Source organism: Sebastes umbrosus, chromosome 1 (genome assembly GCF_015220745.1).
Source record: "Sebastes umbrosus isolate fSebUmb1 chromosome 1, fSebUmb1.pri, whole genome shotgun sequence".
Lineage (NCBI taxonomy): Eukaryota > Metazoa > Chordata > Actinopteri > Perciformes > Sebastidae > Sebastes > Sebastes umbrosus.
Genome location: NC_051269.1, coordinates 33,408,068 through 33,480,156, shown reverse-complemented (window position 1 = coordinate 33,480,156; position 72,089 = coordinate 33,408,068). Strand labels below are relative to the sequence as shown.

The window sequence follows — 72,089 nt, the reverse complement described above, 5'->3', positions numbered from 1 at the left end:
CCCATTGTTTGCAGACACAATGCCAACATTTTTTTCTGGGGACTGGATTGACACACCCATCACGGTAAGCCTTACAAATTGTACAACCGTAATGTATGGATTGTAATACATAGGCTAAGGCATACAAAACAGTCATATGCTCCTTTTGTATGACTTCCATACAAGCAGAGTGACAGTCTCAGGAATGAACTTTGTTTACGTGCTTGGTCAGGCTGATGGTTCATAGTAAGATACAAACATAATGAAAATGGCAAACCTGGGAAAGTAACAGACAGTAGGTGCCAAAAGTTATACTTTTTCTGTCTTGCCTTTATCTAATTCATTTACTGCAGAGTCTGGTTTTCTGGCAGGGTGGTCTGAGATAATGTTAATCTTGGTCAGCAGCGGAGGGAAACCATGCAGTTCCACACAACACAACAGATTGGAGTGATAACACAAATGTAGTCAGAGGCAGACACGGGGGACTTATCTCCACGCTGAAAAGTTTGCAAGTGGCCATGTGTGACAGCACAATTCTTGAGCTACCCCGTTATGTTGATTTTATTGCGTGTTATAATCAAATGCTAAATAGATCAAACCTGGCAACACAAACGGTTACGAGACAAACCCTATACCCCCGTTTTTTTCGTCATTGCATGTAATTAAAATGACTTCATAGCGTGAATGAAGGACAAACACAGGTAAGAATGAGTGAGAGCTCGTAGCCGATGCCTACCACTGAGTTAACCTTCTCTCTGGGTCTTTTTTTATTTCAGGACAGGGATCATTCAAGTTTCTAATTGACAACTCATCAGACTCCCCGCTATTATGACTTCATTATATCTGCAGAGATAAAAATTAATGAGAAGCAGAGGCACTGGATGGATATGCCAAACTTAGCATTCATTTACATTAAAGAGGGAAACTCTCACTTGGCCGGAAGCATATCTGTAATGACTTTAATCTACGAGAACTTCTAATTTAATACCAGAGTTCATTCATTGTTATTATTCTTTATGACCTTGTATATTTATTACTTTAAGCTCCCATCTTCCAATTCTGGTTGATGATCTCTCATTACACGCATTTATTCTTAATGTTTACTTTTTCTAAACCTATTCTTCTATCATTTCTGGACCCCCCTCTCGGTGCTACATTCCCACCTCCTCTCTCTCTCCTTCATCCTTAGACAGGGATAGGTTTCATTACTGTAGTCAATCTGGGCCCAGTGGACAGCTCCTCTGCAGCACTGTGCACCTCAATATAATCCTTTTAATTAAAGGTCTGCCCCCCCCACCACCGCTGCCCTGCTCCCGCCTCTGCCCTTTTCTCACATGGCGCCAGCCTTTTGTTCACCCAGGCACTCACCCACTCGCTTCATGTCAAGCCACGCTCTTGCCATTTGAAAAGGGGAGACGTCACCTTTGTCTCTACCCCTTTTCATGTGGCTTTAATCTCTGCCGCAATATTGCAGACAGTGTTTTGTGTGTGTGTGTGTGTGTGTGTGTGTGTGTGTGTGTGGGCAAGAGTGACTGTGTGGTGCTGTCTGTGTGTGAGGTTCATCCAGCTTAGGGCTCATCAGGGTTAAATCAGCCCTTAAAAGAGCTTGATTGCCTGTGATTGGGTGCTGATAAGAGGCCAAAGGGCGGGGTGGCATTTAGGCTGAACTGTGCTGTAGATTCTCTATATTGATTTACCATTATGAAAGCCCTTCCCACCTGTTATTCTTCTCCGCGGTCCTTTGAATAGAAGGCATCATTTTCAATCAAGTTGATGAAAGTCGGTGGCTCAGGGGTTTGTTCTTTTTACTTTGGCTCATCGGAGCAAATGTTAGAAGGGAATTCAAGAACATAAAAATATTAAGGGTGGGGGGAAAAAAATAGATTCACCGAAGTATTGCGATTTTTTCAAAATAAGGTGTACAACAAAGGGAACTGTATATACAACATACAGTTATGGAAATAAGATTGATTGGATAATATTCACCGGAAGTATAAAACATTACATGTCCCTTATAAATTGAAAACAAAATATTAAAAATGTAATAAATAATGCCTGACAATGACTGATATATTTGACTTCAGGATATCTCTGACCACATACAGGCTGAAAATCAAACATTTTTACTGTATCAATTTAGATATTTTCCGAAGTAAAAATCCCTAGAAGCGTATGATTCAACTTTTTCCCTTTGATCTAGTGTTAAAAAAAGTTAACAAAAATCGCAATAAATCATAATATTGAATCGCGATACATATCGAATCGGCACCCAAGTATTGTGATAGTATCAAAACGGGAGATGGGTGAATCGTCCCAGCCCTAAAAAATATGTGGTAATACATCATATGTGGTAAATAACAATAGTTTTTTATGTCCAAGTCAAGCAAAGACTTACTGTAGGTTACTGACCACAGATGGTAACAACAAGCTACAGGCATTAGTCAAAATTTTGATAAATGGCAGCAGATGTGATGCTTTTCTGTTCAGATCGTTCTGCTTTTTCCTCACCTCTGGAAACTCCCAGATTAACTTCAGTCAGGCTAGCTCAACATGACACCAGTGACATAAACCTAAAAGGCTCAATACCCTGGAGTATTTACTATCACCAGCCATAATGCTCTTTCCACCTCTCTGCATCTGTTTCTCCATTTCACAGCTATCAAAGGAGCTTTATCCTGCCGCCACCACCCCAACCCTCCCCCGCTCACCCCCAACAAGCCCAGCTTGGCGCTTGTCTTCTCACATTCCCCCCATGACTCCCTGATTGATAAGAAAAACTCCTTAGCCCTCCCTCCACCCGTCTTGCCCTTGACCCGTCTCCATGCACTATTCATTGGGGTTTTTAAAAGTCACATTGGGCTTGCTTGGATTGTCCACCGTTTGAAGCGGGGGGCGTTATCAATCTCTCTGCAGAGAATCTCTCCACTCCCCGGCCCCCGACCCCTAGGGTTTTATGCATGCGTGCCGGGTTGCGAGAGTGAGTGCACCCTGTCCCAAGTAGACAGGGCATTTATTCACTCAACTCTCAAAGTCTGTCGGTGGTTGGCGGCCATAGCTATAACGGTCTCGGCCTCGGTCTGTCTCCCTCCCTCTCTCTCTCTCTCTCTCTCTCTCTTTCTCTAGCTCTCTGTGCCATCTCTCAGCCGGGGATGTTAGCATGCGCAACAAGCAGCCAAGGCTTTGGCCCTTTGACATGCAGACTGTGGGGAATAAGACGAGCGAGAACAGAAGAAGACGAAGGAGAAAGGAGGAACAAGTCAGAGCGGTGCCCTCGAAGGGTCAACTCGGTTGCCGGCGCTGCCTCATTGAGAATCACGCAGCGTTGAGCTTAATGACCATGCATGGATGAACGGCGGAGGCCAGAGCGGGTGCCGCAGAGAGGACACTGTCACGGAGGAGAAAACCGGAGAGTCAAGTGCTTGTGTGTGGGATCAAAGACAAAATTGCAGAGATACTGTTTGGAAAAGGAGCAATCGCCACATTGAACATGTGTTTTGACCTTCTGTGTCATTCACAAATCATGCCACCCATTCCTTCCACGTTGTCTCTCATTGTGTTGTGATCGATTGAGGGAGACAACTGGTTATTCACGAGCGCCACCGCGGGTCAATACGGTTCTCCCTATCTGCCTTCAATGGGAGACTGTTTTATTCTCTCATTAAATGGGATTCGACACTGCCACCCCGCTCGCATTTAGCCGTATCTCTCCATGACAACCAATTAATGCATGTTCAGACACCTTCAGGAAATGCTCCCTACAATAACCCACACAAAGGATACGGACGCATTCAGCTTAACTCCGGATTGCAGTATAGTGTGTCTCCCCCTCCACCGCCACCCCTCTGAACCGTAAAGGGTTAACTTCCTGTGGCCACATTTTCATTTCCTGTAGTGGGCTGTTCATATTGGTTGGAGGTGTTTATGTGGAACTCTCTTTCTCTGTTTATTACACTGCCAATGACAGATCAGGCTCTCTGACCCCGCTGGCTAGCTTTAAATAAAAGGAGTTTATTCCGAGGCAGCTGCCCCACTGTAGACCGTTGACATGAAAGCGCCTGAAGACTGCCAGGAAAGCGAAAGGCCAGTTAAAGGGAAATTATATTCCTAAACAAGGTTTGACAATAAACGCATGAGTGGGACAGATAAACAAAAGGTACTGTACCTCCTCTTATTGCTTTTCAACAGAGTGTATGAAAAGGCACAGGGGATTCGGTGTGCTTACTGGGCTTTGTTTACTGGTTCCACTGAATATTTTCGCTCACCTTTGGCTTTCCTCTGCTACATCTGACTCAACCATATGTTGTTTAAAGGCTGGCTTGTCATGGATCTGTAATTCAAAGTCACATTATCCTCACTGGCTCATAGAAGCTTATTAAATTTAGATATACGACAGGCAGACCGCCCTTTTTTTAAGGACATAATTCATCAGTAAAATGAGCAGAATCCTTTTTTCCAACCCATTCTCACTCCCAGCTCGTCAAGTACCATCGCTTGGTGAGTCCCCCTCGGCATTGGATACCAACGCACGGAGGCACCCTTTAACAACTGTATGCGACGCACCGGGCTCAGTCAGACGTAGTATTAATAGCGTGAGGGTCCGGTAGGGAGCAGGAGGGGTGGTGGATGGGTCAAACAAACACAGGACTTTCAACTAGGAGACCGGTGTTCGTGGCCCGTGTGAAATTAACTGGCTTAACTTATTTTGTCACATCAGTTGTTAGTCACAGGACTCTTTAGTATCGTCAGTCTCGCGAGTCGTTAGTCAGTGAAGTTAACGCCAACCACAACCATTTTCTAAACCTAACTTCCTGTGAATAACAGAAAATTTATTTTGAAACAGGGTCCGAAATGAACACCCCCCAAGCGCCAAATGCATGTCGATTTTTTTCCGTTTGGCGAGTAAATCTCAGAAGGCTATCTGCCACACTGGTGAGTAAACGTTTGTACCAAAATAGTCATGTAATAAAAAAACTATGCTCAGTTACACGTTTACTGCATTTTGCTTTCATTTCTGGGCACGCTCCACTGCTCTCACACACACTAGCGATGGTATGAGAACTGATAATGTTACTTCGTTACCAAGTCAATGCCAAAATTCTGAAAACGTGATGGTATTGTTTTTTCTACAGTCAGGACTCGAGACTAACAGCGTCCTGTCATCCTGGGGACGATAGAAAATGTGTCTGGGATGCTGTAAACACACTTTCAACACGAAAGGTGCCATTGATTAGATTACATTATGGTGTGTTCAAGTAGTTCAGTAAAAATAAGTATTGGGCCAAGGTAAATTCCAATGTTATCATGATGTGTTCAAATGTAAACTTGTAAAATGTAGCTTTTGGTGAGAAACTTGAATAACAACAGTTGTTTGAAGGAGATGTTTCCACAGCAATATAAGAGGGAATTATGACCCGTTTAACTTCCTAACACAAACCAGTATGCAAACTGTAATAAAGGATGTTGAAGTAGATGGGATTTATTGTTTTAGTAGCCTATACCTGTCAGGAAGGTATGAAAATATAGATACCGTCCAAACCTAGTATTCAGGCCTAAATTGATTAACCATCAATATATTTAAATTATTTTGCTTCAAACTTTGCTCTTGCCTCTTCACTAAGTATAAACTATATTACGCTATCTCAATGAAATGTACTGAAACAAATGTATATGTGATACAAAAAGGCAATTTATTGTTTTTACTGGTAAAAAATATGCATGGCCATCTACCAGTCCCCTTTGCCGGTTAGTCAAATAGTTAATTTCGGACATTGTTTTGAAAGAACACTATGCATGTAACTAGTGTATATTGACAAGCTTCCCTGACACGTCCAAAAGTAACTTAAGAGCGGTACCCCGTGCGTCAGTCTCTGATGCCGAGGGGCACTTACCAAGCGGCGATACTTGACGAGTTGGGAGTGAGAATGTGTTTCAGAAACAGCTTCTCTGGACTTCAAAAGCAGTAACCAGAGTTTCTTAAAACAAAAAAGTGGAACAAGTCCATTTACCAACAACATTATTATTCACATTGATGTAATCTTAGAATATTCTACCCATGTGTATCGATTGAAAACTTTTAAATTAGCCATCATTTTGCAGGAATTCATGAGTGGCTGTGGCCATGGATCATATGTCCTTAACAACGTCAATTTAATGGATCTGATTCAAATTGCTGTAACAGAGCAGCAAATTGCCCAAGGATAATGCAAGAAGGGAAAAAAATGATGCAATTAATGACCCAAGAAGTATAAACACGGCATTCTCTGTTTAATAAAATCTGTAAGATTTATTTGATTTTGAATAAGATTAACCCCAAAAATGCTCAGTAGCCTTTCAGATCTTATAACATAGTGTTAAAAAAGAAGGCAAAAGGATTCTTGTACGCTGACATGTTTTGTATCATTACAGGCGGCCATTAGGTCAGGCACTACTGAGCATGCTCCGAGCTGGCCAGCAGTCCATCGGGGGGCGTTGTTATCTCTTCACAGAGTCGTTTCACTCTCCGTGTTCCCCCCAAAGAGTCAATGTTGCGGCACATCAGAAAGAGCCCTCGCCTCATTAAGCCATTGATATTCTGTGATGCCGGCGCCCTGCTGAACACCATATATAGGGACAGCAGTGCCAGGAGAAGGACACAGTGTGTGTTTTATGGAGAGACTCTACTAATACGGAGGAAAATGACATTATCATGTGGATATGGGCGCTGTGTAGTGTGTGCATGCGTTTGTGTGGGTGTGATTAGTGTGTTCCATAGAGAGAAAGTGAGAGAGACAGCGAGTGTGTGTGTGTTTGGATGGTGGGTATCGCAGCCGCAGCCCGGGGCAAACCCACTGTTATAAATACAGCATTCTAATGGTGACTTTATGATGTTGCCTGTGTGAGACTATGGCCCCCGGGGGACCACTTCCCCACAGCCCTTCTCCTCCCTCATCTCCTTTCCCCTTCTCCCCTTTTTCTCTCCTCCCTACTATATTCTCCCGTTTCCCCTCATTCAGAATTTACGGCCTGACTGGGTAAGACGGGAGCTGTAAATCCCCCCCACACACACCCCCATCCTCTGCTGAATTATTTATCTGCGGGCCCCGTGACACAAGCAGCAGATGAGGACCCTGGTTAAGGAGATAAAAGGTGGAGAAAGTGGGGCCTAATTGACCATGATGGTGGGGTAATGGAGAAATATTCGGAGCACGATTTGGGTGGGGAGATTTTACTACGTGCCAAAGTGTTATGTGCAGACGAAAGTAGTGTTTTAGTAAATAAAAGATTGCCGATTGTGCGTTTGCGCGCTGGCATTTGTTGTTGTGCCGCACAACAGGATTACGGCATGAATATCATCAGTGTTAGGGGTTTAAGACATCTTGAGCTATGTGTGAGTCAGCAGCGATGCCAATGAGTCATTTGTTTCATTTTCCATCTCCATACAAAACGCGGACCTGAAAACAGCGGGGAAGGAAAACTCTTTAATTAAATCATCCGAGCTCTCGGCGACACACTCATCTCACCGTGTAACGTCTCTATCCTTTGTTTTCCCTCTACTGATGCAACCGCTTCCTATATATTGCACTGTTCAAATGATAAATGGTGATAAGAGCGGGCCATTAATACACTGCACTGCAAAAGTCAAAGGGGACGGGACAGAAAAGTGTATGTGATGTTCTCCTCTCCCTCCCACCCCCCGCCCCCTTTGCTCCTACTGTTCTAATAGCTCTGCAGCTTCTATCAGGGCGGCCTGATTTCTCACCCTTCCGTACACTGTATTAAGCAATGACGTGGCTTGATCACGTTGACCCCAGGATGTCAACCGTCCCATTCTGATGACCTCCAAGTTTCCTTCCACCAAATGCCTCTGGCTCGGGGCCAGGGGCTTGTATAGAGTTAGGGTGTCTGACAGGGAAAGCGAGGGACAGAGGGAGGGGGGGCTGTAGGGAGGGAGAGGTAAGGAGGAGGATATCTGCAACACTAATAGATCGTTATCTCTCCCCCTCACCATTGGCCTGGAAGAACACCGGGAGCAGCATGTCTACCGAGATAAATAAAAGAAAGCCTCCAGATCGATCCTCCCCACCCCTCTGGTTTTCAAGAGGCCTTGCTGTGACCTTTCCACAAGATAAGGTGGTCACGAAGGTCACTCCCCCCACACACCCCCCCAACCCCCTTCCTCTCAGCCCATCTCTCTAAGGCAAACGAAGGGTGGGTGGTGGAGAATCAAGATGGGGAAATTTGTTCTCCAACGCATCCCCTCCCGCCTCCCCCCCACACCTCCAGAGGGGTCCCAGGGAAGATTGACAGAGTCACAACAGCGGATTGATGAGATGACGACTGTCAGGTTGACCTTTTCTGCAATGCATCAGGGGGTCAAAAGATGGCACATTCCCCCCTCGCTCGATGCAGAGGTAAGCGGTGCCACATCCCAGGCGTCACTGTCTTATTTGTGTCAAGTGACAGCGAGGGAGCAATCTAAAGAGCAGCGGTGCTGGGATCACGTCTCTGTTATTCCTCAGTTGAGAAAGGTTATAGAAACAATCTATAGGAATTTAGATTCACTGCCTGTCATCAGCATTCGTCATAAACAAGCCACTCTCTCCCGAGGAGGAGTCCACATTCGCTTTGAAACAAGAGACGATTCGCTGCCGAGGCCATTTTGGTTAATGTGTTACCTGGTAGAGTGTACATGTCTGCTGACAGCTGTTCTCTTGATGGTTGTTTACGGCGTCAAGACGAACACCGGAAGATCATTCGGTGCTCGAACAAAGAATCTTCCAAAGACTCTTTGCTTATGTCTTTTTCGTTCTGTTACCCATTACATTAGTTTCACTGGAGAGTTTCGCTCCTACAGCTGCTGCTAATTAATGTGCAGTTGCTTTCCCCTTGCTTTCACTTTGCAAAAGTCGATAACCTGATTTCGAGAGGAATTTTGAAACCACACAGTGTGTTGGTGTTTACTTTATATTCCTTTTTGAACAGAAACTTTAACATACAGTGTAACATAGAAAGTATTTTATTGTCATCCAACTCTTGTGTTGCCAGGTTTGATTGAATAGGGACAGCTTGTGTGCTAGCTCATAACCTTGACACAAGTAAATAAAGACACAAGCAAGAGTCCAGATTAGGTCTTATCTTGAGTAAAGGTGCTGCGTGGTGTCAGGTGCAGGGGCTTCGGGGGATGAAGATAATAACCTTTTTTTTCAGATGGGAGAGGACACCTTTAATTCCCTTTGTGCCCCTGTGAAGAGAGAGTATCCCTCAATGTCTTATCTCTGCGTCATCTCGCTGAGCGAAGAGCCTAGACACATCTTAGAGATAGTGCAGCAGCGACTACAGATTACAGGCTATAGCACTTCATATCCAATCAGGCAACTGTAGTCACAGCTGCTAACGAGTTGAGGGAGAAAAAGTTTGACTTGAGAACGTTTCAAAGTGATAGCGGTGACTGACTTGGATTTCTTATTTTCATGCATAATGTACTGTGCATAATGTACGGCGCGCTCCTGCGTATCCCCGGCGACGGTCGATGCATGCCCAGGTTGCCGGTGACTAGAGCTAAACACTTAGTGTAATTGAAGAAGGCAATGTGCAGAAATCAAGACGGATCGGTGCTGCAAACGGGGGCCACCTCCCTGGAGCCTCAGTCTATTAACACTGTCACTCTGCTCATCAGCCCAGCACCTGCCCGCTCCCCCTCCTGGCTGACTTTAATCATGCTCGCTAATAAAAGCCATTATATCACACAACTACTGTAACCCACGCAGCACCGCGCCTGCTGTCGACACGGTAAACGACACATAGGCAACGGAAAAGAGAGGAAAAACACTCACTTTAAACCCACACGGTAAACTTCCTGACTCCGGACCAATGGGATCGCTCAGGCGAAATGATGAACCTCAGCCACAGGGGGGGTATTATTTGGCTACCTCCCTACCTGTCTTAGAGGGACAGATAGCCCATGTGGACGTTTAGAATGATTACATGCAATAAAGATGAATTGCTCCTCCTCTGTGTTTATGACTTGGCGTCGGTGCGTTGTCAGAGGTAATATAGCAGAGATGGTAAACAGAGACAGGTGCATTTGTTTACTGCTAATGGGAGCTAGTAAAGCAACAATGCTAATGTCCTCTTCAGCAGCAGACTCTGGGCATCTGCTTGGTGGGAAGTCATTATTGTCGATGCACATTAGTAATCAAACAAAGCAGTCGCGGCAACTGATATGTGTTTTTAAGCGTGGAAAAGTTGAGTTGCATTCACCCGAATGTCAACGGTCTATTAAGGGTAGCATGATGTGAAGACTTCCAATGAACTCGGCTTCAGTTTAACCTCCAAATAAAAAGGTTTGGACAGTCTGGCTAAACTGTTGGCATGTTTACAACATGTCTAATCCTTATGTTTCTTGCCCCATTTGACTTTATTGTTGCAAGTACGCTGTGTTCCCAGATCGTAGCGTTTAATGTGGTGGAGGAAATATGGGCACACTATGAAAATAAGACTAAAGCGGGGACGAGGGACAAAGACCGATTGAAATATTGACCACTAGTTTAGTTAGCACCGACAGCAACAACTATCAGGGCACTTCATCGAGGGTCATTAAATAAAGAACCAGAAGATCACGGAGGTTCCAAGCTGAACCAGTTTGAACTCTCTGGCTTACTGGACCCGAGGTTAGTGGTTGGCCTTGTAGGCTCAGAGTCCACTGAAGTCCTAGGGCGCTTTCACAAGCGATAGTCCGTTTGGTTAGTCCAAATCAGAGAGAAATCAATACTTTTGGTTCGTTTTCTATTTAGTCTGGTTCGTTTTCACAGTGCACAAATCAAAGCAGCCAAAACCAAATAATTGATGTGCTGAGGGGCGAGTACGAAGGAGCAAATTTATCTTTTTTGTCTCGAGAGCTGTCACTTCTAGGCAGGGAATCACAGACTTTGATAGTGTTTTCACTTTGACATGGCATTGATCTATTGTGTGCATGAATCCCTCCCTCCTCCAGCTTATCTCCTCACTGTTTTTGTGGACTTTATTTAGCAGATTCTGTATGTTCTCTACGGCCCAGATGTCAAGTAAACATCGGACTTCTCCAGAAGTCCATGTCAGTCCTCTCCCACTCATGTTAACCTGTCGTTTAGCTGTGCCCATCTCTCAGCCTGTGCTTTGGTTCGCTTGGTAACGGTCCACCAGCAGTACGATTAAAGCGGACTAAATGTCGGCATGTGGATGCGAGCTGCCAGAGAATGGTACAAAGCTAGTGTTGGATCTTCATAGCTTAGGTGACGATAGAGGAATGAGTCACATAAGGCCATTTTCAATTCAACTCATTCCAGAACTATTTTGGTATTAGCTAGTCTGATGACTGTCATTATATTCTCAGTGGAAAAGAGCAGGTGAGTCAGTGTTCTGCTTTTTATTCTGCTACCACAGTTGTGGGGTCAACGAACACACCTCAGAGTATTGGCTATTTTGTCAAAGTTGAGGAGGAACCACAGAATTCAGCTTAACTGACCTTTCAGCTCCAAAGAGAATGCAAACAAGCTAGATTTGAGAAAGGTTTTTGCACACAAAATGTGTATTGTTGGAAACAAAATAACCTGTATTATTACATTTCAAACAGTCCCTCTTGAAAATTTGAGGAAATGTCTAGCTCTGCTGTAATTTGAGAAATGCCATGCTTTACAGAAATGCCACTCTGCAGCCAATATTAATGTACTGTGATAGCTGAAACAAACAACTCTCTTGCTTTTTACTTGAAACAAAGACTGGAGAATCCTGGCGTTTTCTCTCTTGCAGAAGAGAAGATCTGTGTCAACGCTCTTCGGAAAAGACATTTCACTTTGCGGGCGACCTCACTAATAGCAAAAGTTTACAGTTATTTGTGTGTTGTCAGGGGGAATGAGTCGTCGGTGGCTGGGGTCGACAGCCAGCCTGAACACGGGCCTCTGCTGCTTTGATGGATGTGGGGAAGAATACAGTGAAGTGATGGCGGAGAGAAACTTCCCCACACCCCCCACACCCTCTACTCTCAGCTACCCCTATATCGGAGAGTGCTTTCGGAGACAGCAAAGCCACAACGTCAGAATCGAGTCTCAGGGAGAGAAAAAATCAGGAGACAGAAGAACAAAAAAAGGGAAGGAGCGAAAGAATGAAGCGGGATGAGCTGCCAGTGAAGTGGGTTGGTCGTGCGTCAACCCCGAGCCTCAGATGTAACACAGGGAAGGAGGATGAGGAGGAGGAGGAGGAGGAGGCGGGGGGATTGTGGAGAAGGGGGGAAAAGGAAGGGGGGGAGAAATCAATATTTCTGCGACGTGGCCACTCAAGCCACTGCCAATGACAGCAAACATCATGAAAAGATATGGGAGCAGGGAAGGGGGAAGAAATGAAAAAGATAAGAAGAGAACAGTAAAGTAAATGACATCTGAAGCTATTTCCTCCAGGGCCCTGCCTAGTGTCGAGCCTCGAGGACTCGGCGGAGTTATGGGCAGAGTTAAATTTCTATTAGCTCTGAGAGGAAATTTAAGTTCTCTGTCTCGGGAGGAGGACTCGAGCGGCGACGCAAAGTACCCCCATTGTCATGTGACAGATGACAACGGCGCGACCTTAAAACGAGTCACGAGGTTCACCACTAAATAGTAACTGTCAGTGAAAATGGTTTAAAGAAGGGGGAAGACATTTAAGAGCATGCCGTCTTAATTTAAGGCGATGAGCTTCCAGAGCTTTAAAGCAAGCAATTTGTGCACATAGGTCAATACAGATATCAACTGTTGATGGGAAATGTTATTCCTTGGAGCTACCGACACCTGACAGTGGGCACGGTGATGATACAATAATGGCTGCAATTATTCTGTTGCTTTCACAGCTCACAATTAGACACTTTCTCCAACTCTTCTGCGACTGACGTCCTGCAGCTGTTACTGTAATGATACTCTCCTTAATATATAGAGACACATAAATGAACCGCAGGTCAAAATGATTTCTCATCCCTCCTCAGGAGGCTCAATCAAAGGAATCATTACGTGGGCTGAGGTCTTCTTAGCTGCAACCTGCCGAGTGTGCTGAATTAAGATAAAGGACGTGTTGTCATCACGTAGGAGGAACTTTTCCCACCAACATTTCAGAGCATCATTAAGTACTTTAATTCAGCCAGCATTTCACCATCACCATCTGTACATCCCCTTTTCTTGCAATAACTGGGTAACACATGTGGGTGAGGAAAACTGTTATTTTTGGAGAATCAAATGTTGATGGCGTAAACCGCATTCATCTTCTTCCTCTTCTCCCCGCTGTGTTGCCCACAGGCATTCCAGGAAAAGATACGTCTCGACTTAAAACTGAAGCTGGAGAAGAACCTCATACGAGTTGCATGACTAATAATGTTGTTTGAAGCCTAATAACCATGTATAACTGACTGGAGTTTGTTAAAAGATGACTGTAATATGTATGCTTTCATTTTATGTGATCATTTATTTTTATTTGTATATGTTAATATTTATGCAGGAAAGAGTACTAGAATATTTTTACTCAAGTAAAAGTACTGTTACTTTAAAGAAAAACTACTTGTGTAAAAATGAACTTAGATAAAAGTAAAAAGTCAGTTAAAAAGTACTAAATAAATGTTACTGCGTTCGATTTTTAAACGACTTTTTAAAAGGAAATGTGGTGTGTTGGGGAGGAGGGTAAAGAATAACATTTAGGCCACAAAATAAAGTGCATTAACATGCCAACATATACACATCACACTACAAAGCCCTGATGTCCAAACCAACAACATATAGACAGCACTTTGCAGCATGTTCATACGACTGGTTATTAACCATCTCCCTCAGTGTAACCTTACTAGAATTAACCAGAAAAGAGGACAAAACTCAGACAATTAAACAAAACTGGCCGACAATAAATAAAGATGTACTATGTTATGGATATATTTGTGCAACAAGCATTATTAGGTCACACACATTAATAAGGTTCCACTTAGAATTAACAGTAGAATAAGACCATCACCGAGACCAACAATAAAAACTCCATAAACAGACATATTAAAGTTACAGCCATCACAGAGAGTTTGATGTTGTACACACCGGAAGAACGCCATTCAGTGAGCCTTGAACACCACAAAGTCCAAGTTCAACTTCTTTGCTTGATCATTCTCAAAGCATAATGCAACCAGTCCATTCAGCCACTCTGTCCCACTATAAGCAGTCCAATCAGACTCCCTGTCCCACTATAACCAGTCCACTCAGCCTCTCTGTCCCACTATAACCAGTCCACTCAGCCTCTCTGGTCCCAGTGCAATCCTCAAAATCTGCAAACATTTTGAGCTGACGGAGCCCCCTGAAGTCACAACATCACTTGGAGATTGTCAAAAACAGCAGAAAGGCTGCACACACTAACCTGACCCTGTCAGATAGTTTGTTTCACAGAAACATCTGAGAAGCCGTCACTGAAAGCTGTTTGGAAAAGGGCAGGCACTTTTAAAAAATACTTGGCAGGTGATTGAATGAACCATCAGTCAATCAAACTAACGGAAGCGAAACTAAGCGAAGGCGAAAACATTGCCTTCAGTGCCGTTCTTTGCTCTTCTTTCAATTAAGAAATACTCTCCTGTTCTGATAGAACTGATGCTATTGCAGCATCTACGCCAACATCTTCAGGATCCACCATTTTTGTTTGGAGATAGCTGTCGCCTCTCCATGTCACACACCTAAGCCATGCACGTAGTTGCAGTTTCTCCTCACAGGACACTGATCGGTCCGTTGTCTGGCGAGCCGGACACAAATGCATTACTTGAAGCCTGACGAGATGGATTTTCATGTGACATTTGATCCTGCAATTCTCGCGTGATGCTTGCACCTGTTGGTCACGCAACATCATGGGGATGTTTGATTTGGGTCATTTGGCGTGCTCACAGAGTGGTGCACTAAACCAGCGATTAATCTAAGCAGATGCAACCTTTTCTTTTTTTTTTTTTTTACCTATGCTGAGTTGATGCTAACCATAACCTACAATGATGCAACTATTATATTTTACAGAGTGTCTCGTCTCTGAAGCTCTGCCCTCCTGCGGTCGCAGACACACCAGCAGCTTCTTCTCTGATGCACCTGTTGTGACACAGTGCACAGTGTAAAAAAAGGATTTGCTCCCCTGCATTTACATATATTTCTGTATATATGCACTTCATGCATGTTAATGCGCTTGTGTACTATACAGCAACCTGTCCTGTATGTCTGTTAATGTAAATATGCATGTTCTGATTTAACGGGTGTCTAGTTAGTATGCATGTCTGTTTGCGTGTGTGTACAATTAAAGTTGTATTATATACATGCATGCATGTGTTTATTTATTTATTTATTCATATTTATGTAGCTTTACTTTCTGCTACACTGGTTTTAAATTCCTTCCTTCTTTTAATGTGCTGCGTACTTAACTGGTTGTGTAGGACTTCTGCCCATGTGTTATTATTAGTCTGACAGCACTGTGTTCCCAGGAGGAGCCCGCACTAAAACAAACTCGGTGGATTTGTGTACCTTGCTGTTCATCTGTTTGGTACCACATTGCTTGAGCTGGCCTTGTTGTTGTTGTTACATATTTTTCTATATTTACTTTATATTACTGATGTGCATTTGTTCATGTTTCTTTCTAAGGTCCCCCTCATAGATGTAACCTGAGGGATTCTACAAGCATTTTGAAGGGGACTGTTTAATGTTCTGTTTGGGGCTTCTGGACACCCTGGGTCCTCTTTAACAGCTCAAAAAACATAATTAACATTATTTTATCTCCTAGATACTTCATTATTTCCCGTAATTTTGTGAAAATTGCTTAGAAACATTATCATTTTGAACTGATGGCATGTTTCAGAGGTCTGCTACAGAAAATGAGAGTACTTTTTGGAGTCCTGGAATCCGCAGCTGTATAACATAGTTAAATGTCTTTGATTTTCCTCTAATCTTTATCTGTGATTGGTGTTGACAGGGCTTTTTATGCAGCAGTACCCCTCCCAAATAAAGAAATTATTGGAATTATTATTATTATTTATTATTTATTATTATTTAATTATTATTATTATTATTATTATTATTATTATTATTATTAATTATTGTAAGAACAATATGACTGTACTTTTTCTTTTGTCTGTCAATGATTGTTTGGCAAACAAAAGAAATATATATATATATATATTTGGTCTGGTAAAGCCCATGCAACACACAGTATAAAACATGAAATATGTCTTTATTTGGTGTAATAGTGCTTCATGGTCACTTCCAAAGGCGATGGGAAGGGAATTTCAAGGTCGGAAGAAAAGGGGGACAAAATATTTAAAGGGAACACAGTTAGTTGAAATTATTATTAGTATTTTTTTAGGGCTGTCAAATTTAACGCGATAATAACACGTTAACGCAAATTTGTTTTAACGTAACTAATTTGTTTAACTTATTAATGCAATCAATCTTTTAGAGGTTGTAGTAAGCTCAGCTTATTTACTTAGCTATAGTGATGGTACTGGTATCATATGAAAGTAGAAAACCTGAGGAATCCATTGGTACCAACCATGTCAAACTAGCTTGTCGCAAAATAGGTTAAATAACGCTCCAAACGTACATCAAATATTTATTATGCTAAATGCAGTACCTGTGAGGGTTTCTGGACAATATTTGTCATTGTTTTGTGTTGTTAATTGATCTCTAATAATAAATACATACAGACATGTGCATAAAGCAAGCATATTTGCCCACTCCCATGTTGATAAGAGTAATAAATACTCAACAAATCTCCCTTTAAGGTACATTTTGAACAGATACAAAATTAATCGCAATTAACTATAGACCGCTATAACCGCGATAAAATATTTTAATCGATTGACAGCCCTGGTATTTCTACACTTACAGTAGTGAGGTTTGCAAACAATGAGAAAGTACAGCCAATGTCAACAAAACACAGTTAATATAAGAAAGCACATCTATGCGACTCACAAATGTCCGGAGAGAAAAACAAGTTTTTGATCCCATCCTTAAAATCCTATACCTCCGTAACCACCTGCCTTGCATTGAGCCTCCCAATTCCCTGCTAAATAAAGCTAATGTCTCCCCACAAATAGTACAGTACACACACACACACACACACAGTCCCATTGTTTCCTCTGCTGTTTATCCAGTGTATTTTATGTAATAGAGGGGGGCCTGACTTTGATGGAGCAGGTGATTTTAGACTGCGCCGTTAGCAGCCGAGAGATAGAATATCTTCCTAAGGCCTACGGATAGCACTTTTTATGAGCTGCTCATTGCTGGAACTACATCAACCTGTCCAAGGCCACCACTGCACCGGGGTCTTTAACACCCTTCCTCCATTACCCACCTCTATCATTCCGGCTATCATATAGGAATAGTTCTGTTTTTTTTTGTTTCCTCTCTCTCAGTGCGTGTTTGTGTGTTTTCATAGGGAAAAAAAGACATTTATTAAACTGGACAAATGAGATAAATTGGAAAGAGCTGCTTGTAATTGTTTTCCATTTTATGCTAAAAGAGATGACCACAGCAAATGGCCTATATAAAACAAATGAGCCGGTCCTCGTAGCAACACACAGACATGATGTATATACACACACTTACAAATGTACTCACACAGACACAATGATATGACATAAAGCAAGGGGAAGAGACACCTGCTTAAATAGCCAAGTGCACTCTGGTCAGCCTGTGCAGCTTCACACTCCCACACACACACACACTCTGAGCAACCCACGCACACACACACACACACACACACACACACAGCCAGTCACCCTTTTACCGGAGATCAGTAGTCGGTTTTGGCATTTAACATTACCATCAGCCCTTCCTGCTTCATAAAACCCTTCCCTAACCTCACAACCACCCACTTACCATCATCACAGTGCTCTGCTCGCTGACCCCAGATCACTATATCAGTAATATTTCACCCTTAGATCAACACATCCACGATAAGACGAGGGGGCGGCGAGGGAGGGGAGAGGATGGGAGATAGAAGAAAAGATGTGGAGGCTGGGATGCTATATCAACAGCAAAGCCAAATTATTGCCAATCACATTTTATTCACAGCTCAACTGCTAGACAAATTGCAGCTCATGCCGTTTGCCATGGGTCAGGGCACTGCGTAATTTCATTTTAATAAGTCATTTTCCAGGGTGGGATGACACTGCAACACACGCAGCTACACATGCTTGAGCACACACTCACACACACACACACACTCACACGTGGCCTCACACTCAGACGTGTCACCAGCCTCTCATACAAACAAGACTGTGTGACCATGTCTTGGGGGGTGATATTTTATGGAGTGAAAGAATTGGATACACTGGCAGTGATCTTGAGAGTGACTTTAGTTTGAGAGAAGGGCAATACATGTGAAATGGAGACATGATTGAAAAGGTTACACAACACTCGCTCTCATTATATTTGTATTTTGCTTAATCGCTCATCAGTAAAAAGAAAAATGCGGCGAGGACATTAAATATGTATTAACCCCTTAAAAATCAGACGGCACCCCGGCGGGTCTGGCTGCTATTTCAGAGGTTGTAGCGGGCTCAAATTTCAAGGTAGACCAAACACGTCATGCTTGCTTGTCGGGAAGAATGCTAAATAACGCTACAAGGAAAGGGGTCCCTTGACCTCTGAACCTCAAGATATGTGAATGAAAATCCAATGAGCACAGCTGTTTTCATGTGTGATGATGTTAGTCCCCATAGTTGCCATTTCATTGTAGTGAGACCATTTTTCAAAATTTGACCTCACTGTATAAAATGACCTATAGTGACCTCTAGGATAATCACAGCCTCATGAAACTTTACAACCACAAACCAGAGACCTAGAGCATTCAGAGGATGGATGGCTTCCCTAGGTAGATTGACAATAAGGGGGTTTCTGAGCAGTTTCCAAGTGCTCGCCATCCAACTGCCGAAAAAATTCAATTCCTGCAGAAATCTACAAATTTCAAGAGTTTTGAATACCAAATCACAGCATGGCTTTTTCTACGATGTTCCTCAAGGTCTTGGTGTCTTAATGTGGTATTTTGGAGGGATTTTATATTATTTTTATCAATTCTCCAGTGGTAAAAAATTGTTAAATTTAGCATTAAATCTGTGTAACAAAATGGTATCAACCCAGAAATTGCTGGCAATTTGTGATTGCCATCACAAACTTCTATCATCATGTTCTATGCTTATACACTTTCACATCAATTTCAAATCAATCTTCAGCTTCCAAGCTTTCAGATGATGTACACCACTTCTATGTGGCATCTACTGTTGACTTTTTATCTCCTCCTGAACATCCCCTGTCCCCCACCCCCCTATTAAAAAAAAAAGGAGGACGGAATGGTAATAGGTTAAGAAAACAAACTTACAAAAAGTTAAATACAAAACTTTTATTATCAGCAGCTCAAATTGCTATACTTTAAACACATATTTTAATATAAAGCGGTACATTTCCAATACAATTGAAATCTTAATGTAATAGACTTTTTACTACAATGATCATTTTCTTTTAATTTCCTCATCAGCAATACTGAAAAGCAAATGAGCATCCCACCATGAAACTGCAGGTACTATGAATGCATAAATACCAAATTATGTCGGTACATAAAACTCGCCAGGATTTTGTCTGGGGGCATTAGATTTTTTTTAGGGATTACTATGTGCCCATCTGCTCCATTACAATTCTCCACAAGGTGTGTGAGTTGAGGCAAATTGATTGGACTAATATATATCTGGGCAAATAAACAACTTGTGCCTTGGGGGGATTTCTGTGCAGCATTTCTTTAGAACTCCTCAGGAATCAAAGGCGCTAATATCAACGTCTGCCATGTGGAATAACATCAGGCTCTCATGAAAATGCAAGTCCCATATATATCAACATCAAGAAGAGACCTGCAAGAGTTACCGTGTCAGCGATGAGATGTACAGTCAAATCAAATTCCCGGTGCTGCAAAAAAAAAAAAAAAAAAAAAATCACTTCTAAATAGACCATAAATTCTTGATAAAAATGTGCACTGGATTCAAAGGCTGTTCCGCTGGCTGCCTGTCATGTTCATAACTGGGTCTTTGAAGTCGGCTGTCAGTGGTCGATGCTGAACCATCTTCAGAGGTGCGTCAGTGCTCTCCCTCCTGTTCTTTCAAGTTCCCCTCTAGCAGCCAGTTTATGGGGTGATGTTCGCTCTGAATGTGCAGTTGCTGCTCTGGAGATAGGGCTGGTCAATCCTCCTGTCAGAAATATCATCCTCCTAGCAAGACATGTTTACGTAAAGTCTAGCCATCCTCAAAGAGAATGGAAGTCTGGAGGCGTATTCAGTGGGGTGCAAAACACAGGGCTTCCAGACGCAGAATTTTAATGTACTGTATATTTTTCTTTTTTTACCGGCCTCCATATTGAGGAAGACTTTGAAAACACAAAATTGAATTATTTTGCAAAAAGGCAACACACTAAAAAGCTCGTCACCTGCAGTATATAAAGTCATATATAAATCCGTTTCCTGATTCTAGTTCCCCGTTTGCGTCGCGCAGAATATTCCCAACCTTATGAGCTATACGAGAAACTAAAACAGGATATTTGATCTTGGAGAGAGACAGAAATACTGGGTCAGCACAGTCAAGCGTGACGGCCAGCGCAAATACCACCAAGTCAGGAAGATACAGTCCGGGGTGAGGAAGAGGAGATAGCAGCAGAACTAAAGATACAGCCTGCAAGTAGAGAGCAATAGCCCTCAACAGATAGAGAGCCCTACGGCTAGAAGATAGGCCCGTAGCAGGAGAAACATTTGTGACAAAATGTCTGACATTATCTTTTAATTAGATTCACACTGTTTACTAGCTTGTTTGTACTCTCATTTATACATTACCTGATATAGCTTTCCTTTATCTCATGCAGCGGTTGTAGAAGTTGATGATGTTGGTGGTGGTGATGTAGAGACGGTGAAGAAGCAATGCTCACGCTACATTTTTCTCCAATTTAACAGATTTTTTTTATTTAAATAACTTATATTTTACATACTGACTAAGTAACTGAATGATAGCTTTAAGTAATGTTTCACAATCTAAATGCTCCAAAAAAGAGGAAACGCTAGAAAGGGCAGACCAATTGATCTTTCTGAGCAGTAGTTTATGTGCGCGGTAGAACTTCACCCCCCTCCGGTTCCGATGAAATATTCTATAGAGCGATGTACGTATGCACGCATACATCAATTTAATAGACGATGCAAATTTCCTCATTAAAAGACGGGAGCACGAGTCCCTCTAACACAGCGTCTATCCATAATTAGCTTGTTCCCCTCACTGGCCCTGAAGCATTTACTATAATACTGTCTGAGGCCAACAAGCTCAGTTAGACTTCTGTCTCGGAGCCTGTGTGATGTTACAAATGCTGCAAAGTTGGGACGTCTTACTTCCACAGATACTCTATGGCAATTTAAGGTGTGTATTTCATAAGATGTTTCAGGGAGAGTGGTGTATCAAGTGTTCCAAGCAGGTGTAACTTTCTTTTTTTTAAACTTTTTTTTTTAACTAAATCAAAGTCGCAGCCATTATCGCCACACCACCTGTGCCATAGCACTTATTATTCTAGATAATAAGAGAAAGTGAAGACTTGGGGGTGAGAAAAAAAACATCAAAGCTGCTTAGAAAAACCTTAAATTCATACAAATAAAGTTCTACCCTGCCTAACAGAAATATGATTAATTTCTTCCCCAGCTCCTTCTACAGTTTTTGTCACTGAGCTTATTGGTGGTAGTTGGGGAATAATTCCACCAAGGAGGCATTTACATAACTAAATTTGTAATACAGGAATTTTTTGGGATATTTTGGGAAATATGCTTTTCCGTTTTTTTTGCCGAGTGTGAAATAGATTATATCGCATTTTTGTACGGTTACTATGAAGCTATAGCAGGGAGAAGCCACTAGCCTGGTTCTGTCCAAAGGTAAAAGAAATCATTCAATTCACTTCCCAATACCACAAGATATAAGGGGAGACACTGCAGGTGAATAGAGTGAAAAACTAGTAGATATCGCCATGAAACTTCCTCTAGTTGATTACTTACATTAAGACAATTATTTTTGTATTTAAAAAATTCTGAAAATGTATGTTTAAATATTGAAATGAGGCATTATCTTGTTAAATATGTGCTAATTTGCATACATTTCCAGAATAGAAATCTGAACATTGGATCAAGCCAAGTTCAAAATTCTTGTTTCATTTTGTTGACACATTAGAGTCAACGGTTTTTACTGAGGATTTTGGATATCTCTTTTTATCACTCCATAAATCAGAAAATACTGTCAACAACCATAAAAAAAATCGATTTTCGCCATGTTTTTTAGGAGTAAAATGTTCTATAAATCAGGCTATGAATGATATATGAACAAACCCCTCTGTAAAAGTGAAAGTTTGGAGGATGTAAGTGCAACTGAAGTGGAGATTTCTGGCTCAGAGTTTGAGAAAAACCTCATTTTGAGAAAACAGCCTTTAAAGATATGGATTATAAAAGTCCATACATTTAGCTAGACACAACATAACTTTAACTAATATATATCACCATGAAACTTCCCCAGTTGATTACTCACATTAAGACAATTATTTTTTTGTATTACAAGTTTTCTGAAATGTTATGTTTAACTATGCAAATAAGGCATTATCTAATGCTAACTTTTGGTGAATTTAGGAGAAATCTAAAGACACAAATGGACAAAGTGGTAAAATAAACACCTAAATGAGTATGTTGGATGTTTACTTTCCAGTAGTCTGAAAGAAGACATGTTATGGAAGCAGAATAGCCCTAAATCTCAAAATTGACCAGTTGATCTATCTGTAGTAAGACAGAAAATGTTTGTTTGTTGTCAACTGCATCTAATTTTTTCACTTCCGTAAAGCACACATTCATGTTACTTAGTCAGTTGATGAAATTTTCACTGGAGACCAACAACAACAGGGTAAAACTGCTCCCAGTGCATTTTAAAGTACCAACATCATCCCAAATTTGTGCTTCAGTTGCAGAACTGTACTCACATGTTGGATCACAGTTGCTAAGAATTAAAAAACAACAACATTGCAACCAAGACAGACAATGCAAACAGATGGTTTTTCATTACGGTTTCCAACAACAGGCTTCCTACTATAGGCTATCATTACAGGCTATTTACGTTTTTTTGTTCAGACTCGTTGAATCTGCCACTGTTTACATCTGCTTTGCAGTCTTCTGCTTAGTATGTCCCACAAGCTGTTGTGCGATTGGGGTGAATGCTCATCTACTAAAACATCCCATTGACAATATCCTTGTTTTACCTCTGTTGTTTCTTTGTTACCGTTCAGTTTCCGTTCCCAGATCATGGTGCTCCTTCACTTTCTTATGTTAAACTATGCTCAGCTGTCGGCCGATCTCAACGCTGTAGTTAAAATGTACATCATGCCTTCATCATGTGCTGACTCTACACTTCTATGTATTCATTTAGTCTATCTACACCGCTGAAGTGCCACGGCCACGCTCATGCGTCTTCATACCTGTCGAGGTTGAAGATGCATGCGATATTTGAAATAATGGTTGTAGGTTAATGAAAATGACTCGGAAGACCCCAAGTGTGCAGGATGGAGGTTGGCTTTTTGATTGCGTTTTATCACCACTTTAATAACTGTCGGATACACTGAGACACAAGAATGTTCTCTGCTTTTCTTGTAGATATACATATTTCACTAACCCTTTCAATTCAGAAGATGTGAGGTCACGTGTTTTTCAAAGCAAATGTTTGAGTGAGTCTTGAAATGATTATTTTCATTAATGAAATATTTGCAATATTTGATTTATATACGCTCATAGTTTCAGTTAAGCACACCAGGCGTCCTTGTCTAGGTCAGTCTTTTCACAGCTTATAGGTGAAGATTCCAAATGAATTTTCTTTTTTTTTTTTTTATATCAATCTTGGCTTCTTAAGTAATATTTAATAATGCATTTCTTTCTGCATGTGGTGAAGGGATAAAGTGTCTCTTAACGTGAGATCCCACCCAATACGGGGCTCTCCCTGTCAGGGGCCAGGTGAGCTGCCTCTGAGCACGCCACCGTCGCTGTGGAGGTAACTTTCATGCTCCGCTGGGCAAACATTTTCCAGGTCACATTTTTCAATTACACTGAGAGGCAGGTCCCACAGGCAACCAACCTCCCCCCCCCAGCAACAACCACCCAAGCACACACACACACACACACACTTCCACACATACACTCACATAAACAGACTAACCTCCTCACCCTTCCCCCTCGCCATTCCCACACACAAGCCCATATTCCGTGTTTAGCAGCGCAGCATCTTCCCCTCCACCGCAACTCTTCAAAACACACAAACAGAGCTCAGATCTCGGGAGAAAGGGCAAAGTATGTTAATAGAGGAGACTGCAAAAAAGGAGTGCGCTGTCATTTTGACAAGAAGGTTTTTGTCCAAAAAACGTCAATGTACATTTAGCTATCTACTTAATCATAATCAATAAATTAAGCTCGAGGCAAATTGTCCATCAGCGACCAGGCACAGGACCCTTTTTAGCTGTTAAATCTGTCAAGGTTCCTCAAGTTCAGCATGGAGGTGTCTATCTCCTTATCTGAAGACTTTGAAGTCTCTGGCTCTGTCTGTTGCCTCAGGCGTGTGTTGAGATATGAGGAGAGTCTGCCTCATCTGCCTAATGCTGCTTGTGTAGCTAATAGTCCAGAAAACACTGCTCTGTGAGGCCGCACACGAGCACTTTAAATGATTCATCTTTGGCTGTCACCAAATGAGAGCAACTTGCCACGCTCTGCCACTCGTGATCCAACCAATCCGAAGGTGTTAGGGAGGTTGGCAGGGTTTAAAGGGTGGCGAATAGTTGTGTCTAGTGAGGAGAGTTATGTATTTAAGGGTCTTGGAAGCTACTTTGTGTCCAGCTATACCAATTTTTTCTTATTGTCAGCAAATCATTTTAAAAGACTAAAACCAACAATGAATTCATCGTACTAACTTAGTATTGTATGTGTAGCAAAAGCCTCATACAGCTTATTATATATAAGAAGTGGACATAGTCACTGTGATGTCACCCATTGGTTGGTGGACTGCTGTTTTGAAGCCTCGAGTTTGCCATCTTGGCTTTTTGCAATCAGAAGTAACACAAGAGGGTGGAGCCAAGTACGACCAAATGCTGAATAAACCAAAATGTTACAATTAACTTTCATGAACTGAAAACACACTGTGAAAGGGTTAGATGTAAGACGAAAACACGGATAATATCCAGACTGGACAACACCATGGTGGCAACCTGTCAATCACAAGGTAGCCACGCCCTAAAGCATCCCCTGCTTTATGGTCTATTTGACTAATAACTGGTAATAAATCAAGTGAGAAGTAGGCTCATTTTCTCATAGACTTCTACACAATCAGTCTTCTTTTTGCAACCAGAGGAGTCGCCCCCTGCTGGCTATTTGAATGAATGCAGGTTTAAGTGCAAGAGAAAAGTCAGGAGATCACCAAAGTTATTGTAATTCATTCTGAAGGGAACACGGCTCTCTGTACCAAATTTAATTGCAATCCATCTGATAGTTGTCGAGATACTTATAATAAATGTATTCATGACGTTTTCAGGAGGAACGATGATCTTGGAGCTGAGAGCGACAGACACGCTGGGGAAGAGGTAAAGTACTGAGAGACAGACTGGCGCATTATTGGTTTTGATCTTTTCATGGGATTGTTGACAATACGAAAAATATAGAATAACATCAGACTTATCCTTTAATGCCATGCACATTAATCAACATTTCTGTAAATGTGCCATCTGTTGCCAGCTGGATGTCTTTGAACTTTAATCACTGGGCATGACTTTAAAAACCTCCATCAGTCACTATCTCTTAAATCCTTATGAGGAGCTGACTGTTGATACATTAATGCACAAAGAAGCAGGAAAAAAAAAAAAGGTTGCATGCAATTCACAGGTATCACACACAAACAAACACAACGCCGCCACACGCTGGTGCCGACAAAACAGCATGAGCTAAATTAAAGATGGCAGACTGATCAGATATCATAAAACAATATTAAAGCATCCGCACTCGGAACAAAATAACACATCAGCAGACTGAAGAGCAGCATGCAGGCAAATTCCAGGTTGTTAACTCCTTTGAAATAACATATTTTGCAGACAGTGAGATCTAAAAAATGACAGGTGAGATTGAGAATGTGTAGCTGGTACGCCTCAATTTAATTTGTGCCAACAAAAATGGCCATTGCTGAGCAATGAGTCGTGGTGTTTGTGTGAGACTGTGCAGGCAGCGAAGATGGGACTGCAGGCTACCTGGAACAGAGCCAGGGACACTGGGTCACCGAGGTCAGAGCAAGCTGGCATGACTGGTGAAAGCAAGGTGCACAAGCATACACACATCTATACACACACACACACACAAAGTACGATTAAAAAACATGATTAAAAACACTGTGGAACTGATAACATTCCCGGCTATTTACATGAGCACACATGCAGAACATCTTTGCCCTCCTCCCTTTGTTGTACTCTTGTGGTTAATCTTGTTCAGCAGCATGATGATTATGATAAGTCTTGCTGTAAAATATAAATGCAAATTCACAGGCATCTTCCCCGTGAAAACCTCTTGGCAAGAAAGCGTCATTATATTCTCGCGGCAGAGGGAGAGGAACATTTTTAAAAGAAAATACATTAAATCGCAGACATTACCAATTTCATTTCTGTCACCCGCCAGACTTTGTCATACTCTCATCCATCTGTTTTCTGTGTCGTACTATGCATGTGGACCCATCAACGCCGGCAGCACCCTTGGGCACGACTGTGTCATACCTGCTGAGTCTCCCTGAAAAACACCTGCTGCCTCTCATCCTAACACGAGCAAAACAAGTGATTTTAAAACTGTATCCCCCGTCTAAAATATCTGTCGACAATCATCCGCTCCTGTACGCTGGGTTTGTCACAGGACAGGTGTCTCAGTCAACACAGGTAGTGTGGAGCCTCAGCGCCACACAGGAGTGTTAATTAGACACACCGACGATAGTGTCAGGGGTGCTGCGACTGACGTATGAATCTCCCACAGCGATTAGCACACACCGAAACGTTTGGACTCTGACAGGGTATCTGTCCCCGAGTGCACCTGAGTGACTATCACAGAGATTTAGAGCGGGATCGGCCTGTGTGGACGTAAAACACACATACGAAGAACATGTAATTCAAGCCGACTTGGAAAACAATGTAGTTGTGTCAAGTTGCAGTGAAAAATTATACCGCTGGTCCAGGTGATAATGTGTAATAAATGCAGGCAAAGTTCCTGCGATAGACTGATTCATTCTTCAGCACAAGGGAGGCACAATACACTGGGGAGCAATCTGAGCGAGTGCTTGCTCATTTATTTTTGCCTTAACGAAGCAGAGAAAGCTACACAGGCTCCCATAGATGGAGGACAGGAAAATGTGGACCATTGAATAAATATGCCGCATGCAAAACGTACTAGTAACATTCAAGCAAATTAGCCCAATATTTGTTAAGGGAAAAATACACTCATGCAGTAATTTAAAGGTCTTATAGATAACATTTTTACGTAGACGAATATTTAAAAAAAAAATATATATATACATCTACAGAGCCTTATGCAGAATAACAGTATGGCTTTTCCTGAAGAAATTATTATGATTGTGAATTAATCATTTTGAAATATTTGGCCGGTCCAAAATTAATGTTTTGTTTATCTCTGTGGAAGATATCTGACATTTGGTTTTGGGGATGTACTGATTGCAAAATGTTGTGTACCGATGTTTAAAATAACAATTTAGCCGATAGCCAATAGCCGATATTTTTGTTTATTTGTTTTTTGCTGTCATTTACTCCCCTTTTGTGCCAGGGAAACAAAGACCTCATCATTATGAAAAATAACTGAGCTGTTTTAAAGTAATTCACCATTTCACATTTAGTCTTTGAATGACCACAGCAGCAAGTTACTGTTGTCCAAACATTTAGCCGGCGCAAAATTGATGCAACACAGCAGATAAACATCGACCACTGACATCGCCGAATGTAATCTTATTCGCCGATAGATCGATGGCAGGCAACAAGGCAAATATTGGCCGATACCGATGTTCGGCCGATAAATCGGTGCATCCCTAGCTTGGTTCCCACTTCTAACAAGGCTTGTGAGTCAATAGTAAAACAACGTTGGTATCTCTGGGTCGTCAGTTAGTGTGGAAAAAAATGGATAAATGGCTGACATTGATGATAAGTGCCTGGCAACGACTTGTTGTGAAGTGAATGCAATGTAACGGGGAAGGGAGACTGAAACATCTAGTGGCTGAACGTAATCAATGTTATCAATAGCACCTTTAATTGCAGGATTAGAAGGATGTACAATTTACACATAGCACGTAGCAACGCTTTTTCACTACTGACAACACTATTTACAGATTGGCTCACACTCCTTTGTCACACGGCGCACAAAACACACGCTAAAGCAAACATGCCGAGCACGGGGTTGCAGCGTGCAGCACAAAAACATCAATCCAGCCAGATCCAACAGCTGCTAATTGACAGCAGTAAGTGAAAAGCCAGAGGAGGGAGGGGGGGGATATTTTTAATTACACACCACATCTCCATGGATACGGAGGCGAGAGGACGGAAGTCACGGCATCAGGTTGAGATGGAGATGAAGTGAAATAGAGGAGGAAGGGGGGGGAAATCGTTGGATGACATTCTCATCGGCTTCTTGCTGCTGAAATGATGTTTACCCTTCAGTAAACAATCATCTTCACACACACACACACACACACACCTCACCTACACCGATCAAATTGAGCACAGAAGCATATTGTTCAGGCTGGTCTTAGATACATACGGGCCCTGCACCTTTTATATGCTACATTACATGCTTTGCTGGTAATAACTATAGCTCTTGTGGTCTACTTACTGCTGGCAGAGTGTTGGGGAGATACAACAGCATGCTCCAGGACTGCTTAATCACAGAACGTCATGTTTTGTATCACAGCAAACTGTGATGGGATCTGAGGCACGGCTGCTCCGTTTTTTTTTCTTTTTTTGTACGATTCTGCTCTCTCTTTCACAATGCCTCCAGATTAGAAGTCAAAAGCGGGCATTGGCAACAAGAGCACTAATCCAGTCAGTTAGTTCACCGGCAGATCCTAATCCTTTAACGCCACGACCAAACGTGTGAAATTTGTTGCCGTAAATGTGCTTATTTTTCCTGTCTGCCGTAAGGCTTTCTGAGTGGGGTGGGGTCACGTCTATTTTTTTCTCCCTCTCTGCTACTTATTCGAATCAGAAGAAAAAAAGGTGCAGAAGGCAGGTTTGACGTGATCTCTACCCCATATGTGATGAATTTTCAAACTCCTCTTAGCCATAAAATTGAATTGAAGTCTCCAGCGCACCCTCTGCCCCCTACATTTCTCACTCCGAATCTCTCCTCCTTTGAGTTTTATCAATTTGCACAATCTGAGTCCTCCTGTTCGGTTGTGAGTTGGGGCGGTTAGATTATCTATGAGAGAGATTAAGATCAAGAAAAAATGACTCCGGCTTTGCCTAAAATGACCTCAGATATCACTAGTTTACTTTCCAATTCTACAAATTCAAAAACAAGAGAGGACTATTAAATGCAAGCACTATATTGGAAGGCTATGTGCTGCATGAGACATATTCAGATGTGCCCTGCCTTGACAGATCCAGCTCATCTAGCCAGACTCCATACAGATTTATCCCTATTCAAGACTGGAAGGTCAGTGCAAGGCTAGAACTGCCTTTCACTCACAACGGGGCCGAGCACAACTTGCCAGGGTTAGCTCTAATTGCGAGGTCCACAGCACTATATTTTTGCAAAACACTTTTCGGAGATGTTTCCTCGCAAGAAAGGTATTGAAAGGTGCATGTTTGAATTGTATGTACTCTCTGCTCTCGGCGCTGAAGTAAAATCGTTTTGACTTCACATACATCAGACATCATCACTGCTGCTCGAACACAGTGAACTCTGGGCTCAAAATGAACAAGCTAGGAAAGTGCTTTCCAGCTCAGTATAGAGCACAATAGAAGACTGCAGGTATAGGGGACAGAACCTCCCAAAATAAAAAATAAACAAATAAATAAATGACTTGATAAATAAATAAATATATCATTAAATATAGCAAAAATAATATAAGAAATAAATAAAGCCATTCATTAATTGATGAAATGTGACAAATTGATATTTCTGTTTTAATTTGCTTCTTTATTTATTTATCTTTGTATTAATTCCCTTATTTATTTACTCTTCTGTTTAATTTTCACTTAATTTATTTCTTTAACTTTTATAAAAAAAATTATTGAATAAAAATAATATAATAAATATTTTTGCATCATTTTCTATTTATTGATTTTTGCATTTATTTGTATTTATTATATATTTATTTTTGAAATGTATGTTATAGTTTATGTATTTATGCATTTATTTATCAATTTATTTATTTATGCACAATTTCCCCTTTGTATTTCACCCTTTATTTATTTCCCCAAACTTATTTATTTCTGTATGATTTTCTTTATTAATTTTATTACACATTTCTTTATGCATTTCTGCCTCATTATGCAAATGAGAGGGCTGCCACATTTAATAACATATTTATTAATTTATCGAGTCATTTATTTATTTATTTAGATTTTGGCAGGTTCCTCCATATGCAGGAGTTATAGAGTTCAAATCACTATCCCCCTACCCTAATATATCAGGGTACTCTGAGCTGCCCAGCAGCAGTAATGTTTTTTTTTCATACTTTGTGCATATTTTGTGAAATTAGTAATGCACTCTTGTGAATTAATAATTCACGCATTCGCACATTAATTAACAGCAGCAATCCATAATCCCATAAAATACAGAACAGGGATGTCAAAGATAACACAGTGTTGTGTTAAACAGCCAAAACCCGCAGTATTATCATACATCTCATTTTAAAAGCAGTTTTAAATCCAAGTGGCCTAATTAGATTTACATTTGTTCTGTATTTAACAGCAGCGTGTGCTGAACAAATGAAATGCTACAGTTCCACACTACATACTAATTCAGTGTGTTGTGCTCAAATTGAAAAAGTGACAAAATGTAAACTAGATGTCAGCATGCACACAAAATTCAGTGTCTTGTCGATGAACACTATTGTCTCACAGTGTCATGCTCATGGAAAAGCTGCTGACAGCTACTCACAACTGAGATAATAGTAAAGCATGGGTTCACATTTTTTCAAGTATCTTAAAAGAACACTCACATGACATGCCCATACTGGATGTACATTTTAACAGGTTTTGCTGACAATGAAAGCGATGGCGAACAAAATCCACAGTCTTCCTGCAGTGCAAAAATCCAGTTTATCTGGAGCCAACATGATGCCTCGGCAGTCTGAGTTGACCAAATCAAGTAGATAAACTCCGATGTTAGTTTTTAGTATGAAATTCCTCTAATGAATGAAAGATAAATGGAATCAATTTGAAGGAATCAAACACTGGATGCTCCTCCCTAACTAAACTGACATTTTTAGAAATATGCTTAATCGCTTTCTTGCCGAGAATTAGAGGAGAAAATGGATTCCACTATCATGTCTCTTTGATGAATATATGTAGCTGGAGCTAGTAGCCGTTTAGCTTAGCATTAGTATAAAGTCAGGGGGAAACAGTTAGCCTGGCTCTGTCTGGGACTATTTCTTGGCCGGGAGCAGTGACTCCCCTGGGGTCTTCGCTGGTTGCCTGGCAACCTCACGGTCATGACAAGACTTCGGGAAGTTACTGGCTGCGTCTGAAATCTCATACTATGCGCTACATACCTAATATGTGTACAATATCGTTCAACATACTTTTGTGTGAATAAACAGTAGTATGTACCTTTTCGGAAGCACTGAGCAGTAATTTACGTCGTCACTTCCTGACAGCCTCCTTGCCAATTGGAGACGTGTAACCATGGTTACCTGCGCCAACCTCATGTGACCAACGGATATATATTACGCCTAGCAAAGTGAAATCTTATACTTACACTAAAATTGAAGCGTTATTGATGTGCGTCAACGTCTGTTATGAACGTTGTCGTCACGACCGTTGTCGTGACGACCGCATTGCATTGTGGGATCGTTATGCTGCCGTAGTGTCCAGCGTTGTAATATTTCACCGGAAATATTATACAATTTGCGACTATTGGTTTCATACTAAGGTTTTGGACATACTAAAAAATCTCACATACTGTTTAAGCGTACTAAATAGCATGTTAGTATGGAATATCGGATGCAACCTGTAACCACAAACACAGGCCAAGAAACAGTACCGACCATTACCCCCCCAGTAAAAACACAACTTGTCGTTTTTACACTTTGTTTTTTGAACAGATTAAACAAATGAGATGTAAGACGGGTTAATTAGCAAGCTTTACAGGAGTTGGTGGGTGGATTTTGTTACCTCTGGACAGAGCCAAGCTAGCTATTCCCCCCGTTTCCAGTAATTTATGCTAAGCTAAGCTAGCCGGCTGTTGGCTCTAGCTTCATATTTACCTCACAGGCATGAAATTGGTTTGGATCTTCCCATCTTACTCGGCACAACCATATTTCCCAAAATATCAAACAATTTTTTTTCAACTTCAACTCCTACTGCTACGACTTAGAGCTAATTTGGAAAAAAAATTATTAAATAGAAGACATGATTTAGTAATTAGAGAGGAGAGGGTTTTAATACAAAAGAACAAATCACTAATTTGTGCACATGAATTTTATAAAAACATAGCACTGCTGGTCTAACATGTTTGAACTTCAAATCACAGTGGAACATGGGCAGTAGCTGGTAATATAAGCTACTGTATTTGGTCTCATCTCTCACTGCTGTGTTTGCAAGAATAATTGATCTCTTTTTGTGCATTGTGTGCTGTGTACCGTGTACTCTTAATTTTCTCTCTAACTGCGCTGACCTTGGAAAGTGACTTTCTATCCCCAGGTGCCAATAAACTGCTGTGCCATATACTCCAATTTATTCAATAACTCTAGTTAGTTAGGATCAAACGATGATAACACACAGTGCAGTCTGTGAGGGGTTGGACAGTATTGTTTTGGCTCTGAACTCCAGCACATTGGATCTGAAATGAAACAATGACTGTGGGGGTTAAAGTGCTGACTTTCAGCTTTAATTCAGTGGTGTTTACATCCACATCTGATGAACCACAGAGAAATGCTAGCCCTTTTTATACATACTCCCCCGAGGGTTAAAAAGGGCTACGAGTCCTACACTATTCAGCCAATATAGATGTGAACACCCTCAAACAGCTTTAAAGCTGAAAGTCAGCACTTTAACCTTAAAGTCAGTTTCATTTCAAATCCAGTGTGTTGGAGTAAAGCCAAAACAATGAAAAACATGTCACTGTGTTAACACTTACACACTGCACTACACTTGCTTTATACTGCCATTATACTGATCCGAGAATAGAAACATACCATCTACTGTTTAGTGTATCACAACAACACAGGTCACGTAAATGAAACGACTTGCTTTGAGAACATGAGGTGCCACAACAATACCATCTTCCTTTTTCTCCTCTTCCCGCCTCGCCTCACTCGTCTCTCACTTGTGTCCATGGGAATCAGCAGAAACCCACTAAACTTAGGAGAGAATCTTTCACCAGAGAACCTAATGGTAATGGTAAAGACGAGTCCCATGAAAGCAGCAAATAAATCTAATTAGAGGGGAGATATGCTCATGCGCCTGTAGGGTGAGGATTAGCCAGATGCTGTTATGCAATCCATACTTGTCAGAAACTACAATCTGACTTGTGTTGCCTGGGATATTGAGATGTGCATTAGCACGGAGGAGATTATCATCATGAAGGATGGCAAGCTGTTTCTCTCCTCCGTTCGCTCATTTACACTTGCACATTCAAATCTTCGACTTGATAAATCACTTCTGTTGCATAAACAAGAGGTGTGTTGAGATGCTCTCCAAAAAAAGTTCTGAACGAGGCTTTTCACTTCAACAGCTCATCAGTTAAGACTTCAATCTTTTGGATTGTGTGTGCATCCATGTGTTCACTATGCTGCTGGGGAAATGACTCAACTCCATGAAATGAAGACAACGGGCAACAACAAACAAACTTGTGCTTGTGCTTGTCACGGTACCAGAAATGTATTAGTCTAAACCAATACCAGTGAAATTCTACAATACCAATTTGATACCACAGTAAAAAACAAAAGCAAAACAAGAAATCCAATGTACTTCAACATACACTCCTTTATTACTGTTTGCATACTGGTTTTTGAACAGGACTCGAAAATTAATGAGAATGGTGCTACATATCTGATGGATGTGTAAACAGCACTATAGGTGTACGTTAATAAGTTTGCCCTTAACTTAAAGGGACAGTGTGTAGGATTTGGTGGCATCTAGTGGTGTGGTTGTAGATTGCAACCAACTGAGTATCCTCCTCTTACTCCTCCCTTTCCAAGACTGTTATAACATGAGCCACCGAGTGTAAAACTGGGGTAACGCTGTTCACCTCGATCAGAGGCCATCGTTACCATAGTAACACTTTAGGAGCAACGGAAGTCAGACGGCGGCTGGTGGTAACATGGTTTTGCACTCTGCAGCTCACATTGCAGCAGTTTCTATGATGGCCTTCAGGTAACGTAAAAACGCAAAAGGCTCTCGCCAGAGTTTAGTTTGTTCGTTCTGGGCTACTGTAGAAACATGGCGGAGCAACATGGCGGACTCTGTGAAGAGGAACCGCTCCCTATGTAGATATGAAGGACTCATTCTAAGCTAACGAAAACACAAAAACTCTTAGTTTCAGATGATTATACACTAATGAAGTTAGCAGTTATCAATATTATATTCTATTTCTGCTAATAGATCCCCCGAAATGTTACAAACAGTTCCTTTAAAAAGTGATAATATTGGTGCTGTGTTTGAAGTGACCAAAAGTCTGTTTAGTTGGGTTTAGAAAACATGTATGGCTTACTTTCAGTTAAAGTATTTACATTAACATTAAGTGTAGAATGTACTTGAATAACTGTACGTCTGATTAACCAATCACATAATAATTGAGTCTGGGATTTTAGGGGCTATATTTTATGCCTCAGTTTCAGATAATGAATACAAATATTCATCTCAAAAATATTCACTGCATATTTCCAAATTTCTGCAACTACAATTCAGCTGCAATTATTTCAAAATCACAGATAGGTCTATCTGCCAAAACAAAGACATCTTATGAAGCAAAGGTCTGATATCCCTGTATCCTGAATTGTTAGCCATAACAACGTTTTGCTCTCGGGCCAGCATTCACTTGGTATAAATATATTTTGTTTTTTAAAAGATAGTGAATATTGCATTTTGGAATGAAATAGTCCAATGGAAAGTGCATCTTAAAAGGGTAGAACTAAACTTTGCTTTTAGAGCATTCCTCAGCCATACCAAATTATAGCCATAACTGTTTCTTCTCTTATGGTGCAATGCTGAAAAGTAATAGAGGAGGGGAAGGCAATGGCAACTCAGTTAATACTCCCACTGCATTTTACTCAGGATAAAATATTGGAAGCTAAAATGGCACCCTAGAGATGCATATACAAATAGCCTGTGAGGGAAAGTTTTTACTCTCTCTCTCCCTCTCTCTCTCTCCTTCTCACTTTCCTCCTTTCTCTTTAGTTTCCATTTCTCTCTCTCTCTCTTTCACAGTCTCTTGTGTCTTTCAATACCCTTCCTCCTTCATGATTGTACAACTCACCCTGCATCCTTAAACTCTTTCAGTTCCTCTCTCTGTCTTAGGGCATTGTTAGGCACCGCTCTGTAAACATTCAGAAAGTGGAAACTTTCTGGTGAACATGGTCTTGGCAGTCAAGCATAGCAAAGCAATAGCAAAATAACCCATTCCTTTTCCCACAGTGGCGGTGTGCGCTGTCTCTTAGCTGACATGTTCGAATCAATAATTCACATCCAATGAGTGTTGGTGTGTCTGTGTGTGTGTGTGTGTCTGTGTGTGTGTGTCTACATGCATGGGATTGTTTTTGAGACCGGTATCGGCCATCAGAGAGGCCTCGGTGCTCCGTGTGTCTGACAGATTGACATGTAGGTTTATCAGGCAGATCCTTGGTCTGATATCATTTTCACAGGCAATTAAAGTCAGCAGCAGGTGCTGGATCTCAGCTAATAAGGACTTACATAGTCTATACAAGGTTAATTGACAGAAAAAGAGAGGGAAAAAAATACAAAGCTGTTAGTACACGACAAGAGAATGTCTGTGTGTTTCTGCAGGAGGATGATGGCTTATGTACAGTGCATGTTTTTGTGTGTGTGTGTATGTGAGTGTGAGCTGCCATGCTGCCCGGGAACACGCGTTTATGTGTGTGACAAGGCCACGGACATTAATATTCTCACTGCACAAGCAGGTTTGCCACTGGCACTATTATCTTTGCAGAAAAACAAAATGAACACCACAATCCGTTTCCAAAATGGCCTCGGCACGGTGCGGCGGATAATCATATAATTTGCAGATTTAATTGGAAATATAAATCCCAATGCACACACCATTACGGGCAGCTTTGATATACACCTTGACGATTGATGCATGATGACACCTCGCAAATGCGGAGGGTCACCCGTGTCACTTTTAAATATCACGGCACCCTGGGAAACCTGATTGGAGCACCAACAACACATTTAAATAGCCGTCCTCGCATATTGCCGAGTGAAATTACCTCTTCAACTGTCTCTTTCTGCTGCAGATTAGATTGGCTGTATTTTTTTTCTGTGGTCATTTTCTCCATTTGACAGAGCATGGCACGGCTCGATGTTGTTGTTGCTGTTGTTTTTCTTGCATTAAATTTCACTAATACAGCTGGCGTGCTGCATTCCGACATTTCAGTCTTGTACTATACGGGGTGTGTGATGGCGCTATTATATCATTATGATATTTCATCTGGCAGTGGGGGAGCCTGTACGGTGGTCCACCTGAAAATGGCTGCAGGCTCCCTGTACATCTCCATACAGTATTGCAGCAGAGTGTAATGCTTTATCAATAAACCACTGGACCGTTTGCTGTTTTCATAATGGAGTCGTGAAAGCACGCTCTGGCTCCTAATTACCGAGGCAAACAGAGCTTGGCAGCAATTCAGAGGAAAAAGTGGAGGAGAAAAGGGGTGGGAGGAAGAGAAGGGGAAGGACATGAGAAGAAAAGACCTTAAAAGAACACTGTTTTCCAGCTCATCCCAAACCCAAAGCTAATTATATCTGCTGAAGCAGGAGGAAGGTCTTGTTATGCCCAGTAGACCCACCTCAGAGCTGGTACTAAGATCCCTATCACTGCCTTATGTCTGCAGGTCTGATAAGACAAGTCCGGTTCACATTTGCCCTCTAAACTTTCCCTTCTATGCTGGAGTAACTTTTTCAGGGACATAACTAATGTTGATGAAGACTATACAGGCTACTGTATGGCACACTACTCTTAAAATCATATGGAAAGCAGACAAAAAAAAAAAAAAAAATCAAAGGCCAAACTCATCTGCAGGGTATTTGAATCTGCACTAGATACAAAATCAATACAAAAATGAAAGAGGCAAAAACAACACAAATGAAAATGGTTTCAGGCAATTGTGGAGAGGCCTGCGTTTGCACCTCTGCTAACAAGCCACGAAGATTGCTCTCTGTGCTTGTGTTTGCAAAAAGAGGTAGTTTGAGCACACAAAAACAGAAGAAAACTTCATCCTTTCTAGGGCTGCCCCCTCTTCGATTAGTCGATTAGTCAACTAATCGGTCGTTTTGGTCTCAGTCGACTACGATTTCTTAAGTCGATTAGTCGTTTTTTATGCTTTTTTCATGCTTAATGACTTATTTCATGAGCATATCTCTGGTAAACACAAGATTTAAAGTGGTGCTTTTGTGTGATCCGTCGATTAAACCGACTAATTGATTAGTGTTAGTCGACAAAGAATTTCAGCCCCAATCCTTTGAAAGTAAGGTTAGGAGCTTATGCCTCTACAGCCATGCTAGCAGTTATGTGCTGCTGTCCTCTGAGCTTTAAGTTGTGCTTTGGGCTAAACACCAACGTCGGTATGATCACAATGGAAATGCTAACATGCTGATTAGGGCTGCACAACTTTTTAAAAAATATCTAATTGACCGATATTGCAATATGATTTACAATACTAGAGGGAATGTAGAGGGAAATCATTTTTACATCATTATTCTCATTTTCATTGAAAAACATATTGAAATGATTATATTGTGATTTTTGTGATGGTCTGGACCAAATAAAGATGTTTTCTTAAGCCTGTAGAATATGATCTATAGGCCAGGATATATTTAATTTAAAATGGTATTTTGACACACATTTCGCCTTTAACAAATATTGCAATTTCAACAAATATTGCAATTTCAAAATTGCAGTAGGCCATATTGCGATTTCGATAAAATGTTGATTAATTGTGCAGCCCTAATGCTGATGCTAAGTAGGTATAATGTTTACCATGTTCACCATCTTTGTTTAGCATGCTTACATTTGCTAATTAGCACAAAGTACAGCTGAGGCTGATGGGAAGGTCAAGAGTTTTGCAGGTATTTAGTCATAAACCATATTGGAAAAATGTAAATGTTGAATTGATGCTGGCGCTAGAGGAAAAGTTAAGCTACCATGGCAATTTCACCTAAAAGCACTTAAATGTGAACCTCGTAGTGAGTTCACAGAGAAGTCAGAGGATCACTAAAGTCAATAGGATTCATCCTCTGGAGACCATGAATGTCTGTACAAACTTTTATGGCAATCCATCCAATAGTTGTTGACGTATTTCAATCTGGACCAAAGTGGTGGACAGACCAACCACAGACCGACATTGCCACACCATGCTCCTGGCATGGTTAAAAAAAATATTATTTTTTTTCTTATTTAGCCTTCTAATTACTTCATTCCCACCGTGTGTGCCTCCACAATGCCCCGACACCGCTAGCTTTTGCCTGCATTGCCTGTGCCGACAGCTCTGCGTAAATGTCACACAGAGGAGAAAGTAAATAAAGAAACAACCAATCTTTGTACACATTATTTTTAAGCTTGTTTGACCAGGAGCTTGGTTACAGAAGAAGGATTTTTACCGGAAGCGGTGACAATTTTGAGCTGCAGAAAAAGTGGTGTGGATACATGCGTCTGTCCACGTGGTATTGAGCCTAACAGCAGAGTTTGACAGGTCTCAACCCAAGGGCCAGTGGCCAGCTCTAATGACTATTGACAACAACCTGAGCCTCTTTGACTTTCAACCTAATTCACTCTCGGAAAGAGGGAATCACTGCCTTAAGACTGCCAGCAACAAATGAAGTGGGAGAAACAAACATCCAGGCTTCGACTCTGTAGCTATCAGTCTACAGTATCTCTGGAAAATGCATGCAGTGCTTTTTTTTTTCCTCCTTAATTTTCCTTTAATTATTCATGTGTATGAAATTGCCTGCATTAGGTCACTCTTCAGATATCATTTAGATCCAGCATATTTTGTGGACGATTTGATAATAGAATAAAAAAAAGACATGAGGTTGGTCACAAGTGTCTTTTTGGTTATTACTTCTATAACACCTCTCTTAAAGCCCCCCGCACCCAGGTGAATATGGACATTGTGTTAAGAGCATATTGATCCAAGAGGCACTAATGACAGCACTTTACCGTATAACAATAAAGACTTCAGTACACTTATAAACCAAGGTGTTGCACCAAATGACTGCACAGTAACCTCTGATTACAGCCAAAAGTCATTTCTCTCATTACCAACAACAACTCCAGCAAATGACTCTGTTTTCGCCCTTTTAAATTGCTTTAAAGTAAAGTTTTTTGAAGTTGTATTTACATTAAGCCATACCAACCCGTAGCCGTATCATCAATATTGTGGGTGTCCAAAGCGGAGGGGGACCAGAGCAAATAAAACATGAGCTCGCAGATTCGTCTGGTTCCCAGGCGACTGTTTACCATCTTTTTCTTCACAACTAAACCCTTCCCACAAAAGCACCTCCACAGTTTTCCTTAGCTCGAATATTTCAGAAGTTTTTGCAGAGGAGGGAGGCCATGAAGGAGAAATGGAAAACGGAGAGGGATGCACAGCAGAGATACTGGCACCTTGGATAATTAGGCAGGGGGGGGGGGAGACGGAGACAGAATAAGAGACCAGCTGATTCACATGCTCACAGAAAGCAGCAGCAGCTAGCAGCCAATTCATGACAAACATCTGAGGAAACCTTTTTTCCAGACAGATGAGATCAGAGTTTCTTCTCCTCTGTAGCAAGGCGAAGTGGGGGCTTTACGACAGGCATAATTAAAGCCGCCTCAGACGGAGCACAAAGTTTCCCTTAGTCTTTGAGTGAGCGACAATTCTCTGAAGTTCCTCCCTTCAGGCCCAACTCTCAGAACACGGGCATGTTAAAGTAACCTCCTTTTATCGTAATGATCATAACCCATAGCTAATGGAGCACCAAACGCCGGCTAAAATGATTCAAAAAGTGGCTTGAATATATTCAATTATAATGATAGAGTTAGCAATGGCGGCGTGGAGGCAATGGTGACTTTCCGAGACCTAATTATGCTGCGGTCATCAAGATCATTATTTTTCACAAGTGTCTCAGGAGATGGAAAACAGGGCATAATGAGGATCAAATGCACATCTAGAGCATGCAAAGTTTCATGATCCATTTACATATATATGGCAATTTTGAAGGGGCATAGTAAATACGCAGGCTTCATTCAGAGTTTATAAGATACTCAGCACAAAGATTTCATCTGAAGAAAATTGTGTTTTTTAAAACTATGTATCTCATTTATTCGCTTGGCATTTCACCATCACGATCTAACAAAAAAAAAATAAACCACCCCAAAAGCAAAAAGGGAACTGTGACAAAATTTAAATTAGCTTCCATTTTAACATCTTAGTTGAAATTAGAGCGATATGGATTTGGGGAAGGGGTGTGAATGCAGGAAATGAAAGGCCTTGTTCATGCCAAGGACAAAATCTTCAAGCATTTATTTCCTTTCTGGCAAAAGAAAGGAAATAAATGCTTGATGAATTCTCGATTACTGCCTACAACGCCGGGGTGATGAAATTGTAACAGGCATGATTATTACAATTATTCAGGAGTCTAGACTCCTGTAGGTCGTGTAGCAATTTCTGATAATGTTGGAGTATCATCTTTTTTTGGACCCCACGCTTTTATTGCGGAGATGCAAAACTTGATTGCACTATTGGTTTTAGTCAGTGACTTTATGTTTAATCTAATATCTGTTTGATCAGGGAGTTTGTTCCTATCCTCCTACTCGTGTGGATATTACCAAGCATAGGGTGTATGTGTGTTTTCTTCAAGGGGCCGACACATCGGCGCCGTGATGGAGGATGACAGTTTCCCATTTTTAATTGCCATGGTTCCTGTTGCCTGGTTGCCTGGAGGGGGGGTTGCAGGAAGGGTGCAGACACAAATATTCTCTAATGAGTATTAATCTAATCACTGTCTGATATAAACAAGGCCTCTGTAATGATGTCAGACCCCCACCGCCATCACTACCTAAGTCTGACATTTAGGACGAGGGCATTTGCATTTCCTAAAAAAAAAAAAAAAAAAGTCTTGACAAATTGAAGGACATTCTTGAGGCGGGGGGTGGGGGGGTAATGAGTCTTAAAGGAGAAACTTGTCATTTTCTTAATTGTGTAATTGTGTCTCCTTGGGAACTGACTGTGCCGGGTGCCACTGAGTCGTGTCATACCTACCGTGATAGCAACCAAAGAAAAGTGCATTTCCCTTCAGAACGTCTGCGTAAATGTTGATGAAGTTACCGATAGAGCTCAAGGAAAATGTGTTTGAAAAGATTTTGGCATTGAGGTGGGAAGATTACTTATCTGTTGATGTCATACACACAATAACAACGAACACCAGTGGGAAATATAGCTTCTTGTGTGTTCACCTTAACAAAAGAAAACAGTGAAAACTGCACCCTTGTCTGTCTTGTTTACCTCAGTAGATTGAGAGGGTTACCTCCAAGGGCAAGGGGACATGAATAATGCCCACCACCTGCACCTGTTTCCTCTGGATGCTGCGGCTTTAATTACCTCAATTAGCATTTGGGAGATTGTTTGTAAGGATCTGTATCTACAGTGATGGAGCATACGCTCGGAGGGGATGCTAACTCATTGGAAAACACAGACAAATTGTCTCCCACCATAACCTTCCGCGGTAGTTGTGACTCCGAGCGCACTTAGAATGAGTTCTGTGCCTTGCCAAGATGGAGAGATGGTGATAATGTGCTGACACGTGATTAAATAAGACGCTGTGCTGCTAAAACCTTAGTATGTCATGTGGAAGATGCCAGCGCGATGAAAAAGTACGGACGGGAGCCGTAATCTCTGATCTGCAGAACAACAAAACAGCGTAATTTATAGATACAAGATGGCACAAATGTGAACTAATGGAATTCTCAGCCTGTCGTGCTCGCTGTGAGAGTTTATTAGAAGTCTGCAGAGGAAACTGTGCAGGTTTCAGCCTTCTTTTGTTGAGCCTACCCGTCCAAAGTATACTGCACCATGATTCTGTTCCTGCTTCACCCAGTGATCTGTATCGTGCGATTTGTCCCCTTTCATTTCCATAATGGCTTCCTGAGCTCCCTCATGGAAACATATGGAGACCCCTTCTCACTGTATAGGATTTGTCCTGCACTAATGGAGCTGAGATTGGATTCTGGCACTTATGTGTGCCTAGATGATTCCTCCTTTTTAGTTCTGTTCTCCCTTCGCCTCATACATAATACATAGGGTTAAAGCAGTATTGCTTTGCAGGAGATCTCATTTATTAACATGGAAGTCTCACGGGGATCAGAAAGCTCAGCATCAAAGTTTGCCTCAGCGCTGCCTCCCATCATCACCAGGAAGCACTCGGGGATTTCCCCCAACAGGTGTGAATATTACCAGTATTCAGTCACTGTATTAATTTAGTAGTAATTGTCTGACTGTCTTTCCCAGAAGAAACACAGCATTGGTCAAAAGTGCTGCAGGAATGAGTCATAAAACCCAGAAATAGGTTAGCATTTTAGCACTTCCGGTTACTTGTTTTGAAGTCAATGGGTTTTTTGAATGGGTTTTTAGTTGGATGCCAAAAATAAGGTCTGTGGTTAACACGAGCTTAAGAGATTTTAAAGTTTTGTTCTACAACATAAAATATCGGACAAGACGTCGGGGTGCGCTCGCGGCGGTGTGGGGGGTCTGCCCGGGGAGGGTGGTCAGGTGCCAACGGGCCTTGCACGCCATTTCGGAACCTTAAACCAAGTGCCGCGCGTCGGCCTCAACCTGGAAACCGTGCGTCTCCGCACCCGGAGGGAGCACGGGGGTTTGTGCAAGCGGCACACACACACACAAACACTCCCCTGCAATGACAGAAAAGAGCCGAACTGAACATGCCACACACGTTATACCGGTAGTAACGTTACTACCAGACAGCGCCTGCAACGGTTAATACAAGGGAAATATATATGTTTTAAGATGGGACAGTTAGTCGCATAAACTATTAGATTTTACGACTATTCGAAAAATCAAAACACATGACCCATCCCTACTACAAACGTCATCACACTGACTCATCCACCTTCACAGCCTTGTTGTGTATACTTATGTTCATGCGACCGTGGTTTAGTTCGTTTATAGCCTAACGTTAGCTTTTTACTTCTGCCGATTGCATTCGCACTTCAATAATCATAAAAGTGGTGTTCATTTGTGGAGATTATCTTGCGGAACAAAACGTTTAAGTATCATAAACGTTTGTTTTTCACAGAGTTCATTTTCTGCAATAATCCAAAACCCAGTGGAAAAATCCCACTGGCTATTTGTCGAGGGAACCAGTGCGATGCTAACTTCCGGGTTGGCCTACAAAAATACATCATCCCTGCAGCACTCTATAACGTACAGTAACATTAATGGATGGATGAGACAACAAAGCATGTGACTTTGACACAGGACACTGCATCAAGTTTTCTACCAACATTTTGTATTGTTTCCTTTTAACCTAATCTAATCATAAACAAGTATACGTCTGGCGATCGTCTATACTTTTCTTATTGTCAACTAATCTCATTAAAAGACCAACAATGAATTGATCCTGATAAAAAGGTATAATCTGTGTAGCCAAAGCCTCTCTCCATTGTTGTCCAAAAACTATTAAAAACACATCAGCGAGCCACACCATTGCACCGGGTGGCATGTTGTTTCATTATGATGAACACTGTAGCTTGTTTTGAATCAATCTCACATACACCATGCTGCTGCCGTAAATACTCATTAGAGCACTAAATGTGTATTAATCCACAGCTGAAAGTAGTCCCCAACAAATGCACAATTTACTGCTGTTTGTTTGATTAAAAACTACCCTAGCTGTTTTAGGAGATTATTGTGTTAAAAAAATGAAACTACATATTTATGACCTGTTTTTAAAGATTTACATCTTTAGTAGGAATGAAAGGATTTGAAGTTTGAAACCACAGACCGGTGTACCTTTCTGACAAGTCCCCATTCAATACAAAGTTATGAAACTTCGCTATTTACTGGCTCGCTGTCAATTGTTCTGCCTTTTCCCTCACCCAGTGTGAGGCACTGCCGTTTTTGGCCGGCTCTGCAGCGCGAGCGTGAATGCAGAATGGCGCCCCTTTGCCAGGGCTCCTCGTTCTCTCACCAGGTAGAGGCTTGAAGGGAGATGGAGCCAGTCTGCATGAGCTGCTGGCGCTGCGGTGCCGAGGAGCAAAGTTTCACTTTGGGTACATTACGTGTCCAGGCATTATCAATCCACTTGACGAGGGCGGCTTCACCCACAGGTGCTTCCGTGAATTGTGAATTCGTTTTTTATTCAGAGAAAATGACTTTCCTTTTCCCGTCATGATATCAATGTGCATGCAGCGCCAGCCTCAGATATCCAGCCGGAAAGCAGATGGTCCACGAGGCAAAGTGTAAATGGAGTAAAGTAAAAGACGAAACAAAAATTAAATTAACGTTAGTCTAACATAGTTTTAAAAATGTTTTCCCAGATGCCCTCAAGTATGACAAGACCCCAAATGAACACTGTAAGCGGACTACTTGATTACTATAAGGGAATTATTTAAACAGCATTTGCATAGGAATGATTCTGTACCGAGCTTTTTGATCCATGTAAGCGGTTTATCACTGTAACCGTGATCAGTATAAGTGGTTTCCACTGTAATTCCAAACTCATCCTTTAAATGTAGCAGCATCAGAAAACAGTCATTTGATATATTATTGGAAGGCATTTACAAATGATGTCCTCCTGCCAACAGGAGCATCAAATTAGAAAACGCTCATATTGCTCATTTCTTTTAAACCAATGACAAACTGAAGATTTGTTGTGAATTGTGTACTCTTGAAAGATCAAAATCATTATCACTTGTACTTTATTGACAATGTCCTCAGACCCTAATCTGGTAAATTTAATATTATAAAGATGATTTGAATCTGATGAAGCCATAAATAAAGTGAGTACAAGTAATCGACAGTGTGCAGAATTTTTTGGCTCTTTCACAGTCAGTGTTTTTGATCTTTCTATACGAGTTTATGGTGTTCAAGAACTTCATAGTTCTTGTTAGCTGTGTAATTGCGAAACCTCTCATATTGCAGCACTCCAGGTAAGGAAGAGCTAAAAATGACTTTGTGAATTTAACCAGCTTTCCTCTGAGAAGTTGGAGCCGGCCAGTTGGAGCCCTCGACCACATACGATTTAATTTGTAATTAGACGAAGACTCGGACGCAAATTGAATATTTAACTGAAGCAGAAAATCCCTAACTTCACCCTCGCGTCCTGGAAGTAATGGCCTCCATCTTGTCTATATTTCCACTAACCTGTGTCCAACAGGAGGAGGTCTTATAAAACATCCCTTGCCCTCAGTCCGACCTGAACTCAAGGTAGTGCGAGCCCAGAGCAATTACCTCCCTCCCTCCCTCGCTCGCTCTCTCTCCTCAAGAGGGAGGCACATCTCCATAAGTTATTTCATTATCTCACTGGCTCTGCTTTCTCCTTCTCTGCTTTGTTTTTCTATCTCCCTGTGTGTATTGCTTCCTTTGGGAGGTCAAACAGAAGGGTATGGGATTATCTACTAAATAGAGGGCATTCCACAAATGATTTTTTGCTTATTTGTTTGATATAATAATCTGAGCTGCCACACATCCACTGCGTTTATAGACTATTTGCTAAATGAGATTTAGTCATTGCTCTTGAATTTATGATGTAGAAATACTGTACCCTTGATTTTCTTCTCCGCTTCTTTTATTTATGCCTGTATTTACATTATTATCGTGCGTCAGAAGACTAAATTTGCTGGTATGAAGTTAATTCAAGGTTGTAGAACAGGTGAATGTCTCCTGAAAGAAAAGAGTGAACACCGGCTGTGAAATAGTCAACAGTCAAAGAGTGAAATGGTCAATGACACAACTGGAGTTTTGCAAAAGTATTCATTAAATCCTCACAGGGCTCCGGATATTTACCTACTTTGTTATTTCACAGCGAAAATAATCCACAGGACTCTTTAGTGGGAGATGGTTTAATGACTTTTGAGTGTCATTAGGATGCAAAGAGGAGAAATTGCTGGGAACTGTTGAGTGTGAGGAGCTACACAAAATCATCTTTTGATTGTATTATAATGTAGCGTAGGCAGTTGTGTTGTAATTAGCAGTACTTTGTAATCTGGGGTAGTCTCTCGATGCAGCCTCGTAGCGAGCATTACTGTGGCAAAACAACACTTTCAGAGGTGTTGCGATAAAATTATTTATGCAGTTAAAGCTTAACTCTTTGTTACTGCTCATAGAGAAGTTAGCTTTTATTCATACGGCGAGTCATGACTGTGATTTGCCCGTTCTACATGTATTTAGACGTGTTCGTGGCTTTGATCACACTAGTTTGATTATCACTATAGAGGCTGATGACCCCATGAGGCGGCTTGTGGCCCTCTGTGGATTTTTTTAAAAGCGTGTTTGCGAGTGTGTGTGCATACAGTATGACTGCGAGTGTTTGAAAGTGTGTGTTCCCGCATGTCTCCCACTCTCTCCTGGCCTGACTCTGTAGTGCTTTGATTTGAGCGCGGTGATCCAGCTAAGACTCGGAGCAAATACACGGATTAGGCCGCAGCGGTGCAGATAACACTCTGATCAAAGTGGCCCCGCTGCTCCGACAGGCACAGAGAGGAAAATATGTTAAAGGAAGAGGCACTGCGCGCACACACACACACACAGACAGAGTCACACACTTCTTTATCTCCACTAACAGACAGACAGACAGACGGGAGGAGATTGTCCTGCTTTATTTTCCTATTTTCCGACGGCTGTGCTGTTGATAGCTCGGCAGAAAATTCACTCCAATCAGTGCAGGCATGGGTCCATCCTCAGGTCGCTGGGACCAATAAGAAAATGCTCTTCTTTCCTAATGGGGCACGTTCACTCACCCTCCCTCCTTTTGTTTCTTATTTTCTTTATTCTGCAGTCCTGTCATTCTTCAGTTGTGACCAACAGACACAGAAATAACCAAAGAGAGAGTCTCTGCCAACACTTATCAGTTTGTACACCATTGTTATGGTCAAAAGGGGTCACACATTATATTATAAATATACAAAGTGTCACTTCTCTGCTGTCGACGTAAACACCGTGATGTCACCCATTGGTTTGTGGACTGCCGTTTTGAAGCCTCGAGTTCGGCATTTTGGCTGTCGCCATCTTGGTTTTCTGCAACCAGAAGTGACAAAAGATGTTGGAGCTAAGTACAACTGAATAATTTTGAAGCGACCAAAATGTTACAATTAACTTCAATGAACTGAAAACACACTGTGAAAGAGTTAAAGTTGTAAGACGAAAACACGGACAACTCCCAGACCGGACAACACCGTGGTAGTGACCTGTCAATCACAAGGTGCCACGCCTTAAAGCATCCCCTGCTTTATGATCTATTTGACTCTAAATGGGACCATAATTTACTAAATGAACATCATGCTGTATTTAAGAAGACTTGAAACTAGCGATTGAGACCATAAACTCATGTTTACAATGTTTACTGAGGTAATAAATCAAGAGAGAAGTAGGCTCATTTTCTCATAGACTTCTATACAATCAGACTTCTTTTTGCAACCAGAGGAGTCGCCCCCTGCTGGCTGTTAGAAAGAATGCAAGTTTAAGGCACTTCCTCATTGGCTTCACTTTTCAGACCTGGAGGTTGCCCACTGATTATACACCACTGTTTTTACTTTTTTATGATTATACAAAATGTCACTTCTTTGCTACACTTATCTACATGGTGGGTGTGTACAAACTGTGCTTGATTGACATCTCCCTCACACCTTCCAGTTGGGTTCTCATCTGTTAACAACTTTCATCATTATAGGCCTTTTACTGATAACATTAACGATGGCTGTGTTCAGCCTCGGCTCTGTTAACAGTGAGCCAGCACACATAATACCAGGATCCTGAAATGAAGCAGCTAAATGGAATTCAGCCATCAATCATTTATTCATTATTTTATACCTGTGCTTTTCTTACTGTGATATATGACATTTTTTTGTCTGTGAAAAAGTTTGATGACATCACACAATTACCAGCATACACCTCCATCTGACCAGCGGTCTAATCAGCCAGGTAGATGAAAACACCTGAACAGACACTGATTAATGACTATCAACCACATCACTGTGAAGGCATTTATTATAGATTTACCACCTTGAAACTTAGTTGACCTTTCAGTGATGCATAATTGTCACATTAATTTAATAATTGTCATAGTAATTTGTAGGGCTGGAACGATACATGATCACCCGATTCGATACTATCATGGTACTTGGGTGCCGATTAGATATGTATTGCAATTCAATATTACGATTTATTGCGACTTTTTTTAACACTAGAACATGGGAAAAGGTTGAATCATACACTTCTAGGGACTTCTAAATCTAAATTCATACAGTAAAAATGTTTGATTTTCAGCATGTATGTAGTCAGAGATGTCTTGAAGTCAAATATATCAGTCATTGTCAGGCATTTTGAAAACAAAATCGCAATACAGCAGTGATTTTTTTTCCCACCTCTTGTAATTTGAGTATCAGTGCTGAAATAAACAAATAGTGTGTCTAACAAATGACTCAATATTTAACAGAAATTCTACTTGTAGGATTGAAAGACAGAAGCTGTAGTCAATATGTGTCTGCCCATCCAAACTGATTACAACACAAGTCACAAGCTTTTCTTCATCTTCGGAGCATCACCAAAGTTAAACAATTTCAAATTCACAATGATGTTGAAATGCTGATACGTGCTTTTATTACAAGTTGCTTACTGTTATTACCGTGATTATCTGTTTTATTTGGCTGCCTAAAAAGAAAATTATAGCCAATTCAGAATACTGCAGCCAGGATTTTGACTACAAAAATGCTCGTAATACTGCACTGGCTTTTTACTGATTCTTATTGTTTATTTTCATGTTTTCTGTTTAATCCTGTGTGAAGCACTTGGGCTGCATCACTGCATGACAGGTGCTATGCAATTAAAGTTATTTGTTTCTCATTACATCAGTAATAGAGCATCTAAAGTTATTATATATTTATTTTGTTACTGTGCTCATTATTGTACTTTTTGTTGCATAAAAAGTGGTAGTTGTGTCCTCCCTTACTTTCAGTTGTGGGATGACCTGGTCACTAAATGGCACTGCTGTATTTCCTTCATTCTTTGGTTTGATAACAGATACTTTTCTGCCATTTTGAAAACCTAGTGCTCGCCCAAGTCAACTGAAAGGATAATGTCTATCATAACTGTAAATTTCCACTCCGGTCTGTATATAAATATGGATGATAATTAAATGTAATGACTTACAATATTTCTGAAATTTAAATTGAACTTTGTCACACAACTCATTAATGTAATACGGAGTGTCATGCCACCATCTAACTGTATATCGTATTTCAATTCATTACATTCACACTCACTCCTGCTGCCATACAGCGATACAGTACCAATCACCATACTAACTCCTGAAGGAGTCTTGCTGCAGTCCGGACTTAAAGGGTTGAAGTGCTCTCCCTCCGTCGCCAGCAGCTCATTACTTATCCATGAAGGACTGTTAACCACACTGAAATGGAATCAGATCTATTCACAACAATGGTTTTAATTAGATCTGTGTGTGTGTGTGTGTGTGTGTGTGTGTGTGTGTGTGTCTGGGTGTACGCTACGGTGTCTGTTTGTATGTGTACTTGTCAGTGGGCAGCGGCAACCTTGAAACCCGGGAATCCCATGTGAAACGTGATGGTGCGCTTCGTGTGTTTATCACCTAAGACTAATTGATTAATGTGTTTCACCGCTGATGTCGTCTAGAAAACAAATGGCCTTCCCTGCGCTCACACACACACACACACACACACGCACACACTTTCTCAGACACACACGTCGCTGAACTTTATGTAATTAACGCCTGAATGGACCATGTTTTTCAGATGCGCCAGTGCTGATGTGGAAAATAAGAGGGGATTAATGCGGCCCTCTGTTAATTCCACAGCCTGCTCCAACACAAGAGGCTGACCCGATATAGACAGTGAATCCTATGCAGTTAATAGGGTAATTAATACTTAAGTCTTCTTAACACTGTACCATTTTCCATGGTAGCGTGACGCTACACCTTTTGCCCACGAAGGGTGTCCGGGGATTTTGGTACAAATCTCCTCTTAACCGTCCAATTAAAAAGCTCATCTACACTTATACTGCATTTTTCTGTTTCTGTGTGGCACTTGTTTGGAAAAGTGCTACAACCATCAAGTTCATTATCATTATTATACTTGTTATTTAAAACAAGAGCATCACTCCATTAGGGCTACACATTAATCGAATATTAATCGCGATCACAATTTTGGCTTCCCACAATTAAATGAGTATGATCGACTGCGATATTGACGTATAAAACGCTGCGCTCATAGAAAACTCTGCTGCTTAAATCAAGCGCTTCCTAAACTAACAGACGTAACAGAGATGCACCGTCAGTCAGCAGCCGATTGAAGCCGGATGGTTTTCAGCAGGCTCATATATCCGCATACACACACACACATGTGCCACCGCTGCCACATGATGGTTTTATGTCGGCACACAGCGGCACAGTCAGTCACGTCACACACACACATCATCATGTCATCGGTGTGGCAGTTTTTCGGCGCGAGTGAAGAAGACATAAAGCTGCAATTTGTCACAACTGTAAGTCCAAAATAGGACGTGGAGGAACAACCTTACAAACATTTGGAACAACTAACTTATTCACACTCTTATTGTAATTCATTCCCATGATGCTGCTCAGAGTAATCACAGTGACCGGCTCGTCTGCCGACAGCACGGAGCTGAAGAGATGGTGGTGCATTCAAGCTCTACTCAGTAAAAAACGAGTATTGGGCGATGGTAGATTATAAACACTATCATGATGCGTTCAAATGTAATCTTGTAAAATGTGTTTTTTGGTGAGAAACTTGAAGAAATCCAGTTGTTTGAAGGAGATACAGCAATATAAAATAGATAATAGAGAGCGAATTATAACCTGTTTAACTTCCTAACACTAGCTCTAAGCAGTTTATAATATATAATTAAAACTACTGATGCCAAGATTTTTTTAATCAAAGCAAACATTTAAAAAAAAAAAATACAATCACTTTGAAATCATTTGAATAGTGTGTTTTTATGCAAAAAAAACACTATAGATGACAATAAAGTAAAAGGATGACATTGAGAGTTTTTGATGATTGTAATGAAGCACATCATGGCAATGAAAGCAGCAGTGTGTTGATTTAAATGTGAAATTGCAATAAAAATATGTGTCCCTAAAATCTATGAATAATCGTGATCTCAATATTGATCAAAATAATTATCATTTTGGCCATAATCGTGCAGCCCTACACTCCATCACACAACTCATTTTCAGCAGTGAAAGTGTCTGTAAACATTGTCTAAGATGAATTAAGGCTGTAAAGTATTTCACATCAACACCGCAGCACATCATACTTCATCATAGTCTGATGTCCATTCAGTCTTATCTTTGAGCAACGCAAAGAGTGACATGTCAAGGACTTAAAAAAAAAGAAAAAGAAGCTAAAAGTCTCCCTGTTGGCCGAGGAGGGATCAGAGGGATGGATGACAAAGGAAATGGGGAGTGGAGAAGAGAGAGGAAGAGTAGCAGGGAGGGAAGGTGAGAGAGAGAGAGTATGGTGTGATTTCCTGTGCGACAGAGCCCCACAGCAGACATGGGAGGAATAGCAGGTAACCAGGCTGTGGAGGAAAGAAACATTTCTGTTTTGTCACATCACTTGATCCAGTGAGGCCCACTGAAAAGAATTTTTTTTTGTCTCCAGTTCCTTGTTTAAGGTCATTTATCTAAAGAATAGCAGGCAAAGAGTCCAGCAGGTAAATGATTTTCTGACTACAAGGGAATTTAAATGATCAAGCACTGACGCTGCCTGCTGGGAATCCTCGGAGACTCTGCTGGGACCAGTATAGGTGCACACTGCAGCTGGGCCAACACTTAATGCTAAATTATGAATCAGCGCTAAGCATCAACAAACTGCTCATCAATGCGAATAAAGCCACAGGGAAGGGGAAAAACATAATTTCACTGTTGTCTTCTAAAGGAAGCAGAGGAGGCTGCTGGGTAATAAAGCCTTTAGTAATACTTTAAATCCCGTTTGGTTTAAACTGTTAACAGCTCTCTTGATGACTTGTCTTTTTGGCTGTTTTATACTCTTTTCAATTCCCTCAATGTAGCGCAAACTGAATGTCCTTGCTCGTATACAGTGTCTATTTAAAAGTATTCATGAATATTGTATTGTGTATTGTTCTTTTGTTTCTAATCCCCACAGGTGAATGGTTAAATATTCATCGCTGCATCATGTCAAACTCATGGATACGTTTTTTAGGGAGTTGCGAATGTGCAGCTGTACCTTTTATATTTCATATTCGGTATTATTCGATTTAGAACGGTCTGAATGTAATATGATACATGTGATGTAAGATCATGTGATTTCATTGAATCATACAGCAAGTTCCATTTTTCTTCTACTGTACATTTGTCTTTTGGACTGATAAATCCCTCCATGCAACCAATCAATCACACGAGAAATAAATCAATTAGTATAAAAGAGAGTATTTCAAATGGCATCCATGATTTGATGACCATGACAGCTTGTGTTTTGTGTTATTGAAGGAAAAAAAAAAGTTCAACTAAGTCGGCTTAAATTCAGTCCACTCTTTGTTGATGTCTTGCTGTGATTATACTGCACATGCTTCTGTTGGTGACTGCAGGATGGAAGCTGGCAGCAGGCGAGGAGGAAACTGGACGGGCCGCTACGACCATGCAAAGCCAAAGATCATGTGAAGGACGGGCAAAGCCGCAGGCGTAAATAGGAACATTTTCAAAAGTCTTGCTTGTTTGTATACTTGTATACTTGTATACTTGTATTGTAAAGAAGAAGGTAAACAGTGTAGAAACGAACAACACAACTGTCCTTGGAAAATGAATAAAATTATCCACAAGATGGGGAACAACACACTGTGCGTTTCAATACCTACGGTAAGTACGGTACAATAAAAGTAAATATACAGTAGTTCCACGCCTGCATTTTACTTTTTTATTTTTAGGTGCATTTTCTTAACATTTCTTACAGTAGACCAATAAAACAGATGAACACAAAGTGAATGCTCGTCTATATCACGTACAAGCAGCAGCCATATCATATCACAGTGTACTAACATGAACTGGTAAATAGCTACAGCCTTAGTAGGGTGACATTTCACCTTCAAATGAATATTATTAAACAGATGTGTCCTATTCACACAAGATAATGTTGTTTATTTCACTTTTGTGTTTCAGAAGCAACAACTCAAATGAGTTAGAAACAGCAATCTAGTGAACATCCGATGTATAGTTGACCTAAACAAAGTGTGCTGTCTGTTGAAGGTAACATCGAAATTGGTGCAGCTCATAATTAAAATCAACTGAGATGACCGCAGGCTTCAATGACAGGATGCGTCCATTTAATCCGAGACTATAAAAGCGCTGAAAGGTCAGCATGGTCCACAAAGCGGCCGCAGTACTCGCAGACTGAGCTACATACTCAGTATCTTTGGAACAAGAGCATTTTCAACCTTTAAATATGACACGTCCAGGGAAAAGCCTATGAGACAAGTGTGACCACTCTCAATTGTGTGCCTCCTCTAAATGTGATGACTACACACAACGCTGCGGCACAATAGTAAGTGGCATAGCCGGGTCCAAATAATCAGCTGAATGAATGCATTTTTCAGAAACCATTATTCGGATGTGGCGATGCGCGCACAACAAACGTACCCCACAACAAACGGAGGCATCTGGAGGAGGGAAAAAAAGTTCCTTTCACTGAGCTGGCATGATAAGAGCGTCTGTATTTCCACTCCCTTTATCACTTCCCGTCCCAGACAATGGATTGAATTTCAAAAGCCAATAAACAAGGGAGATGTCCATTCTGCATGGCAGTTATCACAAGCCAGCGTCCCACTCTCATTTGCTCACCCTCCCCTCCCTCCTTCTTTTCCTTCCCCCCCTTTTTGCTGAAATGAGTAGGAAAAGAGAGATGGAAATTAAAAGTGGGGAGGGAGAGTTGGGAGAGAAGAAAAGGAGCAGAGGAGATGAGACGCCTTCATGCTCTGGCTCTCCTTTCATTGGACTGATAAAGGAAAGCATCAAGGCCAGGAGTGGATGTGTTTTTTTCTGTTAACTGAATGAGGCTTTTGAGGGTGATAGTGAGGAGCCGCTCCCCTGAGAGATGTTTGGAGGAACGGGGAGTGGTGAGCCAACATAATAAATATTCTTATCTGTTATTGTCATTGTAATGGGACAGGGCAGAGGGAGGGAGGATGCGACAGCGGATAGCTCTGTCGGTGCCAAGGGACCTGACTGTGTTGACATGCAGAGGAGAGAAAATCAAAGGAGAGACGGAGAGTGAGAGAGGAAGGAGAGAGCGGGAAAGATTTTAAGCCAGAGGGAGTTTGCGTGCGATTATTAATGGGTCGTCCTGGTGGGAAAGAGGATATAAACAAGAAAAGGTGACAATGAGGCTTTTCTCCTGCAGCCTATTGCTTTACTGTATCACTCACTGCCAGGTGTTCTCGACAGGAGGGAGGGAGTGTGGTTAAGTTCGGAGGCAGATCATAAATGGGCAATTATGTCGGGTTTTCGTACAACATCGCTTTGATTGAGAAAACATCAGCTGTACAACTGTGTGGAGGCCTTAGAGCCCTGTCACAGCGGCATTTTTAACAGCGAGTTTAACATCCAAAGTCAGTTCACTGCTGCAAACAGTGGATTCCTTCAAGAAGGACTTTTGTGAGGAGCATTCAGTTTAACTTTGACATAAATTCATGCCGTTGACAGTGCTAACCTTTGAGGAAAATGAGACACAAAGAGTCCATAATGGAGGAAACTATCACATTAGCTGTGTTACGCCATCCAATTTTCTATGATCCTGCTCTGTGCTGGATTATAAACCACTCCACAAAAGAGATGCACTATGGTTTGCGGTCAGTCATGAGAGAGTGGAGTGGTACAAGATTGTTTCCTTTGAATTAGCGGTGTTGTCAATTGGTTAGCAATCAAGCCACACAATACCAGCAACCACTGGTGCCTTCAAATGAAACTTGTGAGCTCCTGTTTACAACATGGGAAGTCGTGTACATGACATGTTTAGCGTTCAAGTGGTCAAGTCGTGAGAACACCGCTGCTAAACAACGGCAATATTAACGTTACTGTCGGCATCTAGAAGCCACAGAGGCTAACAGTTTAGCAAGCGGGTAACATAATGCAGGAAATGCAAAGGTAAAAAGATGAGGCGGTTGGGAATATCAACATTTTCCTCAAACCTATTATAAAATTACGAAGAAAAACAATATACAAATTACAATATATTAACTTATTATGCACTGAAAAATTAACTTCCATGGCCTCTGCCCATTTCTGACAACGTCAAACAAACACGTTACAATTCGTGAACTCTGAGCTTTCACTAGGGGTCACCAAAGCTTCATGGGGGGGGTCACAAGGCCTTCTTGATTTTAAAGGGTGTAAGACAACTTTTTTGATAAAAATACAGTTGGCTTATATCTCAGCATTTCATCCATTTCTGTGAAGAAAAAATAAATGAAATTTTTATTTTTAAAGTTTGGATTATTATTTAAGATATAAACAGGATAAGAGCACAGTGATGATCTGAACACAAGTTATATTCACAGAGCCTTCCCTCTCTGCTAAACAGCCTCGTCCTGCATTAGAAAAGTACGCAGATAAAACAACCAAAGAGCTAATAGACAAATGGCCAAGCCTCAGGGAGAGGAAAACACTGAATTTGTCCAAAAAGAAGCCTATTAAGTATGTATGTATTTTAAAAATAAAAAAAATACACAATACAGAGAATTGTATTAAAAGCTCCTAAAAAATAACAGGAAAACTCTGATGCAATATTCACAGGAAATAATCTGCTTAAAAATCATCCAAATTGCTCGTCTTACTCAAACTTCCTGCAGTTATTGTGTTCACTATTTGGGTTAATTGTACAGTTTATCAGTTGTTGTGTACTGTTATTGTTATGCATTGAATATAATATGAAAAATCAGTTTATTCAATGATAGAAAAGGGGTCCCCTAACAAGCAGATATTGTATTTTGGCGTAAAACTAATTAGATACGTGTACTGATGCATTCGGTATCAACACTTTTAATAGAAACCACAATCCGGTGGGCATTATGTTTCTTTCAAAATGCATTTGCTGTTGCAAATTAGTTGGATATAAATGTAATTTCTAGAAATTATCACTTGACAAGAACGTTGATGTTGGAAAATTCTGCAAAACTTTGAATTATGATCATTGGCAAAAAAAAAATGTACGTCCAGTGTCAAAGTTTTTATATATATTCTACAACATATGAGCATGGTAACTACAGTACGGTTAAAGGTTAGAGAAAGACTGTGACAGTTAGTGTTAGGCCGTTGAGAAGATTGATACCACTCTCATGTTTATACAGTAAACATGAAGCTAGTCCCAACAGCCAGTTAGCTTAGCATAAAGACTGGAAATGAGTCTAAAGTAGGAAATGTTATATACCATTTCTCTGATTCAATTGAAAAGAATGGTCCACTATTTTTTTCTATCAAACCACGTAAGTTCAAATGAACTGTTGAACACCTGAGGAGGTTTCCTCTAAGGAGCAATAAGGAGGCAGAAGGTGAATCAGGGGGCTTAGGTATCAAACACCGATCCATCTACAGACCACGACGAATGCTGCCCAGATTCTAGTAGCTGAGAAAGACCGTGCTGATGGCCCCCTAATGGAGCGTCATTTTGCACAAATCTCCTCCCCGTCATATATTATCTTCCAATATATTGATTCATCATCCGTACACACCACGCTCCCAGACTCCCCTCTTCCTCCCCCTGTTAAATGGTCAGCTGTGGACAGTTAATGTGAGTTATCATGGTGAGGTTCCACCTATAGGCTCAACACACTGTGGTCTCCAATGCCCACTGGACAATTACAGTGTCCAGTGTGCAACAATGTATTTTCAGCTAAATGGACTTGCTGTAACATATCACTTTAGCCCTGGGACTTATATATACATTCTCTTAACAAGTTCTTGATGTATGTGATGTATATTCCATTTAAAGCACGCCCTAACTCTCTTCTTTATAGACAAGATGTCACACGGTGCTTTTAAAACATGAAAAAGCCGATGTTCTGCAGGTCTCACAGCCCCATACTGACACGTCAAAGCTCCTCTCTGGGACTGCCTTACTTTCACTTGCTAGTTTTCTGTAAAGCCAGGGGGGGGATCCTTGTACAGAAAGCTATGTGTGTGTGTGTGTGTGTGTGTGTGCGTGTGTGTGCGTGTGTGGTGTGTTGTATGGCAGACAAAACAAGCATGGTTGCTTTACTTTGTATGTGTTTGGATCAGTAACATGCAGTGAAATCGTCACCTGGGTAGGCAGTGGCCTATCAATGTGGCATATGGATATTATCTATCCATGCATAATGTAGACAAATCTGAAATATAGTCTACATTTGTTAGGCAGACATACATCACAATTAACGCCGAGAGAGAAAGAGAGAGCACTTGGTGTCAGCGCACCATTAGAGAACTGCTTATTCACAAAATGCGCAATAGCGCACCCACACACAATGAGCGTCTGGCGACGGCACACCAGGATAAAGAAAAGAGAGAAATCTTGGTGTCAGGGGCGCCGCGGTAGCTCACCTGGTAGAGCAGGCGCCCCATGTACCAAGGCTAAGTCCTTACCGCAGCAGCCCAGGGTTTGAATCCGACCTGTGGACCTTTGCTGCATGTCATACCCTCTCTCTCCCCCTTTCAAAACAATCTCTGTCAAAAAAGGAATAAAAAAATTAACCTTAAAAAATATTTTTAAAAATCTTGGTGTCAGCGCACCAGTAGAAAACAGCTTTTTCAATCCCACAAAATGCAGAAAGCACACCAATAACTACACACAATGAGCGTCTAGAGATGGCACTCCAGAATAAAGAAAAAAGAGGGAGAAAATTTGTGTCAGCGCACCAGTAGCCTCACATTAGTCAGCATACACAAAACCAATAAAAGGGTTTTAAAAAGTTAAAAAGAAAAATGGATACATGAGGGCTGTATCAAACGTAATTATTTTACATCAAAAGCTTCTATTGAGGTTTTCCAATGAAGCTTTGACTTTGTCTTATAATGTCATCACCCTAAACAAATGTGGTTATATAAATGTAATTTATGGTGCTGTTAGACTGTTGCTAGAGCGCCCCTTTGTGTACGGCAAGCCGGAGAGCAACTGCGTTTGACTGCAGTGAAAATGTTGTTTTTGAAAGGCTAACAAATATGAAAAAAAAAGTTATGAATGATGCTTCAAACTATTCTATACAGCCCTATATATTTTATATACTGTATACACACACATTGATATTATTTTTTAAAGGGGCACTTACTTTATTAGCAGACAAAGTCCGTGCGCTTATCCCTCTGGACAAAGATGCCAACAGCTTTGTTGTAAAAGTCCTCCTTGTTCCATTCTGTTACGGCTGTAGGTCTTTATGCACTTTACCGCTTGAAATGTCCTCTCCGCAGATGTGATGGTAGAAGGTACAGTTAAGACCAGCTTCAGGGTAAAGTGGCCTCGGGTACAGTCTCCTGCATGTCAAAAAGTAAGCAGTTGTACAGGCGTCATTCCTTTGTGAACAGTATAATCCCACCAAATGAGACTTTAATCTAACCAGATCAAAGATTATTGCATTATCTGGACAGGCTCTTCAATTTGTTATCATCAAATTATCTCAAAAAGTCTTCTTTAACCTCACATGCGCTGTCGACACATCTCAACACCACTGATATTTGAGCCTTGTTTGTGATATCCGTGGTCTCATCCATTTCTTTAGGATGCTGCTTGTATGTCATTATTACATGACTCCTGAAAACCTTGACAACGGCTCCAGTGTTATGTTCCAACTGGTTTTCAAACTAACTGGTTTCTGTATGTTGTGTTTACCAAACAGCAGCAGTTGTGGTCTGTCTCTGTCACCAGATTCGTCACACATTCACAAACATATTATTAGCGATTTTCAAGCCGCATCTCATATCTGCAGCGGCAAATATGATTGCATAAGTAAGCACTACATCACAGCCACCTACGAAAGCGACCACCTGACACCAGGGTTACGTTCGAAAAGTCAGAAAATTACATCCTAATGTTTTTTCCTAACCACTTTTAGTTGGTCTTTCAATGACAGGCTGCTTCACCCGTGGTGTGTGACCGAGAGATACCACAGGTCCTCCTGCTGCTGGAACACTTTATCAACAGATAATAAAGGATTATCTGACCTAACGTGGACAACCGGTGAAAAATATCACCTCATTACCAAGGTTGGAATTGAAATAAACAAAGGGACATATGATAAATATTGAGTTAATTCTTTGAGTTATGGAGAAGGGGTAGGACTATATACTTCTTCCAACTTCTTTTCGGACATGTAATATATATTTATGTTGATTATTTGTTAATTGATTGTTTACTGTTCATTTTATTTCTTATTCTTGTTTTGTTTTTTACGTAGGTATTTGTTACATGTTCGAAATAAATAATTAATTAAAAATAAAGTGAAACGAAATGATTGTCACTGTCCACTCATATTAAACATGAATCCCAATTAGTGTATGAGCGTATGAAAGTAATATGCAAGATAAGCATATCGTTTGTTATTATGAACGGCCGAATGGTGCGTCGCTTTAAATGCTGCTGCCGCAAGGAATTGTAGGATGTTATTTTCTCCTTTCCTTTGGTAAAGGATGGTTCAATGTATCCTATGCTAAAGGAGATAAGAAAGGAAACATTGAAGCTCCTTTCCTTAGCATTTGGTGAACTGAACAGCTCTTATCATGAATGCTACTGAGGTACTTCCGGGTCATTTCACTCCGTTAGGAACCTTCCTCAGGTACGTGTCCACTCGGCTCCTGATTGGACGAACGCTTTCCCGCCGTTGGCTGCTGCTCCCAGCTTTCAAACCGGAACCAGTATGGAGGCTCGTTTGGAAACTTTCTTCTCTTATTTCACGTAAATAGATCACTGAAATGTGTTTCTGAAAACATTTGAGGCGAGAAATAAGCCACGCAGTTGCTGAATCTGTCTTTATTTTAGATCAACAACGTTTAGTTTAAAAGATCCTCGGGAGTTTCGAGAGGCGGCGAGTCGCATCGGACGCCCGTGATTTGCATAAAGTACAAGAGCCCTCAACTTCATGCAAATAAGGAGCGGGCGTCTTGACGCCTAGTCTCTCGAATCGCGACGCCACGCTACCAGAATGCATTGCGCGGCTGCTTACATAGACAATGAATGGAGAGCGTGGAAAGCACGGAGCCTGTGGACACGTACCATAAGAGAAAAGGACTATTCAACCGCAGCCCATTAAAACATCCTCCTAAAAAGTGCTTTACAAAAGTAAAAGAAGATTATTTCTATTTTATTGTCATATTCTACCGAAATGACCCATGTTGAACAATAATCTAAATTTAATAAGCGTTTTCAAAATGTCTATACTCTTTGACATAACACCGGTAAACACAGTTGAGGAGCTTTAAATGTGTGGCCAACTTGTCATCTTTTTCTGCAAACACATGCAACAGCTCAACATAATTGGCAGAGCTACTGCTCTTGTTGTTTCCTTGAAAAGCTAGCTCAAGTCACAAGTAACAAGTCACATCAGTTTTTAATATTCCCCTGTTTGCCTGTTACCTTTGCATTGTGCACGCTGACAAGTGCTGCTAATCTCATCCAGGGCCGAAAGTTTCAGGGGCGACCTGAGCAGTAGACATAATATGGGCCGTGCATCTGTCATTGCTTCAGCAGAGCTCTTGGTAAATTCTTCAGGTTGCAGTAAACCTCCTTTTATTCACAGGCTGTCGCTGCTAGAGGAGAAGAAAAGTCGGCATGGATTACCATTAGCTACCACATCTCTCTTTTCTTCATAAAACAGGGTTGAAATGCTGACAGCAACTATTAAACTAGCAGCTAGTTGGTATAGCTACTGCAAGGTGTGGCCGAGTTGCGTCGACAGAGGTGAGGGAGTGGACGTCACGTGACATGACTCAGGCTCTCTGATTGGCTGCTATAGGAACGTTCCTAACTTGAAATGACCCAGTAGCAGTCTATGCTAAGGACAGGTGCTTCAATGCTTCCTTTGCATGGTCCTTTCTTATCTCCTTTAGCATAGGGTACACTACACTGGACCATCCTATCCTTTACCAAAGGAAAAAAGATAATGCCGTCCCACAATTCCTTGCGGCAGCAACATTTAAAGGTCCCATATCATGCTCATTTTCAGGTTCATACTTGTATTTTGTGTGTCTACTAGAACATGTTTACATGCTGTAATGTTAAAAAAAAAACGTTATTTTCCTCATTCTGTCTGCCTAAATATACCTGTATTTACCCTCTGTCTGAAACGCTCCGTTTTAGTGCATTTCAAATCGAAATTCGAATTGCGTTGCTAGGCAACAGTTTGGGTCCATGTTTACTTCCTGTCAGCTGATGTTATTCACATACACTGCAACAGGAAATATTCTGGGACACATTTAGAATGTTTACGTTTAAAACCGTGTAATGGTCTAAATATTGTATATTTGTGACATCACAAATGGACAGAAATCCTAATTTCTGAGTACGGGCTGTGTGTGTTTCTCCGTATATTGAGTGTTTTGATAGTTTAACAGTATTTATAAAGCACTTAAACCTGCTTTATAATATAAAAGACATGTAAATCTCCCTTTTTACAATATGGGAGCTTTAAAGTGATGCACCATTCATTTCATTCATGAAAACAAACAATATGCATATCTTGCATAGATTTAACAATTATTTTCTTATAATCATGGGGTTCATGTTGATAAATTTGAGTCGACAGTGACAACCATTTCACTTCATTATTACATATTTATTGCGATCATGTAACAAATAAGTAAAAATAAGACAAGAATAATATATAATCAACACAAATAAATATTACATGTCCGAAAAGGAGTAGGAAGAATATGATCCTCCTACCCCTTCTCCATAATTCAAATAATTAACTCAATATTTATCATATAAACCTTTGTGACTGGTAGCATATATTCCTTTTTTTAATTTCAATTCCAACATGGTAATGAAGTAATATTTTTCACCGGGTTGTCCACATCTAAGATAAGATAATCCTTTATTAGTCCCACGGCAGGGACATTTGCAGTGTTACAGCAGCAAAGGGGATAGTGCAATAACAATCATCGTTTAAAAAAAAAGCAAGATAGCCCTATAATAAATAATCAAACAGTAAAAAAGCAAAATGTAATAAGTAGACAGTCTGAATGGTTGAATTCAAATTATTACACATAGGAAATATTGATATTGGTATCGGTTGTCTTTTCCTATGTTCTTCACATCTCTCTACATCCTGGAAGGGGGATCCCTCCTCAGTTGCTCTTCCTGAGGTTTCTTCTATTTTTTCCCTGCATGTTAAAATGTATCTTTTTTTTTTGGTTGGTTAAGTTTTTCCTCATCCGAGGGAGGGTCGTACTGTAAAGGACAGAGGGTGTCATATGCCGTTCAGATTGTAAAGCCCCCTGAGGCAAATTGTGATTTGTGATACTGGGCTGTACAAATAAAATTGACTTGACTTGACCTTACTTGACCTCATGACTTTTTCTATCAAGGAAAAGTGCTTAAGAAAAGACATTAGGATGTAATTTTCTTCACTTTTCGATCGCAGCCTTTGCCTCGTCGTTGATCATTCAACACACTGTGCATCCCAGACTACCGTACTATTTAATATGCCAGAAAAAAAAGGTTTAGTATGTCCCAATACATAGTATGTCAAATGCAGTAATGCCAAAAATACCAGGATGTCCTACTACAAGTGGTCGCATTCTGCAGTATGCAAGCCAGCCAGCTCTTCTGGCTATTCTGACCCACAATCCTCTGTGCAGTGGATATATGAGCAAGAAGGTCAAAGTTCAGGTGCAATGTTATGACGAAGTAGTATGTCCCAATTGTATGCATACTGTATGCAACAGTACTTACTTCGTAAGGGCAGCTGCAGTACGTACTAAAAGTAAAAAGAAAAAGTATGCAATTTGGAATGTAACCTAACACCTCTTCCTAACTGAATGCAATGCCAACGAGCGAACTTCAGATTGTTTCAGTTTTTCCCAATGAAGATGTCCTAATCTGCTCCGTGCATCAGCTAACAGGCTGAGCAACTTGTTTGAAAAAAACACTCGCCCTGGCTCTATTTATGCAAAGTTTCGCGCACCTCCAACCTATTTTCACTGGTCAAATGGACGCCGACAGTAACTGACAGTTAATCAGTATGACTCTCTCTATGTACAGTAATAGAGAGTGACATCGCTCATATCTGGAAAAAATGTTGTGCTCCATTCCCCAGAGTTCGCTCGGTCGCTGCATGTTAGGAAAAAGTGTCAGTGTGAGAACGGACTATGTATGCACAAATCTACGTAAATGTTAGCATATGAGCTGAAGCTGCAGCTAGGCAGAAAAAGCTTCTGCCTCAGCGCCCATGGCCCTGAACTTCCTGCATTCAGAAACGTTTTCTTTAGGAGCATACAATTCTAACTAGTTTTACATACTAGAGTATGTGTAATCCTGAGACAAATTATAAACAATTGAAATTTAAATTAAATAAATAGATACAATTCACAAAATGATGAATTCTAAATATGAAGAAATGATCAATAAATACAGCTGTCAAGTAATGTCAACATTTCTTTTTAGCTTTGGTGAGGCACGGCCTACCCTGACCACACATCACTGGTTTGGATGTGCTTTCATGCGCACATGTTGCTTTAAAATTTGTATTACGAAAATCCACCAACGTTATTGATTTTGTGTCAAAGCTTCGCAAAGAATATACACAAACCCGTGCACAAACACACAAGCAAACACGGACATGTAGTGTTCTCTATCTTATTGTGATCTCCTTGTATATTAGGCAAGCTGGCTGCCAGGCTGCATGCTCGGTCTGATCAATTATTTAAGCTACCTTGAGCTCTCTGGGTTTTCCCAGGATTTATTAGGTCCAGCTGCTGGAAGTTTGGCACAGTGAAAAACATGATGCATGGAGAGCGAGAGAGAGAGAAATACCACGGAGACTCGTCAGCCATGTGCCACTTAATGCAAAGCAGGGAAACGTGAGAAGTGTAACATCTGAGTTTCAAAGCAGCGAATGGGATGATGTCTTTGCTTCTCAGAGGACAGCATGATGCTGGAGGGAAAGATGGGCGAGTTGAGTGCCCACTTCTGTTGTGTAGGACAAATGACATGATAGCAAATTGTGCCTGAGATGTGTTGCTTTTAACTGGAAAGAATGAGATATGAGAAAAAGACAGTGTGTGTGTGTGTATGTGTGTTGCTTGAGCTCAGCATCCAAGAGTGCATGTGTGCACACTCTACAGTATTTAGCATCTGTGTGTGTGCGGGTGCAGAGTTTTCTCCCGCGCAGTGGCAGCCTGCAGCAGTAATGAATGGGGCCTGGGGATAGCTGAGAGGATGGGAGGTGGCAGATCATAAATAATCATTTATCCCACCGTTTCCCCTGCCTCGCTGCCTGACAGACCACTGGGTACAGGCAGGGGGAAGCCAGCAGCGCGAGCCGAGACGCAGCTGCATCGGCCGCGACGCACATGTGGCCTCAATGCTCTGGGGCAGATTTTCTTCACAGCAGGTCTGTCTCGCTGATGTGCCAGTGAAATGAGCAAAACTGTAATATTGTGAAGATACAGGATGAGTTGTGATCTGTGAGAAAAAAAAAAAGAAAGAAAGAGAGAAAAGAAAAGCCAAGCAGACAAACATGAAAGAAGAGAGAGGGGTATGAAGTAATGAAAAAGGTAAATGAAAATCAAAAGCTGCGCCTGTATTGTTATGTGTGTTATTTATCTTAAAATCAATAGCCACCTTACCCATTAACTTTTAATGTGTACTTCCAATTGGATCCTGAAATTAAACAGTGCTGGAGGAAATCAGCAGCACCTAATGGCAGAGCCCTGGGGGAAAATTCACTCATAAACACAGGTTTGCCGTTCCTGCAGAGGAGGAGTATTGGCTTGTGAGTGGCAAAAAATTCATTCTGAACACAGGGGTGATAAACTGAAGATCTATGATGCACTTAAGACCATTGTCAAAAAGCTTAGTGCTATTAGTCAAGCGACATGAAGCGTCCGCAATCATTCACAGTAGTGTAGCCTATTGAAGTGCATATTGAAGGAGATGCAGAGAAAGAGACATGTACTCTCAGTACCCTTACATAAAAAGAAGTATACAAGATTATTTTACAAGATAATCTTAAGTATAGTTCAAGTATATTCCCAAGTATACTTTCATAAGAATACTAATATGTACTAGTAGTATACTTGTAAGTGTACTACTAAATTGGCCCACTTTTTAATTCATAAAAGTATATTTTAAATATACTTTAAGTCCCTGTTCAGACATTAACATGCGTCCTCAGTGATCGGATCACAAGTGGACAGCTTTAAATACGTCTGTTCACATGGCATTAGAATGCGTCTCCACGAGTCTTGAGTGGCCACTTGTGATCCGATCTCACTTCCCCACTCTATATGCAAATAAACACGTAGTAAACACATGGTCAATACAGCAGACCTTGTGACGTAATATTATATGAATGTCAGTAGTAATATCCCACATATTCGGGGATATTCGGGTACATTTTATTAACATCAAAATATAAGGTTATTAAGTCCCTGTGGACATCCGCGCGCCGCCGGCACCGCTGCCTTTGCCAGGCAACAGCGGGTACAGAGCTTCAGAGAGCCGGGGATGAGAGAAAGCAGGCGGGTGTCAGCTCCGTGCAAAGCACCTGAACAAAACAAAAAAAACACATCTCCGACAATATGATAATAACGCACTTTGCATGCCTAGTCTGATAGTCCATAGATTATGTAGCCTATATATAGGTTATATTTTAATACAGTACAGTTGTACTGTCTTTAATGTGGCCCAGGACACATTCGCGTACACACTGCTAAAAGAATGTGACCATATGTGGCCCAGACCACCTGTATGTGGTCTCTGAGTGATCGGATCTCAATGCGTCCTCAATGCGTCTTGAGTGCGTTCACACCTGTACTTAGAGCTGTCCACTTGTGGTCCGATCACAGAGGATGCATGTTAATACCAGGCCTGAACAGGGCCTTAAATGTAAGAGTAGTAAATGTTGAGTACAAAACTAGTTATCATCTAAGTTGTATTTTGTACTGCAACTATAATATGAACTATACTACATGTGAACTTATAGGTATACTGTTAGTTCAGTAGTTATATACTTGTAGCCCGCTTTTTCGTTCATGAAAGTACACTTTAAAGTATACTCTCAGTAAACCAGTTTAATAGTTTTTACTGCAAGTATAGTTGTAATTTTTCTTTAAGTGAACTTAAAGTACTTAGTAGCCTAATGTACTTATACTTTTCTGTATACTTTTCAGTATAAGCCAAATATACTTGGACTTTTCTGTATACTTGTCGGTTTAAGCTAGGCAAACTGAAGTATAATTTTGTTAAGTATATCTCTGATAAGTACATAAAAAGTAAACTAAAAGCATACTCTCTTATTTTAAGTTTAAAAGAAGTATACTAATTGCACACTTGAATAAACTTCTTTTTTGTAAGGGTATCCACAAGTCCCAGTGCTCCAAACTTTTACATTTGATAGAGGGAGTTTTCTTGGCGAGCAAAGACACGCGAATGAAACAGAATTTTCAAGAAAAGCACATTATTCAGGCCTGTACGGGGTTAGTTTTACTCTGAGGTTTTTATTGGAAATGCAGTTTTAAGCCAGAGGATCAAGACTTCTTTTCTTTGTTCCCTTTTTTTTTGTAGCTCCTGTCAGCTTCAGTGCGTCTGACCACACACACGCAGCCATATGTGCGAGCTCTAACCAATACAAACTACCATGACTGTGCTCGAACACTCAAAGAGCAACATTAATCAGCGCTCCAACACCTCATGCTGCCTTCTCCAGCCAAGCAGGGTAAATCAGGAAGAAGTTGGACAGAGAGAAAAGAGGGAAATGGCTTTGATTTAATTTATGGCTTCCGCTTTCATGTCGCCACACGCCTGACTAAGTGTCAAAGTGGCATTTATGATGTATGAAATTAAATTACGGAGAGGAACACCACCACACACAAAAGCACAACACACCTGCGATGTGTTCTCACCTCAGCGGTTTCGCTGAAAAAGGGCCCTTCATTTCTCTGTGTGTAATAAGTCTCTCTCCATTTATCTCTTTTTGCCTATTTCTTCACTGTCTACAGAACACGTCGAGGAGGCAAATCAAATTAGGCTTGTAATCAAACAGAGACCTATTTTGGGCTCTTTATTTGATATGGATCAACATTAGCGTCTGATTACTTTCAGTGAGTATCAACATAAATTTGGCCGGCATCAAAAGCTGAGAAGTAAAGATTGATGTGCTGCAATGATGAAAAAGCACTCCTTATGTTCAACAGCTGTCCAAGAAGAACTATGAAGTCAAATCCACAATCCCCCTCCACACTTCTATTGATTACTGACTAAGACATCATCTGTTGTAACTTTGGACCAAAGAGAGTTTGATTTGAATCTACTGTAACAAACTACTCTTGCCGGTGGCCAGAGCAACAGTGGTCAGAGAGGCAAGATGCAGTAAAGACTAGAACTTAAAAAAAAAAGTAATGATGTGACACTTTATGGATCCCAACTGAGAAATTCGCTTTATGCTCTCCCTCCTTCCAGGTGGTTCAGAGCAGAGGGTCAGCTACAGTTCAGTGCCACTACAGCTGGTAAATACCCAGTGGGTTGTTCATTCGTTTTGTTACACTGTAAGTCTACCGAAAGCACAGTTTGCAAGGGGCAAGTATTAAAGCTGCTCTGTCTCTGCGCTGTAAGTCATACTGTATGAGTATTATTATTGATACGAGCATTTGCTTAGGGGTATCTAGCTGCTAGCAACTAGCTTCTGCAAAACTAATAATATTCCCATCAACTTCAGCTGTACTGGCTGGACTGTGTTTTATTACCATACTTGCCAACCCTCCCGATTTTACCGGTTTGCTCCCGGGGTCACAATTCTCACATATTTCTTCCGATTTATGGCAAATTTTCACACCTTTTTTCCTTTTCGAGCTACACCAAATGTCATTTCCCAACGGCAGAGAGCTGCTTGTAACCAGATTGTATATAAGAAGTGGACGTAGTCACCGTGATGTCAACCATTGGTTTGTTGACTGCCGTTTTGAAGCCTTGAATTCGGCATTTTGGCCGTCGCCATCTTGGTATCCCATGTTGGCTTTTTGCAACCAGAGGTGGTACGAGAGGATGGAGTTAAGTACAACCGAATGCTGAATAAGACATTTTTAAGCGTCCGAAAAGATTATAATTAACTTTCATGAATTGAAAACACACTGTGAAAGGGTTAAAAATATAAGATGAAAACACGGACAACTCCCAGCCTGCTTTATGGTCTATTTGACTCTAAATGGGACCATAATTTACTGAATGAACATCATGCTGTATTGAAGAAGACTTGAAACTAGCGATTGAGACCATAAACTCATGTTTACAATGTTTACTGAGGTAATAAATCAAGTGAGAAGTAGGGTCGTTTTCTCATAGACTTCTATACAATCTGACTTCTGTTTGCAACCAGAGGAGTCGCCCCCTGCTGGCTATTAGAAATAATGCAAGTTTAACGCACTTCTGCATTAGCTTCACTTTTCAGACCTGAAGATAGCCCACTGCTCGCGACACAATGTGGTTTGAACTGCAATCGACACACATCACAGCGTGCAACGCCCGAAGTTGGGCTTTGCCCGACGAAGCGAAAAGACGTCCTGGCGCAGTGCAAGCCATTGGAAATAAAGGGGTTTGTTGTTGCGTTGTCTCTGAAAGGGAGTGAGAAATGGATAGTAGGAGGAGAAAGAAATACTCAAGCTGGGGCAAAAAATTAACGAACTAATAAAAACTGATATTAGTTTATACCACTCGTGAAACTCAAATTCTTCTGGGGGAGGAACCCCCAGACCACCCGATTTGGATATGAAATCCTCCCTATTTTTGAGGTTTCAAGGTTGGCCAGGTTTAGTGCTGATTTGCAAAAGTTAGAACGCTAACACGCTCAACTAAGATGGTGAATATGGTAAAAAAATGATGTTGACGTTAGCGTTTACCTGAAAGCAAACGCTGTTCCTACTGCATAGTCTTGCTGTGGACTCTTGTTTCAATTCATTGCATGTAAGAAGTTTATCTTTCTACCCAATTAACTTTATTTACTGCATTCTAGGGCCTATATCTGTTTACAGCATGGGATATATATTTATAAGAGTTATGCACATGGTCACATCAGTACTAGCATCACTCGTAATGACGTCTATGAAATTTTTCATGCTACCTGTGTTGCAGAGTTGGTGATCATAAAACCACAGGCTGCTTCACTGCCCTCAGCTGTGAAGTTGTCCTGACATTTATTTTCACAACTCTGCCCTCCTTTTTAATGATTTTACACAGCAACAGAGGGACATTACACCAGTGTGGTCCTACTGCTGTACATATCCCACCTGATACACTGATGTCCTCTATCTGCCGCTGAAACACAAATAAAAGCTCCAGTGCCCAACTACACAACAACAAAACATCTGCGTCCATCTTCCTTGTTTATGTCGGTGTTAAGCACTTGGATGCGCGGCCAGTCATTATTACGACTTCCAAAGTTGCAAGTTTACGATGAGCCCATGAAGGCACGACCTGCCTTTTACATGATGAGCTGACAGTGACGGGCTGCTGCTGCCTGGCATAAACTGTGACAGTCACCCTAACAAATTAAACACTGCTGCCTTCAGTTGCCTATTGGAAGTAACAGAATTACAAATTTATAGGGTCAATATGAGGAGAATCTGGATGTTCTATGCGTTCACACAATCACAGATTTATTTTAAGCATTCTAAGCTGGGTATCTGTGGGATGGTTGCAATGGGTCAATAAATAAATAAATGAATAAATTCCCAAGGCTATGTTTTTTACCTTGTCCGAGACTGCATTAAAGGTAGGGTTGGTAAAGAGATTACAAAACAAGACTCAGTCAAAACCGAGTATATATCTGGACCGTGTATGGACAGTCTGTGAATTTGTGGCTAAATTGTTAATAGTCAGTGGTGTCGTGTCTATAATGTTAAATCCAGCAGTAGATGTCCATCAGGTCCGGCAAGGACACTGGGGACGCACTGCTCCACTCAACTGGCTGTTCAAGCCATAAACTTACAGTATATACATACACCGACATTGACGTATGATCCAGAAGTCAATGCAGCGTCTATGTACAGTATAATGTCTATGGTTCAAGCGGTAACGTAGCATTGAATTTGGTCCTTGGTTTACTGCTTGCCGTTTCAAACAGGAAACAATATGGCAGCCTGCTCGTATACAATATTCCGTCTAAACAATCCACCAAAATCTACTTCTGAAAACATTTTAAGCAAGAAATAGGCGATGCCACTGCTGAATCTCGTTTCATTTTAGAACCTCCAACCTCCAGTCATGTGACTTCATCAGTCAATCAGTCAGTCACTCAGTGACTGACTTTTGCATTTGTAGGGCTGGCCTTCTGCGGTTCAGCCCAAAAAATTTTATATTGATTAAAATTCTCGTTACATCCCGACAGCAATCAATAAATCAAATGCTCTAACAAAAAAGAACAACGATCATTTCAATCAATCACTACCTGCCTGTCTACCTGCCTGCTGCGTACTCATTGTGCATCACCAGAGTCTTCCACAAGCTGCTAGCTTGACAGCTGTGAGTACTAACAATAGCCATGTTCGTTGTTCGCGTTAACTATGATATGTTTACGTTCATAATGATAATAGTGGGGGAGTGGCTTTGGAGGGAGGCCTGAAGGGATGGCCTGTCAGTGTTGCCGACTTGGCAACTTTTTCTCTAGATTTAGTGACTTTCAGATCTAGTGCTGCTACTTTCATTGTAGAAGAGTTGGCAACACTGGGCTGGGGTTTCAGCTGGATCATTTTAAAAATGTAGTGTACTCTTGTTGGTTTCTCAAGATCACCGACCCTAGCTTTAATGTAATATAGATAAGATATTTATTATATATTAGATTTTAGTAAGTCTGGTATGTAAGTTTAATAGAAATTCTGTCTTTATTTGAACATACCTTATAAAGGTCAAAAACTTTAAAATTCATAGTGCTTAAAATATACATATTAAGAATTGTTGCTACATAGTGAGTATAGAGTAACAAAGAAGGTGTAAATGTGCTTTTGAAAGTATTCTTCCAGTGACAACCTCAACATAGAAGACTGGAGCAGTCTCCTGTATAATTTAACAATACTATATGGTTATGTTTTCAGTGCTTTACTTCTAAACTGTAAAATCGGTTGTATGTCTCCATCGGCTGATGCATAGTGAAAGCAGAACAACACCAGCAGCTGCAGTCCTCCATCAGTGTCTGCTGCGCGTTGGATCACAACCGTTTTGATAGATCTCACATC

At 41.0% G+C, this 72,089-nt stretch overlaps 1 long non-coding RNA gene across 1 annotated transcript; it reads right to left on the bottom strand.

Annotated features, from left to right (window-relative positions):
• Window positions 1-47,261: 47,261 nt before the first annotated feature.
• Window positions 47,262-61,714, bottom strand: LOC119503275. The gene is made up of 3 exons (XR_005210294.1): window positions 61,279-61,714; window positions 58,982-59,183; window positions 47,262-47,695 (listed from the first exon to the last, which is right to left on the bottom strand). It is a non-coding gene; the product is annotated as an uncharacterized LOC119503275 (long non-coding RNA).
• Between the last annotated feature and the right edge of the window lie 10,375 nt (window positions 61,715-72,089).